General features: G+C 39.2%; 3 protein-coding genes across 6 annotated transcripts in view; 1 reads left to right on the forward strand and 2 right to left on the reverse strand.

The window, feature by feature from the left end:
* Positions 1 to 16,803: 16,803 nt before the first annotated feature.
* naxd.S (NAD(P)HX dehydratase S homeolog) lies at positions 16,804 to 37,853 on the reverse strand. 3 transcript variants are annotated; one of them, XM_018249841.2, is made up of 11 exons: positions 31,677 to 32,513; positions 30,720 to 31,082; positions 27,504 to 27,654; positions 26,186 to 26,231; positions 24,624 to 24,712; positions 24,366 to 24,474; positions 23,964 to 24,014; positions 23,772 to 23,876; positions 20,749 to 20,869; positions 19,446 to 19,566; positions 16,804 to 17,590 (listed from the first exon to the last, which is right to left on the reverse strand). In XM_018249841.2, exons 1-11 carry the CDS (start codon positions 32,305 to 32,307, stop codon positions 17,440 to 17,442), a joined length of 1,938 nt encoding a protein of 645 aa, XP_018105330.1. In that variant the 5' UTR covers positions 32,308 to 32,513; the 3' UTR covers positions 16,804 to 17,439. The 3 variants fall into 3 exon arrangements, with proteins under 3 accessions (XP_018105330.1, XP_018105332.1, XP_018105333.1); XM_018249843.2 differs by lacking the exons at positions 30,720 to 31,082; positions 31,677 to 32,513 and adding an exon at positions 37,398 to 37,853; XM_018249844.2 differs by lacking the exons at positions 30,720 to 31,082; positions 31,677 to 32,513 and adding an exon at positions 37,287 to 37,308.
* Positions 37,854 to 50,099: 12,246 nt separating this feature from the next.
* On the forward strand, positions 50,100 to 61,415 carry rab20.S (RAB20, member RAS oncogene family S homeolog). Its single transcript, NM_001094265.1, is given in 2 exon segments — positions 50,100 to 50,481; positions 60,166 to 61,415. Coding segments are annotated over 2 exon segments (678 nt in total). The 5' UTR covers positions 50,100 to 50,309; the 3' UTR covers positions 60,672 to 61,415.
* A 10,394-nt stretch (positions 61,416 to 71,809) lies between these two features.
* col4a2.S (collagen, type IV, alpha 2 S homeolog) overlaps positions 71,810 to 72,089 on the reverse strand; it is a 103,876-nt gene continuing 103,596 nt past the window's right edge. For both annotated transcript variants that reach the window (XM_018249847.2, XM_018249846.2), the window contains one exon: positions 71,810 to 72,089. This exon is cut by the window's right edge and continues 252 nt beyond it. In XM_018249847.2, the coding sequence (XP_018105336.1) occupies positions 72,087 to 72,089 (3 nt within the window). In that variant the 3' untranslated portion in view covers positions 71,810 to 72,086.

Genomic DNA, 72,089 nt, shown 5'->3' on the forward strand with positions numbered 1-72,089 from the left:
ATGCGTCTTCTTGAGATCAGACACAATGAAAGGCAGAGCATGCGAGGAGACGGATGCGCCGAATATAAGGTAAGTAATAGAAATGTCGGACCTTGTCGCTGCATGCATCCGAACGACACGACTGTAGGATGAAGACGCAACGTGCAGCATTCGCATCCGACAGTCGTGTTGTGTCGGATGCACGGAGCGACAAGGTCCGACATTTCTATTATTTTACTTATATTTTGCGTCTGTCTCCTCACATGCACTTCCTCTCAGCGTGTTGGATCTCAAGAAGACGCATTGTGTAGTTACAGCCTTAGTCTTTTCTTGTTATAAATGGCAACAAGCAAATAATTACTACTTATATATGTGCAGAATTTGTTATAATTGGTATGTATGTTTAACTTTATTTGTAAAGTGCTGACATGTGGGAGACAAATCACATAATAAATATATACAGAGCAGGTTCTCTTTTAGGAGAGAGCAGAAGGATCCTGGTAGCAGAGTTTAAGATTGATTGGAGGGGAGAAAGATGGGAGTCAGGAAGACCAGTTAGGAGGAGATTGCAATAGTCTAAACGGGATAAGATAAGGCCATGGATTAGTGTTTTGGCTGTTGTTTCTGGAAGAAATGGGTGTATATTGGTTAGTATTAAAGGCAAGCAAGCTTTCTAGTTTTCTATGACAGGAAGACACATTCCACAAAATGGTTAAATGTGCTCCAGTAAGGCTCATTTTGGCTGAAATTGAACCAGTGCCTGACCCATACCCACTGTTCATGCTTTCTGGCAAGCTCCAAATGGCTTAATTTGCTGTGTCCTAGTCCTCCCATACAGGCCAGTGTTATTCAAATCTGTTCATATGTCTGAAACTTAAAGTGATGTATGGCTGTGATAGCCTCGTGCTGTGGGGCTGCTATTCAGTAGCAGGGACAGAGCATCAGAATAAAGAATGTTTGGTACAAAATACAGGAAAATAACTTGTTTCAGTCTGCTTAAAAATCTGTAGATGGGATTAAAGTTCATATTTAATTAGGAAAATGATCCCAAACACAGAATCAGAAGTAGGCGTAGGCAACATCCGTACCTGCCTACAATTAGACAAATAAGAAGCACGATTATAGGAGGAGAAATTGTTATTGGCTAGTAATTAATGTCACAGAAACATGTCATGTGTATTATTTGACCACTAGAGGGAGATATATTGCTTAGCAACAGATTTTTAATGCGTGCAGTTGTTTGTATAGATATATAGGGGGAAATTTACTTACCTCTGAAAATCTGCTAGCGTTACCTTCGCCGCACTTCGCCAGGCGTAGATTCATCAAGGCTGCGCAAATTCACGAAGATCCAAAGTTGTGCACAGGTTACCGAACGCTTGCGAAGTTGTGCAAGCGATAGTACAATCAGTTCGAAGTTAGGCTAGCGAAGGCTAATTTGCATACGGCGCCAAATTTAAAAGTGAATGGACGTGTATGCTGCAGCGCACATTACACTACACAATCCCAGGGAAAGTTAATAAACGTATATAGGGGTGTTCTAATGCCCTACACATGTGCCCACAGTTCACCCCTCCAGCGGGGACACGCACCTCGTGGTCCTGCTGCTCTGCCAGCTGCCTGATACTAGGGCGTGCAGTGCGCACTTCCTGCTTTTATAGGTTTTGGCGCTGCCTTATGACATCAATTCAGCGCTAAGTTCAAGCATTTAAAGGGGCCTCTGACCTAAACCCATTGCCTGTTATAAGATCATTTCTGGTGATTTCCTGGTGCTTCTGAGCCTGTATTCTGTCTGATTCTGATATCTGTTGTGACCCCTGCCTGTTTTGTGACGATTCTGACTTCCGAAATCCTGACCCTGCCTGGTACCAACTTCACTTATTCCGTATCCCTTCTGATTGATCTCCTGGTTTGACCCTTGCCTGCCTGACTCCGTTTGTACTCTGCCTGCCCCGACCCGGCCTTCTATCGCGACCTTCTGCCCAAAAGACTTTGCATTACCGCCGTGCCCCTTTGCTCGTTCAGAACCTTTCGCTTGGCACCTCTCTTAATAAGACCTGGCGGCATCCAATTAGCCGACGGCTCCTCCCGAAGTGAAAGCCGGCTGTTAAAGGCGAAAGCAAGAGCCGAGACCAGGGTGCTTAGCATTGGTTCTGAATTCAGGGTGCCGACCGTGACATTATAACGGGCATTTCACCAATACAGAAGGGAAAGAGAGCATCCAGTGTGCAGTCAGACAGTGAGAGTGAAACAGAAATAACCAATACCAGGCAAAGGAGAGGGCCAAAGAAGGAGACAGACAGAGTGACCAATACCAGGCAAAAGAGAGGGTTTAAAGAATGAGACTGACAGCGAGAGTGAAACAGAAGTGACCATACCAGGCAAAAGAGAAGATCAAAGAAGGAGACAGACGGTGAGAGTGAGGAAGAAAGCAAAGCAAAGAAACCTGGAAAGGGTAAAAAAGAGAGAAGCCAGAAGAGAGCAGCACAGAAAGGAAAAAAGGCTCAAATCCCGGCAAAACAAAGGAATAACAAAGAGACAGATAGTGAAGAAGAAAATGCTAGCGACTGGTGGAGGAGGAGCTTATCAGGATGCAGTTGCAGGATGGGCTTTATTTTTTACCCGGTTTAATTTTTCTCTCACTTACAGGCCTGGTTCTAAAAACACTAAGGCAGATGCACTCTCTAGTTTTGAGGCCAACCTGTCTGAACCTAATGAGTGTGTTCCCATCATTCCGTGTGAGTTGATTGTGACAGCTTTGGGATCAGACCTTGCCACACTATTATCTTCAGCTCAATCGTCTGCCCCTGTAGATTCTCCTTCCGGGAGGTTATTTGTAACCGAGGGCTTAAGGCAGTGATCCCCAACCAGTAGCTCGTGAGCAACATGTTGCTCTCCAACCCCTTGGATGTTGCTCCCAGTGTCCTCAAAGCAGGAGATTATTTTTGAATTCCAGGCTTGGAGACAAGTTTTGGTTGCATAAAAAACAGGTGTACTGACAAACAGAGCCTCTTGTAGGCTGCCAGTCCATATAAGGGTTACCAAACAGCCAATCACAGCTCTTATTTGACATCTCCATGGACTTTTTCAAGTTTCTGTTGCTCTCCAACTCTTTTTTACATTTAAATGTGGCTCGTGAGTAAAAAAGGTTGGGGACCCCTGGCTTAAGGGAACAGGTTCTGGGTGAGGTTCATAATTCAAAAATGGCGGGACATCCAGGTATCTCTAAAACTATGTCTTAATTGTCCCGTGATGTGTGGTGGCCTTCATTTAAACAAGATGTCAAAAATTTTGTTAATTCTTGCCCTGTTTGTCAGAGATCAAAATCTTCTAGGAATCTGTCACAGGGATGACAGACCCTGGTCCCATCTGTCTTTGGATTTTATTGTTGACCTCCCTTCATCTCAAGGGAAAACTGTGATTTGGGTGGTGGTGGATAGATTCAGCAAAATGAGTCATTTCATTTCCCTCCCACACCTCCCATCTGCTAAGACGTTGGCTGAATTATTCATTTCTAATATTTTCAAATTACATGGTTTTCCGGTTAATATTGTTTCTGATAGGGGGGTACAGTTCGTTTCTAAATGTTGGCGATCTTTCTGCTCTCTGGTTGGGATTGATTTGTCTTTCTCTACTGCATATCACCCTCAAACCAATGGTCAAACTGAAAGGGTTAATCAGTCCCTTGAACAATTTTTAAGGTGTTATGTGTCTGACAGCCAATCCTCATGGGCTGAACAATTACCCTTGGCAGAATTTGCTTACAATAATGCAACTCATGCTTCTACTGGTCAATCTCCGTTTTTTATTGTTAATGGTTTACATCCCAAGGCATTTTCTTTTTCTGGTTCATTATCCTCTGTACCCTATGTGAAGTCAAACAATTTGCCAAGATCTGGTCTGGGGTGCACGACTCTCTTTCTGCAGCTACGGCCGCTCAAAAGAGGGCAGCTGATAGGTCTCGTAGAGCGTCACCCAAATATCAGGTAGGAGACTCAGTTTGGTTATCCACAAAAAACAGCAAACTTAAGGTTCCCTCACTCAAGTTGGGGCAAAGGTTTATTGGTCCTTATCCCATTACTGAAATAATCAATCCTTCCTCCGTTCGTCTTAAATTACCTGACAATTTTAACATATCTAACTCCTTTCATGTGTCTTTTTTGAAATCAGCTTCACAGGTCCGTCCACAATCCTTTCCTCCCCCAGTGTTGGTAGAGGGTCAGCCTGAATTTGTGATCCAAGAACTCCTTAATTCTCCCTTTGTGCGGGGTAAGTTGCAATACCTAGTACAATGGAAGGGCTACAGCCCTGAGGAGAATTCTTGGGTCCGTTTGTCTCAGGAAACAATTCCACCTTAAGTTTCCTGAGACCTGGGGGTCCGGTGGCCCCTCCTCAAGGGGGTGGGTTAATGTAATGGGTACTCACCCATGGGGTCTGCAGGGACGCCCGCCGACCCTCTGGCGGGGATGCCTGCCTCGTGGTCCTGCTGCTCTGCCGGCTGCCTGATACTAGGGTACGTGTGGCGCGCACTTCCTGCTTTTATAGGCTTTGGCGCTGCCTGATGACGTCAATTCGGCGCGAAGTTCAAGTATTTAAAGGGGCCTCTGACCTAAACCCATTGCCCGTTATAGGATCATTTCTGGTGATTTCCTGGTGCTTCTGAGCCTGTATTCTGTCAGATTCTGATACCTGTTTTGATCCCTGCCTGTTTTGTGATGATTCTGACTTCCGAAATCCTGACCCTGCCTGGTACCAACTTTGCTTATTCCGTATCCTTTCTGATTGATCTCCTGGTTTGACCCTTGCCTGCCTGATCCGTTTGTACTCTGCCTGCCCCGACCCGGCCTGATATGACTTCGCTTTCTGTCTATGCCTTGTACTGCGACCTTCTGCCCAAAAGACTTTGCATTACCTCGTGCCCCTTTTGCTTGTTCAGAACCTTTCGCTTGGCACCTCTCTTAATAAGACCTGGCGGCATCCGATTAGCCAAGGGCTCCTCCCGAGGTGAAAGGTGGCTGTTAAAAGCGGAAGCAAGAGCCGAGACCAGGGTGCTTAGCACTGGTTCTGAATTTAGGGTGCCGACCGTGATATCCTTAAGACATTTTACTACCGTTTGAAGCAGATATATATAATTTGGGGAGTAATTAATCACTTTGAATATTGAACAAATGTCCCCTTATGGACCAATGCACACTATAACACTCTACAGGTTGTTACCCTAAGAGATTGTGAAGTTGAAATATGTGGAGGAATATAACGCCGAAGGGTCTATATGATTAAGCACAAATGCAAATGCCAGTCGATGGACTTTGTAGTTTGGACTAAACCCTAAGGTTGTTGCCCATATTATAGGGTAGAATGTTGAATTGACTTGTCTGGTAAACTTACATCATAGGGAAACATAAGATTCACTGGATATATAGAAAGAGTCGTTTTCAGTTTGTTAGCAAGCTCAATAAGGTTCAATGCACATATGGAAGTATTTTATTAGTAACTTTTATACTTGTTACACTTGTCTCATGTTTTCAAGTAGGTTTATATAACAATAGTAACACATTGTTTTTATATGTTTGTTTGTTTGGTCAGAAAAGTTCAGAAAAGTTCTTAAATAAATGTATGTTAAAAAGTCATGGGTGGAAATTACCTTTAAAATGTTTTTTCCCTCCTGTTTTTGGATTCATGTTTATTGCATGCCCTAAAGTGACCTTTTTCCTCTCTCTCTCTTTTAGGACATCTACATTTGAAAGGGAATGTCAAAATCCCTGAGAAACTGTGACTATTTAGGTAGTTTGTCCTTCTATTTGGTATCATACATCAGACTGGCAGCTACTCTTGCAGATTTAGATAACCAATGTAAGGGCATTGGTTATGACTTTTGTGTATTTTCATATATTACGATTTTTCAGGTGTGCTTACATCTTCACCTGCCTGCCACTTGCTTGCACACATGCTGCACTGCTGTGGTTGCACTTGCTCGCTTATCTCCTCTCCTGCTGCTCACTTATAGCTCTGTTTCCCCCTAGTCAGCTGCCTCTCTTGCCTGCCCCTAGTTCTGACCTAGGAAAATCGACTGGTAGTAGTAGTTACTATGTGAACATAACAGTCTTCAAATGTCTCTTGTATTTAAGCTCTCTCATTGATGGTTCAATTTAAAAACATCCTTTCCCTCTTGGTTAAACTCTCCTAAGGACAAAAGTGGCAGAAATGTATCAGCCATCCTTGAAGTCATTCAAAAAACTGGCAAATTTGATATAACTACTTGAATAAATTTCTATGCAGCTTTCTATGAATATGGTGTGATTCATAAGGGCTCAGCTAGATCTGCATTGCATCAGGCTCCAGCTGACCATCACACAGTGGGTATGTAGTAACAGGGATTCTCTTAGTAAATAACAGACAAAGAAGGTATTTTTTTGCTAGAGGACTGAGGGTAACTGTGAGAATATCTGGAGGTCTAGAGTGTGGCGTGAAATTCTAATATTTATAGGACTCGTGGCCATTTGTTCTTTGCCCAGCCCAGATCTATTTCTATTGTTCCTGGGTGTGTTATATTGTCTGATCTTTTCCTTGACCCTTGCCTGTCCATGATCTTGCAGTTCTGCTGCCTCTACTCACCCCTGCCTGTTACCTTACCATTCTTCAGATCCTGATTTTGAACCATGCTACAATTCGGTGTTGCCTAAGCCTGTGACCTTGACTACGCTTTTACTTCCTGGTTTTGTGCCGCATTGACCTTGGCCTGTTCCACCACTACACTTCCTTCTCTCTGTCCCTTCTGTACACATTTGTTTCCCTTGTCTACCCAGAACTCTCTCCTTGGTCATCTCACGTTAAGACCTGGCGGCATCTGAGTAGCGAAGGGCTCCTCCCGAACGAAAGGCGACTGTTATGAGCAGAAGAGTGAGCCGGGACCTTTGTGTTCGTTCTGGGTTTGGGATACCATACGTTACAGTAGCTGAGTGCAGGATACTGCTAAACTAACAACAATTACTGAGCAATAGTGACTAAGATATATCTGGCTATAATCGAGGGTGTCACTACTTAATCACCATAATGTGAAGCAAAAAACACAAAAGGACTTCATCCCCAGAAAGCCAGATGATGATAAACTTAATCAGTATTATTGAGCATTGTTAATATAGCGGTTTATTAGTCAACCATGCCAATACATACACATAAAACACATACACACCAAAATTGGCGACATTTCTGCAAGCACTGAGGATCATTTATAAATTTCACTCATTCATATTTATTTCCATATGGTTGTTAATTATTGTGCTGTGCAAATCTTTCCTTGCATTGTGAATCACAGCGACATGTGCATTTTGCACAAATATTTGTAAATGATTTGCAAATGAGATGGGTGTTTAAACATGACCACTGTGTGTTTTTTTATTATTTACTCTGTAATTTTCATAATTATGTGTGCACATTAAATGCATCAGTCTCTCATTAAACTCCCTGTCGCCAACCCTCAGGTAACCCTACCTAGAAATTATCCTCTATAGTTCAGCAATATTAAACTGTTTAATCAAAACTGTGCTTTAATAAAACAGTCTTGAATCAGTCACAGTTCAAACATTTTCAACCAGTACCTCAACTCCAGTATTGTCTGACATCTGGTCGAATTAAAATCCTACTTTTGGTTATAGACATTACTCTGACAATTCCTAATGGAAACATTTCCTTGCAGAGTAAAAACAAGCTGCCCCATCTGAGAGCTGATTTATTCCAATTTGTTTAAATGAATTCAAATGTGTTCTTTTCTGCCTAGAATCATTTTTACTCTTGTGTTTTATTGAACAATTACAGTGCAATATATATTTATAATATGCCATTTTTGTCACAAATTCTAACATATGTGTAACCCAGCTGTGATCAGTAATGTGTAAATGTCTTTCCACCTAGCAGCTGCTTTTTATACATGACTGTCTTAGAACATGCTTGTGTTTTAAAGCCAATATATATTCTGCTGAAACAAGAACAAAGTGTTTTTATTTCTGGATATAATATTAAAATATAATTAAAATTATATTAAAATATAATTTTTGAGGAGATGCTTCTGCTCATCCTCAATAAATTACCCAGTAGTGACAGGAGACAAAAATAAGCAGATAAGCTTCAGGAGACACTTTCTGCATCAGTATCCTTAACACCGTGTCCATGTCTTCCTTTATAGAACATCAGGGGTGACTCCTATTATACATTTATGATATACGCAGCATTGCTGTAAAATCTGGTAATGTTATGGAATCTAAAATATGGATATATTGTTAATTGTACACGTGCTTAGAAGAGTATGGGTGCGTGTCCCCTTTTAAAAAGTAGATGAGCATGTGGGTGTATAGACCAAAAAAGGTATAATAAGCACAATACATTTTTGGTGGCACAGGCAGGAGACCATTTAGAAGTGTTAAAATCAGGGCTGTGGAGTCAGTACTTAAAATATAATGTACTGGTGCGCTGCACTGTTAAAGCTGTGTGTTTGCTTCAGAAATACTACTATGGTTTATATAAACAAGCTGCTGTATCCATGAGGGAAGCCATTCAAGCTGGAAAAAAGGAGAAAAGGCACAGGTTACATAGCAGATAACTTTTAAAACACTGGGGTTATCTGTTATGTGCTATTTAACCTGAGCCTTCCACTCAATGGTAAAAATCCATGTCCCACTCCTTCAGTTACATTGAGTAGGAGAAACAACAGTCTGCCTGAAAGCAGTTCCATCCTAAAGTGCTGGCTCTTTCTGAAAGCACATGACCAGTCAAAATGACCTGGGATGGCACCTAAACACCAATATTTCGACTAAAAAATACACTTGTTGGGTAAGGAATGACATTCTACATGGTAGAGTGAATTATTTGCAGTGCAGACAGTGTAATTTAGAAAACCCTTTAAATAAATATTTTTGAGGGAAAGAGAAGTGTTTGTTCATTCTGTGAATCAGTGTCTCCTCAGGGTGTAGAAGGCAATGTTGAAACATAAGAAGTAATATCAGGTGAGAGAACTGGAGGCTAGCCAGTCCTCTATTTTGTGTGTTGCCTATAATGGCTTTTAGAAGACAGTTCAACTACAAATTAGTTGTTAACTATGTTAAACATATATTCTGAGGCAATATTTAATAGACCTTCATTGTTTATTTTATATTGTGCATTTCATTGTATAACCCTTTCCCTTGCTGGAATAGCCAGTAAGCAGCAAGGCTAAATTTTCATCACGTATAGTACCCTTTTATATTGCATACTGTTAATGCCGTCTCTATTTCTCACTAATTGTCGGGCAAAATGAGTGAGAAAGGGCTGGGGTATGCACATTAGCCAGCCAGCGCTGCCTTGACTTATTTTGCATCAGCCTAGGGGTCCTCCAACTTCCCATCCATACTGGTTCCCCCAGGAAACAAACCTTTCTGATTAGATTACCTCCTACAATTCCCCCTGTACCAGCTTAGTTAATTAGGCGCAAAGTACAAGGCTATGGATGGAGACAGGCATCACTCACATGGCAGCAGCCAATCAGCATCACCAATATAAAGACTATGTCTTGCTTAGTTTTGTTAGGAGAGAAAGGCGGGCTGTGATATTTTCTGCAAGTGCCTTGCTTCTTTTTTAAAGGGAACTGATCTGGAAGTATAACCTGTGCAATGGACTACACACAAGCCATACTGCACCTGTTTATAAGGGTGTTATTTATCAAATTCCTAATTTTTCTCAATATTTTCTGCTGCAAACTCCGATCAAATCTGCTCAGGTTTTTAACGCTTATTTATTATTGCATCTTCCTGAAGATTTGCTTTGCGATCCGATTTTCAAGATGTTGTATTGCTTTAAGTGTTGTAATATGTATAAAACTGATTTCTACTGGAATTTCATTAGAGAAATGTATAGAGGAAAGCAAATGTGATTGTTGGTTGGCCTGGGTGTTGGCATAAGAATTTAGCATGAGACATGTAGTATGTTGCACCATCATCACTGGCACCAGATGTAGTTTGCAAACAAAAAAAAACTTGCCAGTTGAACAAACCTGTAGCCAGAGTATTAGAAATGTTATGGCACAATAAAGCAGCAGTGCCAACAACAAGCAGAACAGCAACAAGGTATAAATACCTATTAGTGTACCTGGTTTTGACGCAGCATGTTTTATTTTCATTTTAAAGTCTTTTTCCCCTGACCAGTTTAGAATGTTTTGTCTGCGCTCAAAATATAAATCAGGTATGACATTTATAATTTCACTTAATGATTTATCTTCAATCATTCATATGTTTTCTGCTATTATTTTTATAAATTGTAGGAAAGTATTGTATTTTTCCATTAGGTCTATGAAGGTTACATCTTTCATTTCACTTGTTTATTTTTTTTTAATGTATTTCATTTTAGCACTTATTTAAAAAAAAAAAAAAAAAAAAGTAATTGTCTTTATAGCAGTGGAATACAGCAATGAGTCTATGGTTGATGCAGTAAATACCCTACACCTAATCTCTTCGTTTGTCAATGATGCAAAAGCCTACCTGAAAGGTCAGCTGATTTGCCAGCCAGTGCAAGAAGCTTTACTCTGGCAAAGGTAACATCACTTTATTATCATTTGTTTAAATAGCACCAGCATGCAGCTCTTTGATTATTGAATTATTTACACCATATTTTAGATCTGTTTTACATGTGGTGATCCCCATGTTTGTTAAAGGGGTTCTGTCATGGGACATGTTTATTTATTTATTTTTTCAAATCACATCAGTTAGCAGAATTCTGCACTGAAATCAGTTTTTCAAAAGAGCAAACTGATTGTTTTATATTTAATTTTGAAATCTGACATAAGGTTAGACATATTGTCAGTTTCCCAGGTGCCCCCAGTAATGTGACTTGTGTTCTGATAAACTTTGGTCACTCTTTAGTGCTGCACTGCAAGTTGGAGTGATATAATTCATCTCTCTTCCCCCCTACCCCCAGCAGCCCATCAGCAGAACAATGGCAAGGTAACCAGATAGCAGCTCCTTGGTACATATAAGAATAGCACTCAATAGTAAAAATCCATGTCCCACTGTGACTCCTTCAGTTACATTAAGTTGGAGAAACAATAGCCCGCTTGAAGCAGATCCATAGTGCAACACCGGCTCTATCGGAAAGCACATAACCAGGCAAAATGACCTGATATGCACCTACACACCAATATTACAACTAAAAAAAATACACTTGCTGGTTCGTTCAGGAATTAAATTTTACATAGTAGAGTGAATTATTTGCAGTGTAAACAATATATTTAGATATAAAAACAACACCATAAAAATCATGACGGTATCCCTTTAAGGTAATGGAATATTAAGGAGGTTCGTTGCTTGCAAGTACAAGAAATTTCACAAGGGATGCAAATTAATTTTTATCTCTTTAGTAGGTTGATCTTCATGTAAACTAGCTTGTATTATCTCCATATCATTGCGTTATAATTTTAAAAACTATAGCATGTATAAAAAGTGATTAAGGGGGTTATTTATCAATGGTCGAAATTTAGAATAATGTGAATTTTTTTAAACTCTAAAAAATTCGATTTGGTTCACAATTCCTATGGTACATTTTTATGAAAAAAATTGAATGTCTAAATTTTGAATGAATAGTCCTGACTCAAAAATGCAAATCAAATTCAAACTCCCATTTTTTTTTCACCCATTGGAGTCTATTTTCGCTGTTAAACTTGACAAAAAAATAAGCTCATCACTACTATTAAAATCTTCAAATAGTTTAAAGGACCTTTGCCATTGACTTCTGCATGAACTCGGCAGGTTTTCAGTGGCCAATATTCAAATTCAAATTTTTGAAGGGTCTGACTGTAATAATTCTAACATTCAAATTCAAGCTGTTGAATTTAGAAATTGCGAGTTTTTACCAAAAATCCCAAATCCCGAATTCAAATTTGAACCTTATTAAATCTGCCCCTAAATGTACTTTATGAAAATGTAGAGAATCCTGTTGCTAATATTCCATTTTGCTCTTTGTTCAAGGTTGAATGAAACAAAAGTAAGTGTTAAGACTGCATTTTTAAATGACTTTGACACCCCACAAGCAATTGATGCAGTTATGGACCTCATACACCATGGCAGCAGACAGCTTACGGCTGTTTCCTAGGTAACCCAACAGGATATAATCAATAGATGGCAGCTGTCCACTCTGCAGCAGTCTAAGAAATGCCCCATTGATGACATTTGGCTCATTACTGCTAAAGAATAAAAAAACCAGTCCTTAATGATTGTGATTGTTCTTTGTGCTCTACATACAGGTACATATTGGACTTATGTTTGCTATAGTTATGTATTGAAACTGTCAGATTTAATTTAAGTTTAAATGAAATGGAAATAAAATTGCATTTGCTCAAAAATATTAAGAAACCCTTTTAAGCACTGATCTGTGTTGAAATAAATTAGATGTTTAGGTGCACATCTACTGTATACTATGTACTCTACCAAGGGAAGACAGATCACAGACCAAAAGCCAATATATAGCCAGAGAAACATTTTAAACTTGAAGAAAATGTGTTTTTGCTACACACGCAGCCTACATTGGTTCATCACAGGTACCCAGGTGTGGAATTGTTGGTACAATTGGAGAACATTTTCTGGCATTAAAATCAAAGTTGAAGATATTATGGGGATCATATAATAATCTCTCTATTGCTTTATTTACCAGTATTTTTCCAGCTGACACAAGGTCACCCATTACGATTAGAAGAAGAGGTTCCGCCTAAATATTCAGAAGGGTTTTTTTTACAGTGAGAGCTGTGAAGATGTGGAATTCTCTCCCTGAATCAGTTGTACAGGCTGATACATTAGATAGCTTTAAAGGAACAGTAATACCAAAAAATGAAAGTGTTTTAATGTAATGAAAATATCATGTACTGTTGCCCTGCACTGGTAAAACTGATTTGTTTGCTTCAGAAACACTACTATAGTTCATATAAACAAGCTGCTGTGTAGCAATTGCGGAAATTGAAAAATGGCTATATGGCACAGGTTAACTAATGGATAACAGATAACACCATTAGACAGACAGAGCTTATCTGCTATGTAACCGGAGCCTTTTCTCCTTTGAATGGCTGCCCCCATTGCTACACAGCAGCTTATTTATATAAACAATAGTAGTGTTTCTGAAGCAAACACAGCAGATTTACCAGGGCAACACTGCATTATATTTTCATTACATTAAAACACTTATTTTTTGATGTTACTGTTCCTTTAAGAAGGGGTTGGATGGAAATGAGGGAAAACAGGGTTTAGATAGCTCATATTCCAAGTTGATCCAGGGACTAGTCCGATTGCCATTTTGGAGTCAGTAAGGAATTTTTTCCCCCTGAGGCAAATTGGAGAGGCTTCAGATGGTTTTTTTTTTTTCCTTCCTCTGGATCAACTGGCAGTTAGGCAGATAAAAAAAAACAAAAAAACAAAAGGTTGAACTTGATCGACGTGTGTCTTTTTTCAACCTTACTTACTATGTTACTATGTATGAAGGAACCAAGAAGGGATTGACTGCCAGTCTGAGAATTCATCTAGGTTTCCGGTCTGTTGTAGGAGTCAAACTCTCACAGGAGCCCTGTAGTTTATCGTGCCATGGTTTCTTACATTGAAGAAGTAAGGTACGCAATTACACCCTGGCCACAAATGAATTAGCAGCTGCAACAGGACAAGATAAGCAGCAATACAAGGAGAGGAGGCAGCAGTTGTTACTAGAAAGAGAACCCCTTGTGCTGGCTTGTGACTTATTGCACCAACATCTGGCTGTGTATGGCATAAATGTTAAGGTAAGCTAAAAAAAATTACCTTTGGTTATGAAAGGTTGCGGTGACAAATTTCCATGTATATTTGCCCTAACGCTTCATGGTGAGAATAGCGGTTCTTCAGTTATGAAACAAAATAACGTGCAATGAGTTTTGTCCCTTTGCAGGTATTATTTCCTCTAACAGACAAGTCAATAGCCTTCTGAGCTTGGCCCTAGACTTCCTCAAAACCCAAAGAGAAATATTTGAGAAGCAGCTAAATCTACAATGCAAAAACACATTAGTATACTACTGTCTATATGACAAAACCCAACATGTGTGTCAGGCTAAATAATTACACAATATAGTGCTCAGTACTACTGCCCCCCAAGTGTGTTGTCTGAGCCCTCAGTGTTCTGAAGGACTTTCTTCCTGTGGATGTTACAAGAGTACTGTGTACTATGAACATCTGCTAAATGTCACTATGTATGAAGGGGTTGGGATTTTACTTCTAAAAAGGAATGCACACTACTTGTAGTATGTATCAATTCATACTGGTGGCAAAACAATACTATTTATTTAATAAGTGTTTTTAGTAGATTTATGAAAAAAAACCAGGTCTCAAGCATTCTGGATAATAGATAAAATGGCTTAGCATATGCAGGTATGGGTTCTATCAGTTTAGTGAGTACTGGTGGGCATATTACATACTGTAACAACCAAATGAATTAGTTTGGGGTTTAGAACTACTGTGTTTTAGAAGATTTCAAAAATGTCTAACACAAATACTAACTGGCAGTTACAGGTGAGCACTACTTGGGATAGCTGCAGTTGTGTTCAGAATAATAGCAGTGTGTTTAAAAAACAAATGCATTGGGAAAACTACACACATTCTATTCCATTTTTCTTAATGTTTTGATTTGTATCAAATTTGTGTTTGAAGAAAATGGAATTTTAGGCTGTTGCAAAAATAGCAGTGTCTGCATACTTCTTTACAAACAAGTCACTGTATAAACTGAAAAATGTTTCAAGATTTTGCTTTCCTTTGAATCACTGAACTAAGATTTAGTTTATTCTGAGAACTGCTGCACATCTGTGTTACATGGAGTCGACCACCTGTTACATTCCACAATGATGTTGTCTTGTTGAAACATCCATTTCAAGGACATTTCTTCTTCAGAACAAGGCAACACGACCTCTCAAACTATTTTGATGTATTGAAACTGATCCATGATCCCTGGTATGTGATAAATAGGCCCAACACCATAGTATGAGAATCATCCCCATATCATGATACTTGTGCCACCATGTTTCACTCTCTTCACACTGTACTTTGACTTGAATTCAGTGTTTGGGGGTCGACTGGAAAACTGTCTGTGGCCCCTAGACCCAAAAAAGAACAATCTTGTTTTCATCAGTCCACAAAATGTTGCTCCATTTCTCTTTAGGCCAGTCAATGTGTTCTTTGGCAAATAGTAACCTCTTCAGCACATTTTTTTTTTTTTTTTAACAATAGGACTTTGCGGGGGCTTCTTGCCAATAGCTTGGCTTCACATAGTCGTTTTCTAATTGTAACAGTACTCACAGGTAACTTTACACCTTCTTTGATCCTTCTGGAGCTGATCATTGGCAAAGTCTGACAATTTGGCTATTCTTCTATCCATTGGAATGGTAGTTTTCAGTTTTCTGCCACGTCTCAGGTTTTTGTTGCCATTTTAAAGCATTTGAGATCATTTTAGCTGAGCAGCCTATCATTTTCTGCACTTCTTTATAGGTTTTCCCCTCTCCAGTGAACTTTTTAATCTGGAAGGACCCATTTTACTCAGATTTTCAGAGAGAAATACACTATAAACAGCATGCACAACATTTGCTGCCTTCCTTCCTTAAAGGGATACTGTCATGGGAAAAAAAAATTTTTTCAAAATGAATCAGTTAATAGTGCTGTTCCAGCAGAACTCTGCACTGAAATCCATTTGTCAAAAGAGCATACAGTTTTTTTATATTCAATTTTGAAATCTGACATGGGGCTAGACATTTTGTCAATTTCCCAGCTGCCCCTGGTCATGTGACTTGTGCCTGCACTTTAGGAGAGAAATGCTTTCTGGCAGGCTGCTGTTTTTCCTTCTCAATGTAACAATGTGTCTCAGTGGGACATGGGTTTTTACTATTGAGTGCTGTTCTTAGATCTACCAGGCAGCTGTTATCTTGTGTTAGGGAGCTGTTATCTGGTTACCTTCCCATTATTCTTTTTGGCTGCTTGGGGGGGGGGGAAGGGAGGGGGTGATATCACTCCAACTTGCAGTACAGCAGTAAAGAGTGATTGAAGTTTATCAGAGCACAAGTCACATGACCAGGGGCAGCTGGGAAATTGACAATATGTCTAGCCCCATCTCAGATTTCAAAATTGAATATAAAAAAACCTGTTTGCTCTTTTGAGAAATGGATTTCAGTGCAGAATTCTGCTGGAGCAGCACTATTAACTGATTCATTTTGAAAAAATTCTTTTTTCCCATGACAGTATCCCTTTAAGGAAGGAAGGCAGCAAATGTTGTGAATGACCTCACTAATTGAACTCCACACTGCTATTATTTGGAACAAGCTATTATTTTGAACAAGCCTCATTAATGATTCTATAACACAGAATCAGCAGCATGCATGTCATCACTGTTGGTCTATAGCTCAATACATCTACTAGTAAGTTATTTGCCATGTAGAGAGATCATTTCTATCAAAAACAGTGATTGATCAGGTTAGTGATGTCGGACTGAACACAAATGTAAAAAAAATGTTGCCTGTGTCTACTATGGGAAGCCTTGATCATTCCATTAATGACGTATTGGATCTCCCAGAGAACAGAGTAGAGGTCATAACACCATGTGTGATATCAAAGGTTGCAGATGAGCCACATCCCCTTCTACAGTTACACCAAATGTGTTCCATGGCCCTTATAGTAATGGTTGTTGAAATGATTTGGAGGAACAATGGTCAGTGCCCCTTACTTTGTGCCAAGGTTGCAGATAAAGGAATACATCCTAGGAAAATCTTAAGTGTTCATAACAATTCTAATGCTAATTGAGACTACAGAAGCTGAGTTTACAAGAGAGCAAATAAGACTTTATTAAAACTGTAAGTTCAAGCCCCTCTATCACTGCATTATGCTTTCCTTTGCTAGTTAATGGAATCTCTTGAATTTCAGTATTAGTGCTCTGTTTTATTGCATTAGTTGCAAGGTAATAATGATATACAATCAGCAGCATTTAAACACTGAACAGTTTACAGTGCAAGTTAAACGGCTGAAAAGAAGAACAGAGGAAAAAGTCATGAACATGAGTACAGATTGTTATCTGTATGACCTGAGTGTCCAAAATCAGAACATTCCTAACTGGCCACCTTGGTAGAGGCCTTAAAAACAAGTGCTTTACTAGATGCGTTACTAGATGATCCCTGTCTTACCCTACACAAAATATCTGTATCAAATCCACTTCCACGCTTCATTTTCATTTTTATTGCACTTGCAGTCATCTTTCCACTTTGCAAAGATATTTCTAGATTTTTTTTTTTAAAAAAAAGTATATCTACAATATTATGATTTCTTCTCTAATAAGAAAAAAAAAACCTCAAAGCATGTTGCACATGCTGCTACAACACCCGTGAAGGTGCTTCATGTGCATTCTAGTGTGAGTTGTCACAGCACAGTCACTCATTCCCAAGAAGCTGCTTCAGTAGTATCAGGTTTCAAAGAGTTTGTTAAAAGCAGTCCAAACTTCTGAAATCATGTCACTTGTGGTCATTGAACGGCCATATTTCTGAAAAGCTTGGTGGTTGCATTGTCGTGTGAGTGAGCATGCTCCAAAGGCTGCCACCAGAAAAGGATTTTGACTAAAAGAAGGAGCAAACAAAGAAAGTTAAGAAATGTGTTGTGCATTTGTAAGGTAAGCAATTTATTCTTAAAAGAAGGCAAAACAGAACCAATGTACAAGTGTTTAAGAGAGCAAATCTTCTAATAGACACTGCAGCAACCACGACTAGCTGTGCTGGCAAGTTCCAATGACTCCAGTCACAAGCTTCTTTCTGTATCCCCCAGCCCCAGTACTTCTCTGCTTTGCTGGCTTCTCAGTCCTATGTGTTTATGCACATTTGTTCTAATTTTCATAGGGAGAACTGGATACACATCAGTCTAGCTGGAAAGCACAGACAGTGCTGACATAAACGTATCCATACCACAGCTAATAGGAGTTTTGACCATGAGACATAACTAGGAATGATGTGCCACAGGTCCACAATACTTCATCCTTGGCCTAACAGCTTAGAGCACATGTGACTGCTTTATATTCAGTGGATGATGTGACCTCCAATCCAGTTACTCTGCTTAACCGGCTAGATTTTGATCCAAATTAAAGGGAGAACTCCACAAAAACATAACAAGCTTTTTGAAAAGTAAATATAATTTCAAGCATCTTTGCAATATACATCAGTTAAAAAATATGCAGACTTTTCAGGATTTTTAATGGTTTGGAACAGTTCCCTAAACAAGCCCCCTGCTCTCCTGCTGATCTCGCAGACTACTTTGCTAAGCTGGCTGACTACTGTTACTTTGTATCAACAGCCAGCTGTTCTCAGCCTGCATCCTCCAAACCCCACAATTCCCTGCACACATGATTTAATAAGGAAAGGAACATCACAGTGCAATGCATTGTGGTTTATGTAGTTCCTGCATGCTGTCTGTAAGCTGTGGAGAAGTTGTCTGCCACTCCTCTATGCCATTGGTTTAGAGGCAGGGCAGACAATTACTTTCACTTTCCATTCAGCACTAGATGTCATGACTCTCCGGATATTCCCCCGTTCTCTTTATCATTTATTTGTGAAGCAAGGGCATGGGAATGGCCATTGGGTCCTCCATTCTGGTGCACAAACAAGATTCTGAGATGATACAAGGCTTGTCTTAATAACAGTGTCCACAAAATGGCTCATTTCTGCTTGATTTAATGATTAATTCCAAGACTGAAGGAAACAAGATTCAAATAATATATATATAGTGCAATTAATATGTTCATTTTGCTTGACTAATGTGATAAAATAGGATTTTGAATAATTTTTTTGGGTGACAGGTCCCCTTTAAACAGCTGGATTTCAGTATAGAAAATAGCATTTATTTATACGAAACAGGTAACTGTGATGGGTATATTAGGGGTTTCTGTTTTATGTGGGCCTCTTCATCAAATGTAAGCTGGAGTTCCCCTTTAAGAGAGCTTTTAGAGTTCATTCTGCCTCTATGGTATTTCTCTCTGAAATTCATGATGATAGGGATATGTTATACAACAACAACAGATACCGGTTCTAGTAGAAAGCTGATTTATCTACTACTGTCTGTAGAATACAAGGTAGTCCCATTTTAGGGCAGGGTTGTACACACTCTGCTTTTTTGTTTAGCTGCCCATTTAATTATTTGTGCCACCACCCTGCCTATGAGATCTCTTACATTAGTGTCTGTTAGATCACCTGAATTAAGCCGGCCACAGGTGTATTGCTGTGACCACTGTGTGCCATGCATTGGCAGAATTATCTTTTATATAGTCTCCTGCAAGGTGTACTGAATACAGGGTACAAATGCACAGCATAATGCTCAGTTTGTAAGCAGCCAGTTTACAAACACTCTGGAACTCTTTCCAGTTTTGTGCTCCTAATCCGTAGTTTACAAACTGGTCATGTGATTTCTGCATTATGAATTACTTACCCGTTAATCTTCTCTTGTCCTGCCAGAAGTGCCCAGTGTACCAATACTCCTAATGAGCCAGCCAATAGGTCTCCCTGTCCTCCACAGCGCCGGCTGCTGCCCTCATGACTGCACACTAATACTAAAATGGAAGGAAAACAAGGGATTTGAAGGCAAAGAGTTATTTAAAGGAAGAGCCATACATGTTTTGGAGGAAGAATGAGAAAAAAGCCAAACACTACAGTTGGACATACAATGCTTTAAAGGGATACTGTCATGGGAAAAAATTTTTTTTTCAAAATGAATCAGTTAATAGTGCTGCTCCAGCAGAATTCTGCATTGAAATCCATTTCTCAAAAGAGCAAACAGATTTTTTTATATTCAATTTTGAAATCTGACATGGGGCTAGACATTTTGTCAGTTTCCCAGCTGCCCCTGGTCATGTGACTTGTGCCTGCACTTTAGGAGAGAAATGCTTTATGGCAGGCTGCTGTTTTTCCTTCTCAATGTAACTGAATGTGTCTCAGTGGGACCTGGATTTTACTATTGAGTGCTGTTCTTATATCTACCAGGCAGCTGTTATCTTGTGTTAGGGAGCTGCTATCTGGTTACTTTCCCATTATTCTTTTGTTTGGCTGCTGGGGGGGAAAGGGAGGGGGGTGATGTCACTCCAACTTGCAGTACAGCAGTAAAGAGTGATTGAAGTTTATCAGAGCACAAGTCACATGACTTGGGGCAGCTGGGATATTGACAAAATGTCTAGCCCCATGTCAGATTTCAAAATAGAATATAAAAAAATCTGTTTGCTCTTTTGAGAAATGGATTTCAGTGCAGAATTCTGCTGGAGCAGCACTATTAACTGATTCATTTTGAAAAAAATGTTTTTTCCCATGACAGTATCCCTTTAAGTGGAAACCATCATGAAAATGTTTTCACTATGGGGTCACTCACAAGGCAGATAGAATAGCAATGTTTACCAATGGAATTGGTAGTAAAAATTTCCAGTTAGCAATAGTTCCTCTTTTGGGAGAACAAACCATCATACACTGTAGTGGATGATTAATAAATCAATTTCATAAATAGTCTATTGTTTTTATTTACAGTTTTATATATTTGACAGTTTGAGTTGTGCCTCTGAAATCCCATGGCACATACCAAAGAGCGGCAATCAAAGCTAAAACATGACATGTACCTGTTCTGTTTGCCTATTTGATTCTACCTCCATGCACAAGAAGGTGCACTACTGCTGTACAGCCCTTCAATGCTCTGTAATTCCATTTCCAGCTATCTGGAAATTCTAATGTACAGAAATATTAGCACAAACCTTTGTCTCCGTCTGAAATAAGATCACGTTCTCCTTTCTGAATGATCGTTATATTCCCCATTGCTTGGCTGAGTCTTAAAACACTTCCATGATGGTCACTGGTTTCCACAGGTTCTGAAAGCTAAGGAATTCGCCACAAAGAATTAAAAATCCATATCTCGGGTATCAACAATTGCTATACAAAATTAAGGATTCATTTGATTACAATCAGCTTTATGGTAATTTGTGCCTTCCAGTGGGGATAGCACTGCCAACCTTGTAGCACGGGGGCCCCATGATTACTGATGGTACCCTGGGTGTCCAATCAAATGGGTTCAGGCCCACAGAGTATAAAATCCTTTAAACCAGACAGCCCTGGTTAGAGAGCTCTGCAAAAATCACTACACTACAGTAACACTTTGTTTTAACAGAGCATGACACAGGAATCCATTCTAGTCAATTCACATTTCTGAATCCTGGATTCAATTTCTTTATTAGTCTTTTTGACCATGAAAATAGTGCTCATTTATTCACATAAGTGCTACATTACACAAGTGCAGGTACCCACATAAACATCAGCAGTTTGTTTAAATAAAGTCTACCAGTTTTCAAATTGAAAAACAAAGATCTGATTGCACTGGTACCATTTAGCTCATATTTTATCATTTAGCCTCCACTGTCTAAAGGAGAACTAAACCCTAAAAAATGATTGTGGCTAAAAATGCCATATTTTATATACTGAACTTCTTGCACCAGCCTAAAGTCTCAGCTTCTCAATAGCAGCAATGACCCAGGACTTCAAACTTGTCACAGGGATCACCATCTTGGAAAGTGTCTGCAACACTCACATGCTCCGTGGGCTCTGAGCAGCTGTAGAGGGTCATCGCAGATTATCAAGCGAAAATGAGGTTGGTCTATAATATAAACTGATGCTACAGGATTGATTATTACATTCTGATGCTAATTGCACTGGTTTGTGTGCTGCATGTAGTGATGTAGTAATTATCTGTATTGATTACTAATCAGCCTTATATTGTAACATTTATATTCTATTTGTACTGTATATTGTGAGTGGGTCCCTAAGCTCAGTAAGTGACAGCAGCACAGAGCATGTGCAGTGAATCTGCATCTTTGGAGACACAGATCTTCCCTGCAAAAGGGCTGTGGTTGCCTTGGGCTGGTACAGAAACCCAAAATATAATGTACAACAATTCTACTTTACTTTACTTCTTTAGTTAAGCTTTAGTTCAGGGCCGGACTGGAAGTAAAAAGCAGCCCGGGCAAAATAATCAAAGCAGCCCACATGTAAAGACACTATGTTTTGTACTCATTCACACATACAGTATATTGGGGTAAAACTGCAAAAATGGTTATAGGTGATGTGCATAAAGGGCTGCCTTTCTCGCTTAACTGTAATTAATGTAAAATATTACAGTTATTAATTAATTATTATTATTACATTATAATACAGTAAAATATTACTTAATGGCACTACATAAATCTAGTGTGTCTATATTAACCACTTTGTTGATTTGCCATTTATTATAAGCCTTGAACATTTTATTTAAAAATTACAAGGATTCAATAGTTCACCATTATAGTATGGGGTATATTGCTTCTTATAATATGCAAGTGATATGTGATATGCAAGTGATACAATCTGGACTGTTGGGGGGGTGGTTTGGGGAGTTCTAGTTCAACAAGTGCTTTGTTTTTTAGTTTAACTGTTTATTGCTAAGAATGTTTCATGCTGCGCAGGTACCAGACACAATCTGGACTGTTGGGGGGGGGGACTTGGTGAGTTCTAGTACAACGAGTGCTTTGTTTTTTGGTTTAATGATTATTAAACTGAAAAAGAAAGCACTCGCTGAACTAGAACTCACCAAGTTCCCCCCCCTCCCCAACAGTCCAGATTGTGGCTGGTACCTGCGCAGCACGAAACATTCTTAGCAATAAACAGTTAAACTAAAAAACAAAGCACTTGTTGAACTAGAACTCCCTCCCCCCTCAACAGTCCAGATTGTAACAGATTGTGGCTAGTACCTGCGCAGCACAAAATATTTTAAGCAATAAACAGTCAGTGATCCCTCTCCCAGGCTCCCTTCCCGTGTCTATAGCTTTAACCTCCCCTACTGAGCAGTACCTCTTACTAGGAGCTGACATGCCGACGGATCACAATGCAGAGAGGCAGGTCTAGACGAGACGAGTCACATGACGAGCTGTGACGTCTCCTATTCAAGTACACAGCCCAGCCAGCCCAGCGAAGCTGCGGGGAGGGGAGGGAGGGGGCGTGCTGTCACAGAGCACAGCAGCAGAGTCTCTCTCTCCTGCCCTATTGGTGTGCCGTTTCTTTTTTTTCTTGCCTACATTCAAGGCGACGGGAGGGGGAAACACACAACTCTGTTCAAGAGAGGCCCACTTAAACAAGAAATAGAGCGGCCCCACGGGCAATTGCCCGAGTTTACAGATTGCCAGTCCGGGCCTGCTTTAGTTCACCGTTAAAGGTAGCAAACATCTAGCTGAATGGTCAACATGACAAGTACTTCTATGCCTAAAAGATGCCATAAGCAGGACAGCATGTATCAGTTTTGAGATTTCAAGGCACAGTTTAGTCTCCTTAAATAAATGGTATGAAATATTCAAAACTGGACAATATAAAGATATGTTAAATAAATTGTAGGGATGCACCGAATCCAGGATTCGGATTCAGCCGAATCCTTCTGCCAGGCCGAACCGAATTTGAATCCTAACTTGCATATGCAAATTAGGGGAGGGAAATCGCACAACTTTTTGTCACAAAACAAGGAAGTAAAAAATGTTTTCCCCTTCTCAAACCTAATTTGCATATGCAAATTAGGATTTGGATTCGGTTAAGTATTCCAGTGAATCCTTCGCAAAGGATTCGGGGGTTCGGCTGTAGTGCAATCTTTCTGTGCTTAGCTGCAAGTGCAATCTCAACAAGCACCTCACCGCTAGCAATTCACTTGTGGTTTTCAAAGTGCAATAAAGCACCAGTATAGAATGAGAAAATGAACAATACTCACCATAGCTTCATACAGCCTACTGAACTCTATAAAATTTGGGGTGAGAACTGCTCGCTGGTAACCTTGTATAATTGCCGGTTGCTGTGCAATGAGCCACAGTCCATCCTAAAACAGCAGAAGACATGGCCTTATATTGCTACAGAGACATCTGAACCAGTCATATCACTCCCACACTCTGAAATGAATACTTACTGCATCAATCACAATAGGAAGCCCTTTGGATTTAGCTTTCTCAATAATCCCCTACAAATTGCACATAGAATGAGACAAGTTAATGTATCAGATTTCTTCCCTAAACACTGTAATTTTCAAACTTCATATAAATATTTTTTAAAAAGTATCAGATTGCTGAATGCACAAAGGGAAAACATAAAAAAAAAGGTTTAATATTTACTGTCTTGATCTAATTACCGAACTACCTTAGTTTCCGGTCTACACAACAGTTTCAGTATCAGAAAGAAAGAACATTTTAAGCATAGAACAGACTAAAACCATTAAGATTTACTTGTGTCTTTAAAGTAGGGTTTCCCTTTACAATCAAGATACAAATTCTGCATTAACCTCAGTATTAGTTTTCTTTGATTAAAAACTTACCTTAGTGTTATCCAGTATAGCATCTTCTCGACCCATTCCTGGTCCTATGACTAATGTATGTAGCCGTGGAAGCCATTTGTCTACCTCAGATACTGCATTGGGATGGTCACTGCAAACAAATGATTGTAAATGCTGATATTATTGCAGTTTCTCTGTTGTACAAATGTATAGTAATAGCTACCCATCAATGCTGAACAGACATTTATGCATTACAACAGCTAGTTAAAAGACGAGTTAACAAAACTAATATCAACTTACAGAACTGGGTGAACGATCAGCTCCGGACTGTATGATTTTATCACAGTTGCTGCATCTTTGGTACAAAACACCTGGGATAAATCTGCACCCTTGGATACATGAAAATAATCATTGGATACAAGGGCAAAAGAGAGAAACCAAATAAACAACTATCAAATATCCATCACATACTACTTCTTTCCTATTAGCTGGCAGCTAGCTAATGACATATGGAGAAGTTCCTGCTCTCATTTTGCCTCCTATTGCCCCATTTAAGACTGCGGTAACAGAAAAGTAAACGGACCAATAACTGCATACTGCAAATTTCCGGCTGAAAATGCACACTTCAGAATGATTGGAGGCCAATGAGCAAGTTATCTGTGGGCGAAGAACTGGTAGCAGAGTAACCATTCCATGTGATATTATACCTAGACCTGATTTGTTGCTACTTGCAACTCCATTTGTGCAAGTCAGCACTGTGTTTGTATGTATTTCATCTTGCAGCTACCGCTGGCTGCTTATTACTACCACAATGCCCTGCTCCCAGACCTCATTCTGCTTCACATCTGATTCACTAATTAATAAATGTTATTGTAGTCATAACTCTTTGTCTCCAGGATGATGACGTAGCACTTGTCTTAACTATATCCAACAACCCTCCCTAATTTAGCATTCTTCTGGGAAAATGTAATGAAAGTCTTAACGGGGAAGGGGAAAAAAAAAGGAGGGTGTTCAACCATGAAATTCAAGTGTAAGAGCAGCCTGTTGTGTAAAATTCTTTTCAATATAGACTGTTATTTTTCTTAGAATCATTTACTTTTCTATGCTCATGGCTGCTGTATGCTAAGTGTGATAGAAAAGTGAAGGGGGACCTGCAACTCTAGTTCTTGTGAAGAAAGTCACATGACCGTCACTTACCAGGGAATCTGAATGCACAATATAAAGAAAGCGGGAAGCGTCTGCCAATAGAATACACCAGTGCAGTGATCTGGCACCTCATACCCAGCCCCTGCTCAGTTCTAGCTTGTGGCAATATAGGGTAAGTAAGGAGGCTACTGGGTCGGCAGACCCCTCTGTTAGTGGGTATTTGGATTGGAGTTTGGTCTGGTTAATTTGAAGAGTAAAAACCTTTAGCCCTTATATTTATTAATAATTATATTATAGGGATATGATTATAATGGCACATTTCTTATAGAAGTAACTTGTGGGAAGGTGAACATCCCCTTTAAAATATCAACAAAAACGTGCATTTTACAGTGTAATATAATATTCTACACTAGGAAGTGATTATACAGCACATTAGCACATTTTTAGGACTAGCATGAAGGTGCCATTTTTTGGGGTGCAAACTTGACAGGATACATTTTATATTGTGCACTGGCATCCTAATTCATATACAATTTCAATAAATATTGGTAAAACAAGTCAACCTCTAGACATTTTGGGGGCCTGAAAAATAATTTACTGTGGGGCCCAGTAATATCTAGTTACGCCACTAAGTTATAATCCCTGGGGTGATCACATCGCTTTCCTCAACATGGTAGAGAGACTTTACATGCTAACTCTACACTGAAAAGACTTACCACTTTAAGGGCTGTAATGGCTGCAAAGTATGGAGCTCCAGTATACCTGTAAAGCAAACAAGAAATAATTATAAAGCCATAGTATCAGCAGTGCAGTAATTCCATACATATGTACCTATAAAATTCTAACATCTCACAATCAAAATGAAATAAATGAAACAGTTTAACTACATGGGAATTGTGGTCAATTTAAAATGCAAGGCCTGCCTGTTCTCATCAATGGGATTCACTTGTGCCAATGGCAAAAATTCAAGACTACTGACCCTAAACAGAGTCACTTTAATTATGTAATAAAATGTGACATAAATGAAAGTTTACGTCACAGCTTTCATTTATTTTGCTAACAAGTGTCACGTGCATAACAACTGTGCCAGGAGAAACGCTCATTATGTGCATGGCCACAACACTTTTGTCTGACAGGCGCCTTTTAAAGGAGAACTAAAAATTACTAAGGCTAAAAATATAACTTTATATACTGAGCTTATTGCACAAGCCTAAAGTTTCAGCTTCTCAATAGCAGCAATGATGCAGGACTTCAAACTTGTCACAGGGGGTCACCATCTTGGAAAGAGTTTGTGACATCACATGCTCAGTGGGCTCTGAGCAGTTGTTGAGAAGCTAAGCTTAAGGGTTGATGCAAATTATCAAGCAAAACATGAGGTTGGCCTGTAATATAAGCTGATGCTAGAAGGATGATTATTAAATGATGATGCTAATTGTACTGGCTTCTGAGTGGACATGTAGTAATTATCTGTATTAATTACTAATCAGCCAGTGACATTTCTATTCTATTTGTACTGTATATTGTGAGTGGGTCCCTAAGCTCAGTAAGTGACAGCAGCACACAGCATGTGCAGAGAATCAGCAGAAAGATGGGGAGCTACTGGGGCATCTTTGGAGACACAGATCATCCCTGCTAAAGGGCTGTGGTTGCCTTGGGCTGGTACAGAAACCCAAAACATAATTTACAACATTTCTAGCTACTTCTTTAATTAAGCTTTACTCCTTTAAGTACAAGGCACGGTTTTATTACTACAGCAAAAAAGGAATTAATTAAAAAAGGTTAGAGTTGTTTGCTTAAAATATGACTCTGAGAAATGGCACTGGTGTAATTTAGAGCTTTCTGCATAATGATAGCTATACTTGGAATGCTCTCTTAATATTGGAATTCCAATTGATCCTACTCCGGACAAAGCAGAAGTCTGTATTATACAGCAGATTGTGTAGCTCTGTACAGAGTTTATAAGAGCATGAGCCATGCAAAAATATAACAAAGATCCTTGAAACAAAGGCAACAATAACAAAAAACACAACTTACTCTTTGCAGCCTCCAATTATGCCGATCTTCCCATCTTGTCCTTTGTGTTTTTTGGATGTCAGTGGAGGGATGACATTTCGTACCAGCTGGAATATATTCTCCATGTCCTTTGCAGGGCGTGTGGGACGCAGAGAGAAGGGCCTCTCTAGAACTTAAGAAGAAATTCACATATATCTGCTTCATCAATCCTCTGTAGCCTTTTACCCATAAATCAGTTCTAAGTTACAGAACTAACATGAATGTGTGTGTATATTTTAAGTTGGAAACTTGGGGCGATTTAGGAAAACTCAGCGCCGTGTGTGCTTTAGCGCTGGCGACTTTTCATTATATCCTATGGGAAGACACGCTGAGGCAGTTCGGGAAGATTGGCCCCCCCGAAAACGAGGCGATGTCGCCAGGCGACAAAATCTCCCTGAATCTCCTCGTGTGAACTAACCCTTAAATCCAAACTGTTGCCCTCTTTATTGGGCACACAGGGATCACCTGACACAAGTTAGGAACAATAAGAGCTACTGCTCTTGTATTCCAACAGCAAGTGGGAAAATTGTTACAAAATAATAAAACAGAACTGCACTGAAGGTGTGCCCTCTTATCCCCAAGGGGATTAACAGCTATTTTTATTTCATAACACCAAGCCTCCGGATGTAATGGCTCTATGTAATTTGGGACCTGTGTACTGGATTATTTTATGTTATCACATATAGACACAAAAAGCAACAAATATTCTCAAAAACCTTCCCCCAGTAGGTAACCAACTACTTTCTTTTTTAACAAAACATCATCCCCGTCTAAAACAGCCCTACAATCTATGTGAACGACAGATTTTGACCTTCCACAGAAGATGAAAAATCAACACAACATGAGCCTTGAGGGCTTTCAAAGGCTTTAAGCCTAATGTTGCCTTCCGTATACCTCAAGGTAACAGACATGCCCATGTGACCAATGGAATTGAACCATTTCATTGTATCAGAGCATTACTCAGCAGCAGGGCCACCTATAGCTATCTGACCAATGACATGAATACACTGCATAATACTGGTGAATCACTCAGCAGCACAAATGTTAACCAATGTAGAGGTCTTTTCTTCTTCATTCTTTGTACAATTTTAAACAAGTAACACAAATATCCTGGGTAAAGCCAGGACCTTCATGTAGTATTTCCATTTGGTGGAGTATTGTAAGAAGTTTAACCTGATAATAATTTAATTAGAAATCAATTTATGTTAAATATACTTCTGTAAGGAGCCCCTTAGACATTGAGTTGGGTGGCACAGGGATTAAAGGACAAGTCAACCCCAAAACAAAATTCTTCCTAATAAAAGAAAACATAATTCTAAGAAACTTTCCAATATAAATGTAATTGTAAATGTAAAAGTTATTTGTAAAAACAATTGCTATTGAAAGCAGCATTTGCTTAACTCCTGGTTATTACTTTTTAAACACTAAAGTCCGAGTTCCCCAACAAAGACAAGTCAGTTAATCAGCTGCCTTGTCTTATATTGTATCAACAGCCCAAGTCATTATGGCAGAGGATTGAAAGGTACTTCCACAGGGGGACATAGCAATTCACCACTTCTTTGCTGTGAAATTATTGCAAACCCCCTGAAATGTTGTTCTGCACTTTATGTGGTAAATCTTTATGTGGTAAAGCTTAATAAAGGCATAATTGCACAGCAAAAAAGTGGTAAAGTGCTATGTCCATCTGTGGAAGTATCTTTACAATATATGATGATGTGGGCATGTGTCTAGGAATAGCACCACTATGTAAATCAGCACAGTGTAAGTAGTGCTCCCTACCCATCTATATTTGCAGAGAATATAAAGGGACAGACACGATTTTCAATAGCAATTACATAAAAAAATTACTTCAAAACCATAGAAAATTGTAATGAATGTCTAATGCAAACTTGCTTAGAATTATATTTTCTTTTATTAAGCAATAATAATTTTTGGGTTGACATTCCCTTTAACCACCTTCTCCCCTTTCACAAATGCTTGCAAGAACAATGGAAGTTGGAAAGCAAAAATGCTTTAATTTTTTCAGTCTTTACCCTGGTTAGTAAAAGGGAACTATAGTGAAAATGAAAATTTAATATAAAAGCTTTAACATACTGAAATAAGAAACTTTCTAAATACAATTAAAAATTCTGTACAGTTTCTGAAATCATTAAGTTTATCTTCACTATTCCTCTCTCAGCATCTGTGTCTCTACATTCTGTTTTCATTCAGGAGTTGGGTGTCAGATATTCATGGACCGTTAGATCCAATACATCTTATAGGGGGGCTCCTTTTGCCTACCTAGAAGATGTATTAGAGCTCACTATTAAAATCACCAGACAGCGTGTCTCTCTACATGCAAAATTTGTGCAAAAGGCAGTTATTTTGTTAGATTGTGTTTGTACTGGAATAAATTATTTGAGTGAGCTCTAATTTATCTGATAGGTAAGGAAGATCTAACTGTCAATTGCTGACACCCAACTGCTGCATGAAGAGAGAACAGTGAGAAACAGATGCTGAGAGAGGGATAGGGACGATAAACTTGACTATTTCAGAGACGATGTAGAATTCTTAATTGATTGCATTTAAAAAGTTTCGTATTTCAGTAGGCTGACGCTTATGTAAAATTTTCATTTTCGTGATAGTTCCCCTTAAGGATATACTAAATCCAGGACAAGTGCTTTTTTTTGCCAGATTTGTGTTCAACCAACCCAAATGTGAAGCCTTAAAATCACTGTGCATTCAGGTGTAGAGATCATCCATATTTAATCAAGCACCCCATTAAAGTAAGTTTGAGGGAGGAAACACAGTTGGAAGAAATTATGTTCAGCACAAGCCATATTCATTGTATCTGTGTTCAATAACCACTAAATATAGTCTACAATACAGATGCAGTAGTAAAATGTTAACAAAGGAATGAGTCTCCAAATTAGGGTAGTGGTGGTGGTGGTGGTGGTAACTTGACATTAAAGAGCACCTACCAAGACGTGTGGATGAGGAAGACAACAATATTGTTTTCCTCAAGTCAACATTCAGAATAATGCATGAGAGGGGGTCCTCATGGGCACTATACTTTATTGTACACCAATGTAAGGGACTCATTTAGTTGGCATCATATTTAGTAACAAACACTTTTCATTGCTGTCCTCACCCAGCACTAACAGGAATGCAACATGTAGCCAATTCCTTTAAAGGATAACCAAAAAGTCAGTGTTATACCTATAGGGGGAGAGAAAGTAGAAGGATTTAAATGCAGTGAATCGGGATAGTTTCTGAAGTTTGCTTTGTGTGAGGGGCTTGAATGGCTTGGCGCAGTCATCTGGGAGGTGGAAGATAAGCCATTGAGCATTTGTCCCAACATCTGCAGCATTTGCATCTCACGTGTGTGCTCTGCATCCCTGCGCTTATCCTCTATTTGCAGCCGCTGCTCTTCATACTTGTAAAACTTCTCCTCGGCATCCACACTCTGCTTTAAGAAGCGCTCCATCATCTTGTCCAGTGTGACGGTACAGTGGTGCTTATTAGACTTGGTAAGATGGGGTACTTGAAGTTGGTTTGTCTTTGTATGCAGGTTTTTATAACCTAAAGTTAAAAGCAAATAAAATACTGTTTGCAGTAAAGCAAATGATTTAGCTTTTGTTTTGAAATATCCAAAAATTACACCGAAAATACGTGAAATAAAGACTAACATTAGGAATACAAACCCTCACTTCTAGTTTTATACAGGCAGAAGGGCAAGATGTCAACAATTCCATGTCCTGTAAAAAAAAAATGCCTTGTCTTTGTGATAAGACTTTGGCCTATGGGATACAAAACTATTTTGTCTAGCCATGTTTCCAACCAGACTCGCAGGGCTGCATAAAACTCCATGTTGCGCTCTGAGGAAATATATAAACTAGACCAGACAGTAAAGGGAAAGCCAATGGAATGAATCCAATATAGTACAGCCAAATAATATCATGTATAGGCGGTTAGTTGGAGAACTGCAGTAAAGTTGCAGTTGGGGGGCACATTGAGAACTACATTTCAAAAGGTATTAGTAGAAGAGACACAATGAAATGAGAAGGTATGCTTGACATGTCCAACATGGCTCAAGAAACTCCCATAACCTAAGCTAAATGCCATCATTCCCACAAAAGCAGTCAGGTATGTGACAGTGTCAATCAGAGGCCTTACCATTGTTGGGGGGCAGAGGGATGGCGAAGCAGGAGCCATCTTCCACTTTGATTGGGTGTTGTGTATAACAGGAAGAGCCCTCTCCACAATCCTCAGTGAAGTTGTCCTGGGGCGACTCAGGCCCCCCCGAGCCAGCCTGTTCCTCTTCCTCCTCAATCTCCTCATAGTCCTCCTCTCTCAGCAGCTCCCTGGAACAGTCCTCGGCGCAGCTTGGATCCGGCTGGAGCAGATGGAGCCCGTGCAGATCAGACAGGGCCCCACAGGAAGCTGCTGCAACTACTGGATCCCCGCTGGAGGCCGGGGCGTGGCGGACGCGGAGGATACGATCCATCTCGTCATAGTAGCGACAGATCTTGCGCGCTTGCCCATTCTTCCTGAGACCCTCCCGGGCCTGGTAGTACTGGCGCTTCAGGCCCTTGATCCGAATCCGGCATTGCTCCGGGGTGCGCTCAAAGCCCATCTCCCCTAAGCGCCCCGCCACGTCCCGGTACACATGGCTGTTACGGAAATTGCCGTCAAGCGCGGACTGTACGTCGGCCTCTCCCCATATGTCTAACAAGGCGCGGGTCTCGACGTCGGACCACAGGAAGCCCCGGGTGCTGGTGATCAGTCTGCGCATACACACGGACATGCCGTAAAGCTTGCTCGCAGCGGGGCCTGCACTTATCTGTCACTCAATGGCATCCCGCCCGAGTGCTACTGCTGCCCAACCCCTGCTCCCAGCACCCGCACACAGCAGCAGTCTCAGCGGATAAATGGGCGCATCCCCCGGACTCATGCATGGCTGCACTAACACTAACCAAGGGCATCCGGGGCACTGCGCTACGTCACGGGCCGCACGCTCCCAGCTCTGCTCCAGCCAATAAAGCTTCCCTGTCACACAAACTCTCTTCTACACACACACCTGCTCCACAATAACTCCCACAATTCCACCACACACCTTGTAATTCAGCACAGACAAAGCTGTATAACGTATACATTTATTTGTAGCAGTGTTGCAAGTACAGACAACATGAAGAACAATATAAATACACAATTACATTCAATAGAGAAAAGGATGGAGGCCCCTGTCCCTTAGAGCTTACAATCTAAAGCTGACCATAGACGTGCAGATTTTATTGTGTGTACGCTTGTTTGTTTCAGTCTAAGGATCTACCAATAACCATTCCGATTAAAAGTAGGAAAAATAACAAATAAGATGATGTTCTGCCATTAATTGACAGGCAGCAATTGTACAATAGTCATACCTGACAAATAGTAGTGACCCATGGATAGAAAATACATGCAGAGATCTTATTAGAAGATGATACAAATCTTTTAACCTGTGGCCATACACGGGCAGATTTAAGCGGCCGATATTGGTCCTGTAGACTGATTCAGCAGCTTATCTGTATGTTTGGGGGCTTCTGATGGGTCTCCCTGATTGATCTCTGGCATAAAAATCAGCCCGTTATTTATGTGTGATTTTCCTGTGATCAAGGACATCATTGGCTAGTTGATGCGGTCCTTGTCCCACTGGTGCCCATTTCCTTCATTATAATATGATTGTTTGGCCCTAGGGCAGGCAAACAGCAGTACAAGAGAAAGGGACACATGGTGAGAGCCCAATGCTGCCAAGTAGTCTGGCCTGGTTAGTTTTCTTTTAATGAACTGGCACACCAGCCTGGGACAAAAGTTAGAGACATTGCTTACTGGGGTGCCTGACAAATTGGCATCCCGTAATATTTTTTTTACATCACATGCTAGTGGCACATCTTTTTTGGTATGCCCCAAATCTACTACTTTAGGATTCGTCTGAACCCCTAATCCTTTGTGAAAGATTCGTCCAAACTTTCATTTCGTGAATAGGGTAGGAACTACCACTTTGGGATTTATTATTCTGTACTGTTACAATTTGCTACATTTAGTTGATACATTTTGAGCAGTATCTGTGGAATATTAGCAACTATTGTATCAATTCTAACAGCTGCTTTTAATGAAACTCAGGGATTCTGCTCAGCAGGGACAAAGATAAGAAATGTATCAACTAAATGTATCAATATAGAACAGTTAGAGTTGGCAACCCCTGTCCCAGAGCTGCTTTATAAGGTGAAAAATGAAATTTTACACTTCAATATTAGAAAAACAGTCACAAATAGAAAGTCATTGGAAAAAGGCTTTATTTTTGGTGAGCTTAAACCAACTAAACTGAAAGTGTTTGAAGGTGAACAACCCCTTTAATAAATAAAAACATACAGTTTCCACAGCCTTTAGGGTGATGACATATAGGGTGCTTTATCACCCATGGCATATTCCCCCCAAAGCACCTGAAAATAAAATGTTATGGTATCAGTGGGAATTGCTGCATGTAAAACACAGCACCCACTTGCCTTCACTTAGGCAACTTACACACCACCCAATGTATGGTCTTTTTAAAGGGTCAATAAACCCACCAATAAATAAAAGTAACTTACTTTTCTTCTAAGTACTTTTTAAATTTACTTCTCTTACATGTTTTCAATTCCCAATTTCATATTCAGACAATTAAGGAATGCTGCCTTTTGTGTTTATACTTTCTGCATTTAAAAGTATCCCCCCGCAAATAAAAAGGTTGACAAGACACAAATGAAGATAAAAGGGATTTTAAAATAATAATGTACAAAACTGAAGCAGCTTTTTCCCTTCCAGTTATAAGTACAGCTCAATAAACCAGTGGTATAGAGCACCATATGCATAATAGAATCTCACCGAGATCTCAGCCTGTATTATATATTCAGTTAACACCAGAGCTACAAACACAGCAGCATCTGCATTTAGCATTGTCCTACTCCTGTGGGTAGCGATCCATCGAGCATCTCACCGAGATCTCACCCTGTATTATATATTCAGTTAACACCAGAGCTACAAACACAGCAGCATCTGCATTTAGCATTGTCCTACTCCTGTGGGTAGCGATCCATAGCTAAGATAATGAACAATTAACACTTGCATGAAAACTCCAAACCCAGGTTAAGGGCTTGTACACACTACTGTTTCTTAGTGCACTCCCATGTGGTCAGTTTTGAAGCATTCAGCCACTGGGGTGCCCAAGAAGAAACACAGCCTATTGATTTAAATGGCCAAGTATTGACACAGGAGCACGTAGGCGCTGAGCCTGTGTTCTGCACTTGCATGCACCCGTTTTAAGTACATGCCCCTTCAGAATAATTTCTTGTGTTTGTTCCTACGCTCCCCTGTGGTTGAAGCTTTAAAAATGAACACATGGGAGAACACTAAGAAATTCTAGTGTGTACGAGCCCCAACAAGTGCAGCTATATGTTAATTATGAGCTATTTGTTAAAGTTTAGTTAAAGAAGAATGCAGTACTGCAGATGGAGTAAAGGTAATGACATATGGTACATTCTGTCACCCTCAGAAAATATGTGCAAACCATCCCAAGGTTACCCCATGAGGAAATTTAAGCCTACTCTACAATGTGTATGTTTTCTGGGCAATTCACATTAATACCAGTGGAAAGGAAAACAGGGGCATGTTGTCACATGAGATAAAGCAGATTTACCATGGGTGGCACTGGCAACATTTCCCATGTGTCATTTCTGTTACAGTCCCAGCAAAAAACTTTCTTCATTTGGTACTGCATTCTTCATTGCCAAAATGAAGATGGTTGTACATGGATTGACAAAAGCTGCCCCTCCAGAGTTGGCAGTTTATTGGACATCTATGGGGCCCACAGGTGGGCCTGCCCAAGGTAAAGTTGGGATGGTTTCTTGTTTGCATGCGCCTGCAGTTCACATTCATTGCATTTCAATGAGAAACAAGTCAGACTTTATTTCATCACATAAAAACGCAGGATGCAGTGTTGACTGCTGCCAAAATCCTGCCCAAAGACTGATTGGCCTGTGAATTGCAAATGCATACAGACGGAGTGAGTCTCTTTTACCTGCAAATCATATTATACCTTTTGTTTCAATTTGAAATGCCAGAGACTTATAGCCCCTTTGAAAGACTTCCATTAGGCGGGTGGAGAAGCAGCAGCTATTAGACATTTTGATATAATATATCTTTTGATAGATGATGCTGTTCTGCTGAAAACAACTAATCATGAATGTACACATTGATATTTATGGACATATTCACATCCCACAAAGGGTTTAAATAAGCAGTGTTCTTATAGTTAGTGCCTGTAAAAAAGTCAATTCAATTCTGGTTTTACATAAAGTTTCCATCTAGAAGGCGACTTAAGGCACAACAAAGAGGAAAAGTCCTCTAAACTGTTTCATAGCATTCGCAGAGCAACACAATAATAATGCAACGAGCTGCCCTACTATCAGGGTTGGCGGGTTTCCGGCCAAATTGGGCTACTAATTTAAAGCCCAGGTGGGTTTTGAAAGTACAAACTAGCCATGGTATGGATTTGGGTTACTTTTTGGGCCTTTGGCTGGTTTGTAAACCAGCCAAAGTTTTTTCTTGTCCTAACGTGCCAATCCTGCGTCTCCTGATGCATGTTGGGTAATGTAGTTTTTGTTTTACAATTTGACAACTGCCATGTTAATGGAAGACTACAATACCCAGAATGCACTGGGAATTGACTTGTGTAGAAGTCAGGAGTTACCAGATTTTGGGCACTGTTCCCCAGTCTCTAGTCGTGCATACGCATTTTTTGGTAACTTTCCTCAATTTCAGACAATTTTGGGGCAAAAATCTGCTGGCCACCAAAATGTCTAGCGGTTGAACTGTTTTACCAATATTTATAGATATTGTATATGAATTAGAGCCTTATGGGGCCCCTATTACTCCTGGGCCCCCTCTGTAGTTACTCCCCTGGTGATGGGTGAATCTGTCCCATTTTGCTTTGTGGAAAAATTTGCTAAACAGTGAAAATTTGAAAAAGGTGTATTTTCACATATATTCATTTATTTTTTCAATGCACATATTGTGCTATTTTGGGCTACTGTTGAAGTGCCTCTTGGCTAGTTTCGGGCTGATTTTATAGCTGACTTTGGCTGGTTTTGAGAATTAGACCTGGCAACCCTGCCTACTATAGTCATTACGACTGAACAGGGTAGATAGGACCATACAAAGCTCTTACCAGTTTAGCTTTGTTCTTTTTTTCATTAAAAAGCCACTGAACTCCATTACAGCCCTAGTAGCAGTGTTGGACTGTCCCACTGGGATACCAGGAAAACTCCCTGTGGGCCCAGGTGTCAATGGGCCCTAATACTGCTAAACTTTTGGCCTATTTCATGGCCAGTCCCTATTTCTATGACAACAAAGATGCTAAATAGATGGAATAATTGATTATAGTATCAAGAGAGCAGACTAGGAGAATAGATGTTGATGGAGGAGATGAAGAATATTAGTACTGAGAGTGGGCCCCTGGTCTAAGATTTTTGGGTGGGCCCCTGGTGTCCCAGTCTGACACTGCCTAGCAGTGTATAACACAATGAACAAGACCAACTTGTATACTGCAGAATTAAAGTACACGCGTCTCACACGAGCACAAGCCATTATAATAGTGCGCAACGCCAACTTTATATTACAGACGTGCTACGGTACAAGACACTGCTCATAAAGTCATGTTTCTACAGACAGAGTGTGGCCACTGCTTCTGCTGTTGATTAGGGAAAGTACCTGCTTCCTAAGGGAAGAACAAAAGAACTGCAGCGAGAACCCCAGCAGAAGCCAATGCTGCCCAGGCGGCCATGGAACTACACATCGCCATGCTAAGGTTATCCCGCTTACCTACAGCCAAACACCGAGCACCGATCATGTGGGCCATTTCCGGGTGGAGGCACGCTGATCGCCTGACTGATAGTACGGAAACCATTTTAGGACATCTTCGGCCAAAGTCTGTCTGGGCTATGCGATCTTTTAAGCACACGTAATGCAGCTTTCATGTGTGACTGTGTGACATGATCATGGCCCGGACATACCTGACTGTGAAGCTCCGGGCTCAGTTGTGACAGGACAGCAGGGAAAGGGATATAGGAATAAGGGAAAGATGGCATGCCACAGACATCAATAGCAAAGGAATGGGAATGAAGCAGCTAATGGGGCTCATTTACATCTCTTTTCTACTTGAAATCACTGGGACAGTAACCAATAGCAACCAGACATTCCCATGTGTTATTGGAGCTTATGTGGGTTATTGCACCTTTGCTCCTGTGTAACTACAGGTATCCCCTGGAAATATAAAATGTTATTTGCCTGAAAAATACTACTGAAACCGTTAAAAGACAGGTTTGTACATTGATATATATGTGTGTGTGTGGCATATAAATATTGCCTGGGCATTCCAACTCTGATTTTTTATTTACAGAAATGTCCCAGTGACTTGTATAGGTGGAGGAATGCCATGTTTACTGTCCAGAGACACAATCACAGGCTGTTTGCAATTCCAGACCAAAGACAAAATTATAAGAGAAGATCAGAATTTTTTTTGTACTTATCTATTGGGTGTTTCTCTTCATATCTGAATATTAAACTAGTGGGCATTTCCAGCCCTAAGGATGCATATATATGATTAGCGATGTATGCATACACAAAGAATGAATGTTTAACCACCTATTGTTAAACTGAAACTCCCAGTGACAAACAAACTGGAGGGCCATAGGTTGGAACTTCCTCTGCTTAATAAGGTTAAATGCCAAGAAAGTTATTCTGAGCTCTGCTCTTCTGTTCAAACATAATTAAGAAAATCACATGAAGATTGTGACTTTGTAATCCTATTATTCCCTGTGCAGCAATGCCCATGTAACTGTATGGGAAGAAAATGTGTTTGAGAAGTTTTTAAATTGCCTCCTAAAATCACCTCTTGAAACAATCTTTTCCAGTTGTTGGACTATGTACAGTATCTAGCCGCTATAAGAATGGCATTTATGCTATTAAAAGAGAACCAGCTGATTTACATCTGCCAGAATTGGGACTTCAATTGCAAGCATTTGATAGCTACATAATATACACAATTGTGTACATTTATTAAAGTCTGATTTTTTTCTAGTCGGACATTTAAAGGGAAAAACATTTTTTTTTTTTCGGAGAAAAAAACCCCTCTTTTTTCATGATTTATTAAATTCTGATGGTGTTTGAATAAAAAAGTACTCCAACTCAGACCTGCCCAGATCATGTTAAAGTCAATGGCATATGTCCCATTGACACTTTGAAGATATCCTGATCTATGCTGGGACAAAAATCCAAAGATTTCATGGTTTTCAGGCAATAATCCGGGCATCAATTCCAAAAAAAAATCACACGATTCTGATTTTTTTCATTTTTTATTAAGTCTTTTCTCGCACAAGAAATGTTCATGAAAATTTATTGATAAATAGGGGGGAAGTCCATGCAGATTTAGTGGTTTTCAGAAAATAGTGAGAAAATTTCAGATTTTAAAAAATAACCCCCAATTGTAAAATTCATAATTTACACTATACATTTACATTAAATCTCTAGATTAGTTAATTATACAGTAAATACGAGAACAAAATAAACTAGTATATTTAACCTTGAAAGTAATTTTTAGGTATCTTATACCCTTGCTTCCATCCCAAGCAGGATTCAATCAATGTAGAGTGTGGGTAAAGAATACCAACAGGCGCAAACTCTGCTGCAAAGGTGCCTTTAATCACCAACACACGACATGTTTCGAGCACAGCGCTCTTTACACTTGAAAAAGAGAGCTGTGCACGAATCATGTCGTGTGTTGGTGATTAAAGGCACCTTTGCAGCAGAGTTTGCGCCTAATGGTATTCTTTACCCACACTCTACATTGAATTATACAGTAAAATTGGTGAATGCTGCAAAACAGTAGCACATAAATATAATGTTGGCATTAGAAAGCTAATGTTAATAAAATAACCTTAACAGGAAAACCCATGGTGTCAACATTAAAAGGACATTAAGGACCTCTGGTTTGCTGGATAACTTTTCTCATAATTTACAGCACAATGAATGAACATTAACAACTTGCTTATAAACATAATTGTGATACCTCTGTTTTGCAACATACATCTTCATACATTGGAGTTAAATGTTAAGATAGTCAACTGGTAATGGTATTTACTATGTTGCTGTGTAAGCAAAAAAGTACCATCTATAGTTTATATATTACTAATAGCTTACTAACACAGGCACAACTAACTCTAATAATTAATATGACTAACCACCACACACTTTCTGAGATTGCCAGTAGATCCTCTCAGGGGGTAGTGCAGCCTGTCTTGGTAATTTTCCCCAAAAGTAGGGATTCTACGGGGTATCTTGCTCTTTGACACTTTCCCTGCTCCTGAGCTCACCCACTTGTGTCCCTGTCTGGCGCTTGATCTCCGCAAGGTTGCTAACCCCAGCTATTCTCATTGGTGGAGCCAAAAATCTGCTCACTAAAATAATCTGTCACTATCTTTCGCACTTAGAGTGACATATAACATAAACACATTCCACTAAATACACTTTCCCTAACTTGGGGCCTGATACTGTCCAGGACCAAATCCTGTACCCACCTCCCTGCAAGGTGGGACCCAGGAAGAGAGCCCTGAGCACGTGTGTGTTCTCTCTTTTAAACCTTTAAACACTGCCACCTACTGGGCAAACCTTAAACTATATACTATAACTATATACTATAAACTATATAAGGGACCCAGGAAAAGGGACATAGCTACCTGGGTGAATCAAAGGACCACTTAGGTGTCCAAAGCATGGGGAAACTGCCTGAGTATAACCATACCTAAACCTCAGGGTCTTTATATATGATAATCTGATTCCTCAATAACTAACTGCCATATACTAACATCCAAAGTTTCATTATTCCAGCCAGAATGTTTCATAAAATAATTGTTTAGCTTTTTGTTGTTTGTCAAATGCTAAATGTATGCACTTATTTTGTTGTCAAATAAGTGGGTTGGAAGCTCTCCTGTAAAGATCCTGTCATTGTCTTTTAAATGTACTTTTACTAAAAGGTGTAGTTTGTCCAACTGGCTCTGACTTTTGGGTGCAGATGATGTGCCTCATAATGATGTTAGCTGGATATATTGGTCTTCAGATGTGATCAGTTAAGGTCTTCCTGCTCTTGCCAATGGAAATTACTTGGCTGGTATAAATCTAACAAGCATTGTACTGCTCCCTTTTGAACGTTCATTTTAGGTGCAGTTTGGCACTCGTATAGTTTTTCAGCATACAGGAGGAGAATTTGGTCACAGGCGGGTTGACTTAGCTCCCTTGTCATTGGTAGAACCAGTTGTATTCCATTGTGCTACAGTAATGCATAGTGGTTCATATTCAGTCTGCATTTTTCCAGTATTAGATATTCTACTGTTCAAATTGAACTTCCCAAAAGTTTATAATAAGTAACTCAAATTGTGCAGTGCACCAGATAGTCATAGAAATGTCTTTTTAATGCACAAATGTCATGCCAAAACACTTGATTTTTGCTTTGTGAAAAATATAGTTTTTGGTTTTTAAAGGATGCATATTATTCTTGCTTTTTGTTTCTCATGTCTTATATTGGCAAACAGAGATGTATCTCCTGTGAGACCGTAATGGGTTACAATTATAATTAAGAAAATATTTCAATATACTTACAGAGCCACTTTTTTGGATTTCAGCTTTTGCTTTGTAAGATCATTCTCATTAAACCTTTTACATGTACCATTCTTCTACACTCTATTGCCAGTAACATAGTAACATAGTAACATAGTAAGTAAGGTTGAAAAAAGACACATGTCCATCGAGTTCAACCTTTTTTTTTTTTTTTTTTTTTTTGTTTATTAACTACCTATCTGCCAGTTGATCCAGAGGAAGGCAAAAAAACCCATCTGAAGCCTCTCCAATTTGCCTTAGAGGGGGAAAAATTCCTTCCTGACTCCAAAATGGCAATCGGATTAGTCCCTGGATCAACTTGGACTATGAGCTATTTCCCATAACCCTGTATTCCCTTACTTGCTAAAAAGCCATCCAACCCCTTCTTAAAGCTATCTAATGTATCAGCCTGTACAACTGATTCAGGGAGAGAATTCCACATCTTCACAGCTCTCACTGTAAAAAACCCCTTCTGAATATTTAGGCGGAACCTCTTTTCTTCTAATCGGAATGGGTGACCTCGTGTCAGCTGGAAAGACCTACTGGTAAATAAAGCATTAGAGAGATTGTTATATGATCCCCTTATATATTTATACATAGTTATCATATCACCCCTTAAGCGCCTCTTCTCCAGCGTGAACATCCCCAATTTGGCCAGTCTTTCCTCATAGCTAAGATTTTCAATACCTTTTACCAGCTTAGTTGCTCTTCTCTGTACCCTCTCTAATACAATAATGTCCCGTTTGAGTGATGGAGACCAAAACTGTACGGCATATTCTAGATGGGGCCTTACAAGTGCTCTATACAGTGGAAGAATGACCCCCTCCTCCCGTGACTCTATGCCCCTTTTAATACAGCTCAAGACCTTATTTGCCCTTGATGCTGCTGACTGGCATTGCTTGCTACAGCCAAGTTTATCATCTACAAGGACTCCAAGGTCCTTTTCCATAATGGATTTGCCTAGTGCAGTCCCATTAAGGGTATAAGTGGCTTGGATATTTTTACATCCCAGGTGCATGACTTTACATTTATCAACATTGAATCTCATTTGCCACTTAGCTGCCCAGATTGCCAGTTTGTCAAGATCCTGTTGCAAGGATGCCACATCCTGGATGGAATTAATTGGGCTGGATAATTTTGTGTCATCTGCAAACACTGATACATTACTTACAACACCCTCCCCTAAGTCATTAATGAACAAGTTAAATAAAAGTGGACCCAATACTGAGCCCTGGGGGACCCCACTAAGAACCTTACTCCAAGTAGAGAATGTCCCATTAACAACCACCCTCTGTACCCGATCCTGTAGCCAGTTTCCTATCCATGTGCAAACAACTTCATTAAGCCCAACAGACCTTAGTTTAGAAAGCAGTCGTTTGTGGGGCACAGTATCAAACGCTTTGGCAAAATCCAAATAGATCACATCTACTGCCCCCCCACTATCCAGAATCTTACTTACCACATCATAAAATGCAATCAAATTCGTCTGACATGACCTATCCTTCATAAAGCCATGCTGATTGTTGCTCATAATGCCATTCAATAGGACAAAATTTTGTATGTGATCCCTTAACAAGCCTTCAAATAATTTGCCCACCACAGATGTCAAGCTTACTGGCCTATAATTGCCAGGCTGAGATCGTAATCCCTTTTTAAATATTGGAATAACATCAGCTTTTCTCCAATCCATAGGCACCATACCAGATGACAGTGAATCTGAGAAAATCAGAAATAAGGGCTGGTCTAAAACTGAACTAAGCTCTCTTAGAACCCGGGGGTGTATGCCATCAGGCCCTGGAGCCTTGTTTACATTAATTTGTATTAAAGCTTTTTGAATCATATCCTGAGTCAGCCACTGACTAGATTGAGCTGAACCATTCGTGCAGTTATTAAGTGAGCCTGTGAACCCAGACTCCTCTATTGTATACACTGAAGAAAAGAACTGATTTAACACATTTGCCTTATCTGTATCTGTTACAACCATACTGGTACCATTATTTAATGGAGCAACACTCTCAACCTGCATCTTTTTACTATTAATATATTTAAAAAACTTTTTAGGGTTAGTTTTCACCTCCACCGCAATTAACTCTTCATTTCTTTTCTTAGCCTTCCGGATTGCTGATTTACAACATTTATTACAGTGTTTATATTCATTAAATGCAGCTTCTGTCCCTACAGATTTTTAGTTTTTAAATGCCTTTCTCTTCTTTCCCATTAACATCTTTACCTCTGTATTAAGCCACACAGGATGATTCTTAGAGCTTCTACGTTTAGTCCTTAAGGGAATAAATTGAGAACAGTAATGATTTAATATCATTTTAAAGGACAACCATTTCTGTTCTGTGTTTTTAGCTGAAAACCTAATGCCCCAATCAATGCTCTGTAGGGCAGCCCTCAAGGCACTAAAATTAGCTTTGGCAAAATTCATGGTTTTTGTTGCCCCAGTATATTTTTGTTTTTTGCACCAGACATTAAAAGATATAACATTATGGTCACTATTACCCAGGGGTTCAATGACTTGCACATTTGCTATAAGTTCTGGGTCATTTGAGATCACTAAATCAAGAATAGCATTTTTTCTGGTAGGCTCCTCAACAACCTGTGCTAAAAAATTGTCGTGCAATAAGTTTATAAACTTGCTCCCATTAACTGATCTAGCAGTACCGTCGCTCCAGTCAATATCTGGGTAATTAAAATCCCCCATTATCATTACTTTACCTAAACTAGCAGCCTTTTCTATTTGCATTAGGAGCTTTGTCTCTTCCTCCTCACTTACATTAGGGGGTCTATAGCATACTCCTACAATTAATTTGCTGGATTCTTTACAATTGGTGAAGAACTCCACCCATACGACTTCTGGCCCCTCATTTTCTAACATAACCTCCTCCTTTATATGAGCTTTTAAATCCTGCCTAACATACAGACATACCCTCCTCCTTTTCTATTGCCTCTGTCCCTCCGAAACAAAGTATAGCCACTGATATTTACTGCCCAGTCATGCGACTCATTCAGCCATGTTTCGGCCACACCAATCACATCATATTTTCCTTCCATCACCAGCAGCTCCAGCTCTCCCATTTTACCAGTCAGACTTCTTGCATTTGTAAACATACATTTAATACTGGCACCATATTGAACATATGACATGTGGTCCTCCCTATCCTTAACAGTATCCCTAGCCAAATCTCCTCCCCCATTTTCCCTTTCTTTGCCCACTATCTCATCTAACCTGTCTACCACTGAATCTTTTACTGAACCCTCCCCCCCCACACCTAGTTTAAAATCTCCTCCAACCCTCTAGCCATCTTCTCTCCCAAAACAGCTGCCCCATCATCATTGAGGTGCAGCCCATCCCTAGCAAAGAGCCTGTAGCCGACTGAAAAATCAGCCCAGTTCTCCAAAAACCCAAAACCCTCCTCCCTATACCAATCTTTTAGCCACGCATTAATCTCCCTACGCTCCCGCTGTCTCCTTAGTGTTGCTCGTGGCTCAGGTAATATCTCTGAGAAAATTACCTTGGAAGTCCTCGCCCTCAGCTTTGAACCTAGTTTTTTAAAATCATTTTTGAGGACTTCACCACCTCCTCTAACTTTGTCATTGGTACCTATGTGTACCAAGACCGCTGGGTCTTCCCCAGCCCCTCCCAATAATCTGTCAACTCGTTCCACCACATGCCGAACCCTAGCACCAGGCAAGCAGCAGACTGTTCGGCATGTAGGGGCCTTGCGACAGATTACCCTATCCACCTTTCTAATAATTGAATCCCCTATAACTAGAACCTGCCTTTCCTTCCTTGCACTCCCCCACCACCCGTATTAGAGCCACTGCCTCCCGGGGTGCTCCGAGAGTCAGCCTGCTCCATACACGCCAGTTCGGAGTTTTCCTCCCCAGCATCTTCAGCCAAAACGGCGAATTTGCTGTTTTGGACAAACTGTGGACCAGCCCCCCTACTCTTCTGTCCCCTACTCCCCCTCTTGACTGTCACAAACCTTCCTCCCTCATTAGCCTCCACTGCCCCTTCTCCTCCCCCCACTCCACTAGCCCCTGCCAGTGGTTGCTCTGCGAGCCTCCTTTCCTCCCCCTCGTTTGCCGATGCTCTCAGTGCTGCAAGTTCACCCCTTAGAGTCTGCAGCTCAGATTCCAAGATGAAAACCCACCGACATCTCTCACATGTAAATACTGCATGGAACTGCTGCTCCAACACCACATACATGTGACAAGACACACACTGAGTAATACCAGCAAACCCACTCATATTTACACTGGGTACTTACAGTCTCCCAAATGTAATTCCTCACCAACACCTTTTCAGTTTTAAACGCCTTAAGGTTTTTAACGCTGCTTAACACTTAATTCACATGCAACACTTCGATCACATGCAACACTCGCTAAGCAGCTCCCACACTCGCTTTGCCTTCACAAGTGTAAGGCCCTTGCCCTTATGTTACTATCCTTGTTAATTTTTATACAAGTGACCAGACCTGATATTCTGCACATTCTCCTACACCTTTAGCTTTTTTGATTGCAGCCAGATAGTATGTTCTGTCTTGCTGATTGTACAGGGGAATGTAATAAAATGACAACTGGCTCCCCTTAGTGTGATGCCATCTCACATGTAACACAAAACAAGACAAACTTGACACAAACTAGACAACACAAGAGGCTTAAACTGCATGTGCCTATGAAGTCCTACCCTTTGCTCATTTAAAAATGAAACCTCCTGGACAGGGTAAAAAAAACCCATCTGAAGCAGCAGCCAATTTGCCTCAGACAGAGAAAAAAACCTTGGCCTGGCAAAACTATATACACAGCTAACCATGAGTGACAATGAGGTTACTACCCAGCTGGTTATCAAAGGAAAGGAGAAACTTTTAAAACAAGAAAAACAACAAGTGTGGTTGATTTGCACTTTATTTTTTAAGTGGCTCATTCCAATTTGAAATGTATTTAAATAAAGCTTATTCAAAATATCCAGGGGTGCTCCTGCCATGAGGGAACTTAAGGGGGTGGTATAACTTTAATGGAGAAAACAACCTGTGGGGGGGAAAAAAACCCTTAACCCCCCCCAGGTAGACCTCCCTCCCTTCTCCCCCCAGGCTAACTACCCCCCCGGGGAAATGCCCCATACTCCATACTTACCCCGCTGTGCAGATTCTTCCAGCGAAGTTCCACACGTCCATCTTCTGCGTCTTCTTTAAGCTGACTGGGAGATCTGCAATTTCTGTGTAATTCCGCGCTTGCACAGTTGCGCAAACTGGCAAACTGCTCCAACTCCGCATGCGCAGAAATACCGATCTCGCAGTCAGCTTACAGAGGACACAGAAGATGGACGCATGGAACTTCGCTGGAAGAATCTGCGCTGAGGGGTAAGTATGGAGTATGGAGCATTTCCCTTGGGGGGGTAGTTAGCCTGGGGGGAGGAGGGAGGGTGGTCTACCTGGGGTGGGGGGTAGGGGTTTTTTCCCCACAGGTTGATTTCTCCTTTAACTTTTAGTATGTTGTAGAGAGGGATATTCTGAGCATTTAAAATCAAATCTGTCTCCACACCTATATATACTGTACTTTGCGGGTTCCCTTCTCAGTGTAGCAGTTTTACCAGCTTGGGGCAACAGCACATGGTATTTTCATTACTTTAAAATGTTTTATCTTTTGGTGTTACTGTTCCTTTAAGAAGCTTGCCTCCGGTAGCATGGCCCTGCTAGTACAGATTATGCACAAGAAGGGCCAAAATGTAACTTTAAGAACCAGACTTTTAACTCTTAAAATTACCAGCAGTGGGTTTTTTGCTGGTCCTGGTAACTTTAACAGCCAAATAAACAAATAGCCCATAGTATGGAATTTAAGGAGGCAAATAGCATACCTCCCAACATCTTGGAAATAAAAAGAGGGACAAAAAAGTTGTTGCGCGTAGAGCGGAGACATTTTTGATCACACCCATTTTGATGCCACACCCCCTAATTACCATTTTCATTTTACAAAATTTGCCAGGTTATGAAAGTTTGAACATATGTCTGTGTTTTTTTTCCAGTTATTACAGTTTTGCTAATGCAGGTGAATTGCCCTTTAAGCTGTGAGCCTAACTTTTCCCAAGGGACCTGTTATCTTATATTGTCACAATTACTTATTTGCTTATCTTGAAATTGTTGCAAAGTATCTTATCTGTGGCTGTTCTGTTGCCCTTTAAGCTGTGAGTCTAACTTCTCCCAAGGGACCTGTTATCTTATATTGTTAAAATTACTTATTTGCTTATCTTGAAATTGTTGCAAAGTATCTTATCTGTGGCTGTTCTGGGCTCTCTGCCAAAGGCCAATTAAGTTAGAAACGTCTTTTTCTGGCAGTTCAGTGCAGAGAAAAATGGGACTTTCCAGTACAAACGAGGGACTGCGGGTTGAGCTGTCAAAAGAGGGACTGTCCCTCTGAAAACGGGACAGTTGGCAGGTATGAAATAGGACATGGAGATACAAGCTACCAAGTGTCATCTGCCAGTTTTGCTGTATTATGAAAACTCTGCAAACCCACAAAGCTCATAATGAAAGGCGCCATGAGGAACCTAAGCACAGTAAGTGGTGGTTAAACAAAAGAAACAGTGTGGGGTATGCATTAAGGGCTTGTGTTAAAAAGTTCCAAACTCAGCTGTTGCTGTGTGAACTGGAAAGGCCAAAATGTAGTTTAACCATTTATTGTGTACCAGGGTGTCTGATTTGGCTGCTAATGCCCTGTGTTAAAGGCCACCCAAGGCTATTAATGCAGTGTCACCATACATAGTGGGGGCAAAGTTTTAGCAGCCTTCCTGATGAATTTAGCTGTGATTCTGCATGACAATAGAATCTGCCACTGTTGTTTATTCAATTTCCCATAGAGCAGGATGTACACCCACCTGTGCTGAACTTTAATGCCAGCATCTCAAAATGGAGCTGTAGAAACAGCATGTAGGATACCCACATGGGCAACATTGTTAGAGGTTTGGAGATGCTGGGTAACCCCTATTCCCTACAAACAGGTATATACAGAAGGAGGTATATATATATATATATATATATATATATATATATATATATATATATATATATATATATATATATATAGTAGAGCAAAAAAAAACGCACTCACAGGACTTTCTGAAGGTGCAAAAACAAATTTGATGTTTATTTCTATATTTATATATATATATATATATAATGAAATGTTAGGGGCATATTTATCAAGCGTTGAATTTCAAATTTATAAACTTCGAAATTCGAATTCAAAAAGACCAACCGAAATTAAGTCAAATGGTTTTTTTTTGGTCGAATTGGTCAGTTTTCGATCGAATAGGTCCGCATTTGATCGAATTCGATTAGAAGTTTTCCCAAAAAAAACTTTGATTTTTCAAAGTCCACCAATTGACTCCAAGTAGGTTCTAGGAGGTCCCTTGTAGGCTAAAACAGCAATTCGGCAGGTTTTAGATGGCGAATGGTCGAAGTCAAATTTTTAAAGAGGCAGTACATGATAAATTTCTATATTTGAATTTTCGAACTTTTTTCCAATTCAAATTGAATTTGGACTATTCCCTAGTAAAAGTAAACAAAAAATAGCTTGAAATTCGAATTTTTTTTCATTCGAAAATTCCCCTGGACCTTTGATAAATCTGCCCCTTAGAGTTTTAGAAGAGGCAAAATATTGATGATGCCAGAGTCCTAAAATGGACGCCATAAACAATAGTTTGAGATGGGGAACAGTCCCACGTTTAGTTCAATAGATCTCCAGCTCTTATTTCAATACCACTACATTTCAAGCCTATTGAGGATTGTATACGAGCAACTGTAGAGCTAGAGGTTGCAATTTCGCATTCAGTTCTCATTCTTAATAAATCCACTCACTGCAACAACCCCTCCCCATACCCATTCTCATCTTTTAATATTTTTAATATTGATACCCCTTCCTATAATGTAATCACATGCATTCAGATTTTCATGTTCCATTATTTCTCTTTCTTCATTCTTAGGTGAATAATTATGCACAGTTACAATCCATCACAGTCACCTATCTTTCCACTGACATGCACAATGCTTTCTATTGCCAAGACATGCTCAGTCCTGACTTCTAACACTTTCTTTTCAGATCATTTCTGACATTTTGGGAAACCTGACAGCTATGCAGCAGCTTCTAACCCTACCCAGCAATGAAAACTCTAAAATACATGTCAGTGCAACTGGTGGCTTTTAATACCTTTTGAAACTGACTATTCATGTGGCACAGTTTTCATACCTTGATTTGCAGGTTACATTGCTTCCTGCAGTTTTAGATCTTCCTACTCATTCACACTCTTCCTATTTCTGGCTAGGATAAGGGTTTGAAGCAGGTATTACGCATATCAGCTGTTGCTGAACTATAATTCCTTGCATGCCCTGTAAGCAAATGCATGCCAGTAGATGCAACAGCTGCAACTCCAATGGTGCAGATCCCTGATCCAAATACTCTTGGAGTGAGCAGATGCATATTAACCCACCCTGTGCTCTTCTGGGAATGAGTCAGAATTGCAATTTAAGGCATTTCAATGTATGATATTGCTGTCAGCTGTGCTACCTCCTAGCAACAATCATTTTCTTGAATTAAAATACAGTTGATGGAAACAAACTGCTAGAAAGATAAACCCAACCTGCCAATATAGAAGTACAGAAGTACTGTATGACATCTAACCCTTCACCCGTGCTGACAGACAGAACAATGATTGTATTTGCTGAATGGGTTTGTGAGTCACACACTAGCTGGGGCAAGAGAAGGAGGTGTATGTGAAAGGAGGAGCTGGAGAGAAAGGAGGGCTAGAGAGGAAAGGCTTCCTGTTGCAGTATATTCCCTGTTGTGCTAAGTTTACTAAGTCCTGTAAAGTCTGCGGTGACGAGCAGAGCAGAAGTAGCAGGCTTCAGTGCCGAGAGGCTAAGAAAAGGGATTTATTCCAGCCTTTAGCAATAATGTTCTACCAAAAGTTGTCCCATGAATTCAGGCTGAAGCTTCATGGAGGAGAAATAGGACTTTAGGAATTGTGAATCAGTCTTGCCTGTGCTGATTTTGGATATTCTGTGCTTAGTCTCCACCCGCAGCATGAAGAAGCCAGATCTGAAGGTTGTGCTGCTGGGGGACATGAATGTGGGAAAGACCTCCCTATTGCACAGGTATATGGAGAGGAGGTTTCAGGACACTGTAAGCACAATCGGTGGAGCTTTCTATCTTAAACAGTGGGGGCCCTACAACATCTCCATATGGGATACTGCAGGTAACCTAAATGCTACAAGACACTTCCATATTATTGTGATATGTGCTGCAGTTTCTCCATTGCATTTGTTACAGTCCAGAGTGCTGTGTTGTTTTTTTCTTTTGACTGTTTATGTTGTGTAATCTGTTAATGTGGGTCTAACAGAATGCACCATGCTAACACACTCATATATGTGTGTATGTTTTAAACATGTAGGTGAACGCCCATTAATTTTAAACCTTCTTGAGTTGCAGTCCATTTGTCATGTGTCGAACGTCTGCTCCAGTATTCTTCCTTTACCCAACTTACTGCTAAAATATATTATGGCACCAGATAAAAATATTGAAGTCCACATTAGCTTGCTTGTACATACTTTTACTACATACCTTTAAGTGCTGCTTTAAAAGAATATCTTTAAAGTGTACCTTTAAATATACATTGACATTAGAAATAATTCATAATATTAAAAGGCAAAATAAAAATCAAGGTATTATTAATGGCCATTTAATTTACACCAGAGTTTTTTTTTACTATCATGATTCCAGCTGTAAAAAGATAAGGCACCTTCCCTGGCAGTCGCTCAGGTAGATGTGAGGAATGACTGGGATAATTATGCATGTCCAGGGGGTGTACAAATGTTTCTGTTTCTAAATCTGTTGGGAGGTATATTAATTAATGATTTTTTAAGTCGTGTTTTGTTTACTGTGGCTTATTTTCAGTTCTTGTTCATATGTATAGTATGTTATAATATGGTGATGCATTTTTAGATGTTTTAAAAATTTTACATTGATACATTTAGTTGATACATTTGTTATCTTTGTCTCTGCTGAGCAGATTCTCTGAGTTTCATTAAAGGCAGCTGTTAGAATTGATACAATAGTTGCTAATATTCCAAAGATACTGCTGAGAAATGTATCAACTATGGGCTTCTACACACGGGCGGTTTTTCCTGCACTCACCTGCTTTGCGCTTTCTTCCGTTCAACCACAGTGGAGCGCAGTAGACGCACTCAATTATTGTGAAGGGGGTTGAACTCCCACAGACGCATGTATGTGCGTAAAGCAGGTGAAGTACAGCATGCTGCGTCCCACCTGCATTTGGCGGAGTACAGCCCCCTTCACAATAATTGAGTGCGTCTTCTCCTGCGCTCCCCTGTGTAAGAGCCCTAAATGTAGCAAATTGTAACAGTTCAGAATAGTCCTGGATCACTGAGCTGCCAGACTGAAACACTAGAGACAGGAACTGTAAACTTCAATTTTGGGAGAACGGTAAAAAATTAAAGATGGTAAGCAATTGAAAAAAGTCTGTTTATTGTGAACAATCTGAAAACTACTGAACTGAAAAAAGTGTTTGGAAGGTGAAAAACCCCTCAGTCACATAAGAAATTTAAAATAATAATACACATTTAAGGGTCAGTCATATCAGAAATTTAAAATATTTATACACATTAAAAAAATCTGTCCAGAATCTGCAAATAAAATCATTCTTACCAGCAAACCTATCTTTGAAGAGAGTTGTGGATAACATTTGCTTATCAGCTCACAGGCTGATGGTACACAGGGCGTTTTCCAGCATATCTCAAGTATTGGAGAAATGGACCAAATCACCCATGCCTCCGCTCATTGTCATTATTAGACTGAAAATATAAATATAATCACTCCACAGGTGTTTCATCCTACAAACAGCCCTATTTACCATCAGCCTGCACCTGACAATAATTCCAGGGTTCTTTTAGGGCTCGCATTTTTTCTGTGTTCGGCACCTACACGCGCCTGTGTGAGTACAGCCCCATTGAAAACAACCTAATGTGTTTATTCCTGCACTCCCCTGCGGCTGAATGCAGAAAAACGGAACGCAGGGGGGCGCAGCTACAACCGCTCGTCAGTAAGAGCCCTTAGCGGGTTGCATCTGTTGTCTCAATTGACTGAATTGAAGTGAATCAATCACTAATGGCTCCATTTACTCAGTGCACCATATGAGAGTATTCTGACACAAATGCTTGCCAACTTGTGTATAATTTACCAAAATGGACACAAAGTAGCTTCCGTGTTGGTGCATTGCCTGCAAGTTGCATTACAATTCAGCATGGTGAATAAAAAATATGGTCATTTCCGTCTGAATTTTTTTAGATTGCGTTGCATTCATATTGTATTATAAAAAAAATCTACGTTTTGAAAATCAGCCCATATGACTAGCTAAATTATTATTATAAATATTATATTTTTTATGTATTTTATTAAATATTGAAAATAATGATTCTGCTGTTAGCCATTTGTTAGTAAAGCTGCCCAGGAATGTTATGTACATGTTAAAACCTTGCGTATGTGCATCATGCCAGTCTTTTGTAGTCAGGTATTGCGTTAATAAATATTTACTTTGCTATAAGCTAAGCTTTTAATGAGTGGATTTCATTCTTTTCATTCCTTCCCAGATTAACTGTTTGTGATCTGGGAAAGAATATTTAAAAGTAGTGATGGGCGAATCTGACCCATTTCGCTTCGCCAAAAATTCATCAAATTCATTGAAGTCTATGGGCAATTTTGTTTTGAAACGCAACAATTTTTTTCACCCATTGGAGTCTATGGGAGTATTTTTCTAATAGAAATCTGGTGAAAAATGTTGCTTATCACTAGTTAAAGGATATCCTATTAAAGCCACCCCCAAGAAACAACATAAACAGTGAGGCAAACAAGGCAATTTTGAGTTTTTTATGAGCAGTTCGTAGATCTGTGGGTGGGGTACAAAACATATGAAATTGCCCTCAGTTCACTTACCTGCAAGTGCCCAATACAGTTAAGTTACAGATATTTATTGCTAGAAATACAACATTGAGGGACTGCAAGAGAGTTTAGAAATTGTTTTCCAATTATTTTTAGCAATGTAGTTATTATAATTGTTTTATTATTGATTTTTTTCTCTCCTATCATTTTTTTTTAACATTAAATAAACCCAATAGGCTGGGTTTGTCTCCACTAAAGACTAATTATATCTTAGTTTGGATCAAGTACAAGGTACTATTTTATTATTACAGAGAAAATGGAAATAATTTTTAAAAATGTGGATTATTTCATTATAATAGAATGTATAGGAGACATCCATTCTGTTATTCTGAGGTTTCTGGATAAGTGAATATATATTTCCTGTTGAAATTAATTAACATTCTATAGTTCTTTTTGATCACCCTTGTACTGTTGCCTGCCTTGATTAAAAACTGAATGGGGACAGATAGTTTTAGATAGTTTACCCATTTTCAGGCTCAAGTCTGAAAAACGTAAAAAAAAAATTGTATTTACTTCCATTACTTTGCTCATGGCACCACAGCAACCAGTTGTTCTATTTGGAGAACATTGCAGGAAAGCAGTGAGCAGGTTTGTCTCTGTATTTGTATAATTAGCCTCCTCAGTAAGAAGAAACAAATCAGCATGCTGCTTTCCTGCAGTGCAGAACTCACCACTGATCATTCCCAAGTTGTATAGCCAGGGGCTGCTTACAGATTTGTGCACACAGTAATGGGAGTGGATAGAAGGGATATATGTTGCATATAACGTTTTTTTCAAGGAAGTATTTCATTACAGCAGCAAATAGTAGGTGTTTTATTTGCAAGCAATTCACATAGAATGTGTTACATTCACACATTTTGCCTAAAATAGTATATATACTCATCAGAGTCAATAAGAACTAGTGGGCTTTTGATAGATAGCTATTGGTTCTTCAACAAGCTGCTTGTCTGATCATTTTCCCCCTATATCAGCACTTTAAGGGTACTCAGTAGTGCAACTGGAAATTGAAACATGTGAAATATATAGTTGTACATATTCTAAAATGAAATCAAGATAAACATTTTTAAAATCATTGATACTGTTGTCACTGCTTGTGCTTAAAACACTACTTACTTTGTTTGTTAATCCTGCCCTAAAGCTTCCTACTTTGACAAATATTCAACATCCTACTAAAGCTCGAGCCCTGGTGTCTTTGTTGATGAATAACTAATGGGAGCTGTACAGTACTTGTTACAGATACTGACTGGAGAGTCATTTGGTGTCAGAAGATATGGTATGCACTTAGGCTCCCACAACACTGACTCACTGTCAGTTTATGAAAAGCTTATGTGCATTTGTTTGTACATCAGTCAAGGAACCTGTTGTAAAATAATGTTTTTTTTTAATTTGGCCATTTCATCCCTTCCCATGTTCTGCCCAGCTGATTCAAAGCAACATCTGTTTGTTTTAGTTCCCTTTTAAATGGTCTTAGAAGGGAAACTTTTAGCTTAACAAATAGTTTTGTATCAGATGATTCACACATGGTGCCTGTTGTCACTTTAAAAAAGAACACTTATGAGAATTGCGTTGCATGTAGCTCTGTAAAAATGTATGATATGCTAAATCCGGTGATTCATCTTGTTGCCACATATAAAGGGAATCCCACTAAGTCGTTTAGGATACAATTTTCATAAAATGCAGCAAATTTTCTGGAACGATCATTGCAAGCATGCCACACATTACTGATAAGAGGAGTAACAAGTGAAATGAGCAACACATAAAGGGGTTATTTACTAAACTACGAATGCAAAAATAACAAAAGAATTGTGATTTCTTTTTATAAAATCGGACTTTTAAAAAATCACAAATTTTTCAGAATTTATTAAACCCTGAGGATGGAAAAGTCCGAATAAGAAAATCCGGCATCTCAGACCTGTCAAGGTTGTATATAACTTAATGGGAGAAGTCCCAATGATTTTTTGAGTTGCGCTGGGTTTCGTGCAAAAATCTGAGTTTTCGGGTTAAAAATCCAAAAAAATCGTGAAAATCTGATTTGTTCCCGCAAAGCGAATTTTCTGTAAAATGTAATAATAAATAAGCGCAAGAAAGCTGAGCGGATTTAATTGAAGTTTGTAGCAGAACATTTTGAGATAAATTTGGACTTTGATATATAACCCCCAAAATGTTAGACCCTTTGGAGGAGTCATAGGAAGTTAAAACCTCTTTCCAACATAAAGAAAGTTAAGGAAATATTGGTATTATTCTACACCCCAGTGGAAAGCTACTGCTGGAAATAGTCATGCATTATATCCAATTCCAATTGTATGTAGCTTAGGTGTCTCCTGGCATGCTATTAGATTGGGTAAGTGCATCACCCAACTCCTTGCTTAGTGATTCTTATATTGTCAAATATGTAAATACCATAAGAACAAGTACTGAATTCCAATCCTTTGTGCAAGGAAGGAGCATTTGTAGAGAGAGATCTAATGATAAGTTCCAGCAGGGAGTTCCTAATTGTTTGAATTTAATAGAGAGACAATATTTCTGAACTGGAATTCATGGATCCTGGCCCACTCCCAACCTAACCCGACTAAGCACCTCTATTTATAGAACCACACCCGCCCCATCTCCAACATTATGAAGCGGTGGGGCAGGCTCGTACCTATAAATGGAGATTGTCAGAGCTGGAAACTGGGCAGAAAAAGGCTATGGGGGGGCAGGGTGTAAGGGAGAGCTCAGTCTGAAGCCACCAGGAAATCCTGTGCTAATTTGTTCCATAATCCTAGGTGTACACACCTTTGGAGTGGGCAAGGTTAAAAGAGAGCTGTAGCCAACAATAGAATGTTCATATGATTGAATCAAATCACATACATAGCTTTAGAACCTTCCAAGTTAAAATGTATGTAACAACTGAAACAACGTGTGTGAGATAAATATTGAAATGCACCAGTGGGGAAAATGAAGCAACTGCAACAATGTTTTCCAAAGTCTAATAATAACTAGTGTTGCTATGCTAGTAACATATAGCAATCAATAAGCAGTTACTACAGTTTTTACACTGGTCTGTGTGCATGTTCTGCCCCGTTATCTCTGCTTCTTCATTGTGTAATGGATGGCAAGCAGCCTTAAGCAGCGAGGCTTTATTATCCATGTCATTTTCCAAATCAGCATGACATGTGGAAAAGATTGTTTTCCAATCAATCACCTCCTCAATAAAGAAGTAACAATAAGTGTGCTCTAAAAGCAGTAAGTCATTATTTGTATGGCTTTTATGTTGTCCTTTAATTACACACCAGTAAGGTAAATATTTAATGAAAAGTCAACGCTAATGGTGTAAAAAAATGTTGTTCTCTGGATCAGTCATTGAGGCTAAAGTTCAAAAGTTTCTCTGACATAAGCATCACATGAACAGTTGTCATAAATGTGACCAAGGGAAGTGTGATATTTCTCACTCACAGTGTGATGCAATAGGACTTGCTGCATACAGTACACTGCCACTCTCTCCTAGTGTGACCTTTCCAAATAATATCAGCAGAAGAAAACCATAGACCTCTGTTGGACTGTAGCTGCTAATAATCATATTCTGTACGTCTCACTGACTTTTAATCACTGTTTTATCTGCAGAACTACTCTAAAGGTGGGCATAGATGCACCGATTATTGTACAAAAGATATTTGTAAGATAATCAGTGCCTGTGTGGTGGGAGACAAGGAGACTGATATTGGTAAAAAGCTTTGGATATCAATTATCTTGTTGATTGTACAGGACTGAAAATTTATATTTGCTGAACAATTAAAGGAAGATAAATTTGGGTAACAGACTGGCCTTATTGTGAAAGGGGCATGGGGGGTGGGGCATGGGTTTACAGGAATACAGGGCCCCGCTACTTTATACAGCTAGTAACCTATGAAGTATTAGTAAGGACTTTAGCCCTGTAGTATGTACCCAGCATGTACAAGGAGAGAGCTGAAAACTCACCCAGCTTATACAGGAGTCACCTGGATTTAAATACCTTGACATTTCCCCTGTTACGTTGACAACTCTGCACTGATTGTGGACTGTTAATTAACCATTAGCCACCGTGACATCATCATGTGCTGTGGATACTAGGAACCCTTTCTCTGCCTTAGCATCAAGCTCAGTGTGAATTACACCCAAAAATATAAATGTTCCTAATAAAAGAAAACATACTTCTTTCTGTTATACGTTTATTAAAAATATTCAGTGCCTTTAAAGTTATTTGCAGTGATGCTGCTGCCATGAGGCAAGTTGAGAAACTTGCCTCAGGCGGCAGCAGCTCCCTATTTACTAGGGGTCGACAAAAAGCCGCTCCTGGTAACTTTAAGAGCCAAATTTCCAGTCATTAAACCAGAAATTTGTCTCTTCTGCAGAGAGTGCAATTGCCCCCCCTCCTGAACCCGCACCTGCACAAAAAAAACGCTGGGGAGCGAGGGGGCAGCATCTCAGGAGCCGCCTCAGGCATCAAGAGGCTAAAGCTGGCCATAGATGTTGAGATTTTTAAAAGATCAGATCCTGATCGTGCGACCACGATCTTTTCAGAACAATCGTACGAATTTGCCATCAACTAAAAAGACCAATTTGCCAGGAAAACAAAGGGGAGCTGCCTGCTTGACCCTGCAAACACAGATAGATTGCACTGGGTCCGACAAAGTTTTTTTGACCTGGCTGATCAATTTCCTGACAGATGTCGGCCGAAAAATCGTAAGATGTATGATTGTTCGAATCCCACTAACCGCACGATAATTTCGAAGGATTGGTCGGGCTTCCCTAAAATCGGTCGTTCGGCAAGAAGAATCGTCGCGTCTATGGGGAGCTTTAGACTTGCCCCTGGTTATTTGTTACTATAATTGCTATTGAAAGCAGCATTTGCTTATCTGCTGGTTATTATTTTCTAAATAATGTTGCAAAAGTCTGAGTTCCCTATCAAAGACAGATCTGTTTATTAGCTGCTCTGTCTTAAATTGTTTCCACAGTCTGAACCATCTTGGACTAGCATAGAAATAAGACAAATGCTGCTTTCAATAGCAATACATATACAAATAACTTAAAAAAAACATAGAAACATTGGAATGAATGTGTATTAGATTTTTGCCTAGAATCATGTTTTCTTTTGTTAGGTTCAATTTTCTTTTTTGGGTTTACATTCCCTTTAGAATGGCTAGATCTATTTTTGGCACCTGCTCGTCTCGCATGATTTATATTTCAATACACCTTTGCCTTTACACACCCTAACACGTACTGGCTAACACAATTTCTACTTTCCATAAATAGATTGCTGTATACCTCAAAGATCATAGTCATTAAGGGGGGAAAGAACAGATTAAAATAATATAGTGCAGTATTTAAAATAGATTTATTGCACATACATTGTTAAATTGTTTTTTCGTGCTTATTTACACCCACAGTGTTCATAAATGTATTCAAATTATGTGCACCAACTTAGAAAACATTGCACAGGGATTAGCAATTTTCTTAGAAAGTGAATGGCTGTTTCTTCCTAAACAGTGCTGTGTTAATATAAACCTATGGTGTTTGAGGTATACAGCATAGTTGTAATAACATTATGACTGTACCCTACATGCCTCTGATTGGCCCCATCTACCCCACTTTCTGCCTAGTTTTTGGGGTCTGCTTGTCAGGTCATTCCCTGTGAATTCAAGACATACAGGATTTACATAAATTAATTGTTATGCATCAATATCAATAAATCACCTTACAAAAATCTTACAATTTAGAACTTTAAGTAAATGTATACACAGAGAAACCTCAATTTTATGTCACCTGATTTTAAGTTTTGCCTCATTTAAATTTTTTGTGGTTCCACCTATATATCATGCACAACATATTTTCCAGATTTTACAATTTTTTTTACTGGTCCCTTGAAAAAAACATAAAATGCGGGTTCTACTGCATGGTGAATTTTAACTAAAATGCGGTTTTATGTAATGAATTCCTTGTATAGTTTACTAGTACATGCATTAGAAAATAGTGGTAGTCACTGGTTTTCCCCGTTTCTATCTATTCTCATGTTGTGGCTCAATAGAACCACTTCCTGCTCCCCCAGTCTTGGGCAATACAATACAATACGGTACATTAACAAATCATTTTGGGTCTCTGGTGAGAAACTATTTAAATGTGGTAAAAACTGATTAGTAATCCAAGCTTCACTTCCCCACACAATATGTGCATTTCATGAAAATGTTTATGGCAACACTTTTACAGTTTCAACTTTAATTTTAATGAACATATACAATTCAGCGGATCTTCCTGCTTTTATTTCTGCTTTTCAGTATTGAATCTGCTTTTCAGTATTTTGCAGTTATCTTTAAACCAAGCGCTATGAAAAAAGCTATAAAAATAGCAGATTATTAGCTCTGGCAGCTTCAGTTAAGTGTACAATACAAGCAGTTCTTCAGGCCGCTGCACTTTAGACTGTTGTTGCATGATTTGTTGTGAATGGAAAAAAACTCACTTTTAAAATCATTCCTAGGAGCACCCAGTTGGAATAGCCGATTTAATATGGATTTATTTATTTGTATTTTTTTTATTAATAGTAAAAGTTGACCCAGTCTTCCATGTTTCTTTCCCATGCAGCATTTTTCTCAGGATTCCAGTTTCATTATGACACTTCAGGTCTCTACAAAATTTAGCTGCCCCCACTTGATACTAGTGTGGTGTCATTGTGGATGCAAAAAACGGAAACTGTTTTTTACTCCTGGTCATTGTAAAGTGTAGGATTTTATTGCATTGTTGGTTGCCAAGGCTATAATAATGTGTATGTGCGGGGGTGTATAAATATACACAATTGTTCTTTTGCTGCATTTTATAGAGATGCCAGCACCATTTTTTTTCAATAAGATTATAATGTCTTGTTTGTCTGAAAGTACTTGGCTTAATTTTAATCATAGATTTTCTCTCATTTCAGGACGGGAACAATTTCATGGCCTGGGTTCTATGTATTGCAGAACAGCCTCTGCAGTTATCTTGACCTATGATGTTAGCAACATGCAGAGCCTTCTGGAACTAGAAGACAGGTTTCTGGGACTGACTGACACAGCTAGTGACGACTGCATCTTTGCTGTGGTGGGGAACAAAATCGATCTCACTGATGACTATGACTCTGAAAATGAGCTTGAAGGTGAAAGACCCCGTACCTCCAGCAAGATCCATAGACAAGTGAATTTAGAGGATGCGATTGCTTTTTACAAGAGAATTATGAAATATAAAATGCTTGATGAGAATGTTGCCCCAGCAGCAGAGAAGATGTGTTTTGAGACAAGTGCAAAGACTGGATACAATGTCGATGTTCTTTTTGAAGGTGTTTTTAATATGGTCCTACCTCTGATTGTGAAGAAAAAAGCCAGTGGACGTGAGGAGACTGTAAACCTTGCACAAAGTAAATCTGAGAATTCAAAAAATAGGTGCTGTTAATCATCATCTGCAGATATAGTTTTTAAATGTAGTCCAACATTTCAGAAGTAGCTGATTGGGGGATCCTATCTAAATACAGAAGGCTCCATGGGTAACACAAAACATGCAGCGCACTCATATGGGAATATCAGGAGTCCTAAAGTCTATTAAGGGGCCCCTGTTGCCAAAACATATTATCCCAAAGCAAAGGTGTGGGCTAATAGAGCCCTCACTCCAGTTGGGGGTAACAGGGTTTTTTTTCTTTTAAATTGCCCCCGCCAGTGCTAGGACACTCGCATCAGGAAGCAGCTTCCAATTTGAGTAACCATGTCAGTCACAGCGTATGCACATGCTGGTCAGAGGTCATGCCACTTGTGATATCATACTCATAATTGAGCAAATTTCGGCACTCATACGCATGCATGTACCCCAACATGGCTACTCGAACCGGGAGTTTCCTCCTGGTGCAGGAGGGGGGCAATTTAAAAAAACTGTTATCCCCAACTGGAGTGTGGGCTCTATTGTTTTTTGGCAACAGGTGCCCTTTAAGTCAACCCCAAGATTTTACCTGCCTTCTGTGGTAAGGCTCCTGTATCTGCTACATATTATTGAGGCAAAATCCAACCAATTGGTGGCAATTCCACCATGGCAGCTATATTTTGATAAATGCAACAATTGCTATGCCTTTCTGCAAGATTACCTGTATAAAAGGAGGACGAACATCACTGAGCCTATAAAATTTAATAAAAGAAAATTATTACTGCACAATTTCAGTTTTGGAATTTGATTTCTCACTTTGGACAAAAAACTTGCTGTAAGTCATGCATATACTTGGAAGGAAGATCGGATGAACTTTGCTCCTTGAGCAAATAAAGCCAAAAAGACAATGTCTTGTTCATGCTAATAAAGCCGTTAATTAGAAATTGGGTATTTTAGTAGGAAAACTCAAACTTGTTTATATGGTACAACATTTTGTCACATTCCTGGCTAAATTCATAAATGTTTTAAAATTTCAGGACCCGCAATCCCATATAATGTTGCATAGTGACCCAAAAGGAAACTGGTATAACCAGCCCTGTATAGATATATATAGTAGTAGTTATATTTCTGATACTAATTTCCACTTTATTACAGTTAACTGTTTTTCCAGATGTATGCACTCAGTACTAGGCTGCAGATTTGAAGGAAATATATTTGTGCACTGAGAAAAAGTCCTTACTGTATGTCTGTCCAGCTGCTGAACTAATGGCAGGACAACCAGTGGCACACTTAACATTTCTAGTCAGGCTTCTTGTATAAATGTGTTGACTAAAATATAAATACTTTATAAATTATTTGTTGAGCTTCTGTTTTTAAGGTTTCATTGATGCTGCTTAAGTATATACAGTATATATATCTTAATAATGTGGAAATAAATTCTAGATTTCTAAAAAGAAAAATGCTATTTTCTCAAATTGAATGATTTTGTGTTTTGGATAGAGATACATACTTATAACACAATGTAAAACAATGGATACAATACAACTGATTTAGTACATTTTTTTATTCTGATCCTGTGCAGGCCTCCCTAAAATGTTTTGCTATTTTATAGGGTTTAAAGAAGAAGGAAAGGCATTTTTACCTGGGGGTGCCAAAAGTTAGGCACCCCCAAATGATTGCATTTACTTACCTGACACTCGAGGGCCAGTGCTCCTATCAGCAGAAATCTGCACTGGCCTGGGGTTATTCCTGCGAGCACCATGGAGCGGTCCTCTTCTTTCTTCAAATTTCCCGGGGCAGATACATGCACAGTAGAACGAAATAGGCAGGTTTTTCGTTAAAGTTCAGCTTTTTGCTCTAATGCAGAAGAAGCTGGAAGAGGATCACTTCCTTGGTTCTTGCTGGACTAACCCCGTCCCGGTGCAGTTTTCTGCTGCCTGGGGTGTCAGGTAAGTAAATACAATCACTTGGGGGTGCCTACGTTTTGGCACCCCCAAGTCTAACATGCCTTTCCTTCTCCTTTAACACATTAAAATGTTCACCCAGTTTGGATGTGAATAGCCCAAGTTAAAGCTGGCAGTCTGCACATTAAGTCCACATTCATTGCATAACTTTAATAGTAATATTTTTTTGAACAATAACTTTAACAATGATTCCCCAAATAGTTGATTAAATATGAAATTGTCCTTATAGTAGTCATCCGTGTGTTCAGTGCTTCTCAACAAGCCGCAGTCCCCGTGCCAGATTCCAAGTAAATCAAAAATAGCCGGAGAGCGCACCTATATGTTTTAAAAGGTTTTCATTTTTATTTCGCAGACACTCCTGCACAACATGTTTCGGCTACAACAGCCTTCATGCACCTGATGAAGGCTGTTGTAGCCGAAACATGTTCCCCAAATAGTTATTGACCTATTGGTATTGTGGTAGCTATTATGGCACAGTGCCTACAAATTAAGTTGTATGACTGTACATAAAATATATTTTTATACAGTAACACAATACCTTGTTATCTTAACTCTGTCTAGTTCTCTGATATAGTCCCTGTTTCAGTCCTGGTATAATGTCATGGTATTTGCTATGTATACTTATCTCCAGAACAGTGGTTTATCAAGTGCAGGTATCAAGCAAGTGCTCTTCCACTCAGGAAAAGTATTCATATCCTTAACCAATGTTTTAGTTTATATGCATAAATACAGTAGAAACCTCAGAGTTTATGTATTTCCAGAATTGTTGTCATTTGTGCTAATTGCGGTTTTGCGTATTTAACCAGAATTTGCACCATTTAATGCAGCCTCCCAGTAAACATAAAATCAGCATTCTACTGTATTTGCTTCCTACAATTAATATGTTGTAGCAACCTTATGCTGAAATATAAGTCTTTTGGGTAAGTATGTACCAGTTTTGCACACCTTTGGGAGCACATTTGTCCCCTTTTATAGGACAATTTGCTCCTGGTTGTTCCCAAGAGAGTTGGAGGATGCTTATGCATCTCTGTTTTCATGTAGTGCCACAGAATCTGGTACTGTAGGAAAACAAAACAAGTATAAATCAAAAATTGCAGAGAAGGATTGTTCAAGTTGTGGTGAAAGAATGTCAACTGACAGATTAAAGCCTTCACAAGGTAAAAAAAAAACTGGTTGAAGACACAGAAAGACCACACTGCTGAAAGAAATCTTGGCTGAAGTTTGCCAAAACACATCTGAATAATCTGAAACAATTTCTTGAGTATGTCATTTGGACAAGTTTTTTGCATAATCAGAATATCAATTTTTTTAGAGGGGGGGAAATGCCTCCAGAGAAAAGAATACCACCCCAAACATAGAGGAGGTTTGCTTGTGCTTTGGGTTTGCTTTACTGAGCATCTTGAGTCACTCACTGTATAACCTCATGAAATCAGGAGATTAGGAATTAATGCATTTTGGAGCGCAATATTGAAGCCAGTGTCTTGGTCTCCATTACAGTTCATAGGTCTTCACCTGGAGCACAATTTGAAAAGCACCCAGGAATAATGAAAGGCAAAACAGTGTACTGTACTTCAGTGGCCAATAATGAGACCTGATCTAAATCGTATTAATTGCTTGTGGAAAGATAAAAAAAACAGTTGAGAAAAGGGAGAACTGGAGCAGTATGCAAAAAAAGAGTGGTCCAATCTAGAACAGTAGAGAGATGTAGAAGGCTTATTCATGGTTTTAGGAATGACTTGATTTTAAGTATTCTTATACATAAAGAAACAATGCAAAGTTACCCTATTCCTACTGCATCACCTGTGCATGTACTGTTATAGGTAAGGACCCGCTTATACTTTTTTAGTTGTATCACCACAATGTCAATTGTTCCTAAGTATACAAGTTCTTTTTACATACATACAAAGAATTTCTAGAACAGGAACCAAGAAGTCTGTGGCTGCCACAGTGGAACAAGCATCACTATAACATTTTGGTTCTAGAGGCATTGCAGCTGTAGAGGGGTTAGTTATTAGCATTCATGTCTAGCACTTTCTGTCCTTATCAAAGTTTAATCTGCTTAAATAGCTTTAGTTGTACTCAACAGCCTGCAGTGCTGACTGTGTGGGTAAGTAATCTGCATACCACTGAACATTCCAAAGTCATACAACAAAATGTGGCCAGGAAAGATTGTTGCTAAATAGATATTTTCCTGGAAGAAATGTTGCAACTTTGTGAAGACATGAATGTGAAAGCACTGGGATGTCATCATAATATCCTATTGTTCTATGACCCCCTACGTTCTGCTTTACCCATATATCCTGTTTCCTCTATCTCCCTCTTGCAAGAAATGCTACCACCATCTGAATACATTTCTCCATCCACTTACCTTTTTGTTCTATGTTTTCAAATATTTTATTGAAGTTTTACCATAAAACACTTACCTTTCTGCCTTTCTGATTGTTTAAATGAGTAGGCAGCCGAGGCATGTGGCTAGGGTGCAATGGAGGGAGGTTGAATGGGCATTATGACAATTTTTTGCTGCTTTTTCTAACTCTGACCTAGCAATGCATCGATTAATGAGCAGTGGCGTGTTGTGATGGCAATTGTCTTGGGCACCAGAAGCTTTTGGCCCGGCTCTGGGATTCACCTGAGTAATGGTATTACATTGTACTGTCATTATTGCCCCATTAGGCCACATAGGCCTGCAGAGGTCACAGAGTTGAAGAGGATGATATTTCAGTGTGCCTCTTTAAATACAATCCCCATACAAAATAAGGTCAGTTAGCTGTCCTTGGGGTTATGTAATACAGGAAAAGGCACTAAGTTTGCCCACAGGCAGTAACCAATAGCAAGTAGACTTTCCTAGTGACCTGTTTAAATGTAGGCATCTTATTGGTTGCCATGGGTTGCTGCTTCTGGTCAAACTTAGTGCCTTATATTATATATAGGGACGAGTGTGGTAGAATGCACAAATGTGCCACCACATGGGATCCAATTTAAAATGCAGTGTGTAAGAGCCAGAAGCTTTTTAAGGAATCAATTTTTCATGTTTGTGTATTTTATTGGCTGACAATATTTTCATTTTAAATGAATCTTTGAGTTTTTTATCAGTGGACAGATATTGGAGCATGAGGTGTAGAGCACAGGTCCAGCACTCAGGGTGCAGCATTGGGTGTAAGACTCTGTAAGGAATGGTGTTGGTTTGGGTGCCCATTTTAGCATGACTGCTACTGCTTTTGCTCGTTATGAATCAGTTGTTTAGTCTTTTATATGCTAATTTGTATGGTTTTAAGTGATATCTTATTGGATATGGTGTAAGGCTAATTATTTGCAGTCTGAGAAGATATGAGAGAAGAGTGTTGCATCATGGTTTACTAGGAACGGGTGTCCTTCAGAGAGTGGAAGCCTGTTTTTTTCAGGGTAGATGGCAAAACATTATTGTAAATAGAAGTTTAAATTATGGAAGAAAGGGTTAAAAGGAGAACTAAACCATTAAAAAATTGAATATGGCTTTAAATGCCATATACTATATACTGAACTTGTGTAGAAGCCTAAAGAGTGAGCATCTCTATAACATAATAGTACAGGCTTTTTTGACTTTGTAAGAAGTGTCAGGGTTACTCACATGCTCTGTGTTCTGAGCTGCTGTTAAGAAGCTAAGCTTAGACACAATAATTAGACAATTATTACATTTTGATGCTAATTGCACTGTAATGAGAATCTGAATTACTGAATGCAAACAGACTTTTAAATCGTATTTATACAGTATATTGTGAGTCAGTCTCTAAGCTCAGTAAGTGACAGCAGCACAGAGCATGTGCAGCGAATCAGCAGAAAAGAAGATAGGGAGTTTCTGGGGTATATTTGGGGGATATTTACTGCTAAAAGGCTATGGTTGCCATGGTTACCCCATGCAGTATTGCTACCCTACTTCTTTAAGGCCACTTTGCAAACAGTAAGGTTTTGAGAGTGAGACTAAAATAAAATCGATCACATTGAACGTTAAATAGATTTCGTGACACATAACCAAGATGGAATAACAAGTTTGCTGCCCATATAGTTGGGTCAAAGTGGACTCCAGGGTTACCCAAGCAATATTTGAGCTTCGAAGCTTCATTATTGATACAAGTATGACGTGAAAGTTAAAGAGTAGTGATATTAAATAGAATCGTGCACACAGTGCTTAATGTTAAGTCAGACTGCAAGCTCACATTTTAAATCATGACCGTGATCAGCAAAAGCATCTTCCATAAACCTGTCTGCTTTTTTTTTTTTTATAACATTAACATTATTTGCACGATATTACTTCAATAACGAATCAGCATTAATAATAAAAAACTATGTTTTATTCATAGTACTGACAGTAAAAAAAAGTAAAGCAACATTGAAATAATGACTAAAATAACAGTTTAGTGGAAATACAGTAATGTACATTGTCCATCAGTTCTGTAAGAATCCTGGGTCTGGACAAAGCACTCAGAATTTGGAAGTGCAGTGGCTTTGTAGGCGCAGGTCAGGGTTTTCATTGATGGTAATATAGACCCGGCTTTAGAAGCCACCAAAATCTCAGTTTCAAGACTACAAATCATTGCTTTCTTATATTAAACAACACGTTTATTTAGTGCCTGGAATTCTATGCAGGATCTAGTTAGGCCATTTTTATTTACAAAGTATTTATTGAACAGCAAGATAAAGGCACAGTACAGAATGAACTTATGGGCAAATACTCATTATAAATGCATGTCAGGTCTTTTTTTTCTGTAAATGCTTTGTTATTCATATGAAAAAAACTCTGGACTCTCTCCAAGCAAACTAAATCAAAGATGAGCAACCCTAGCCTTGTTTGAATACAAAATGCCCTAACATCTTCTATCATCTAGCTGGTCATTGCTGGAATGATAATTCCCTGAATGCATTAACCTATAGGGGGTACATTTATTTAAAAAATGTGTGGCCATGTTCTATAAGCTTGCTGGAGAAAAACCTAAACAGAGATGCCTCATGGACCAGCATACATAGTCCCAGCCTTAAAGGGGTTGTTCACCTTTGAATTAACTTTTTTTGTATGATATAGCGAGTCATATTCTGAGACAAGCTGCATTTGTTTTTTATTTTTTTGTTTGTGGTTTGGGAGTTATTAAGCTTTTTATTCTGAAGCTCTCCATTTTGCAATTTCAGCAACTGGTTACTAGGGTCCATATAACTCCTGTAAAAATGCATTGATTTGAGTAAAGCTGGCCATAGATGCAAAGATCCGATCGTACGAATCAATGTACTTTCCCATCCACTAACCATTCAGATCAAAGTCTTACCATTCTGATCAAATAAAGTAGAAAAGAACAAATCAGCCGATGTTCTGCCTCTGACAGCAATCGTACGATAGTTATGTCTGACAAAGCAGGTGACAGTCTCCCACTTTAAATCGTACGATCGGCAATACATGCAGAGATATTATCGGCAGCCGACAGAAATTTTCTAACCTGTCCGATCGACCAAACATCCGCCGGACGAAAAATGTCGGGACTCTCCACACACGGTCCGAAAATCGTACGAATCCTCGATTCGTACGATCGGAACATTGTGTCTATGGCCAGCTTAAGAGACTAGGCTATCAATAGGAGAAGGCCTGTATAGAAAAAAATACCAATAAGAATATATTTGTAGCCTTACAAAGCTTTAGTTTTTTAGATGGGGCCAGTGACCCCCATTTAAAAGCTAGCAAGAGTCACAAGAAGGCAAATAATTAAAAAATAAAATAAAATAGAAGGCCAACTGAAAAGTTGCTTAGAATTAGCCATTCTATAACATACTACAAGTTAATGACTCTAGTGAAACAGCCCTTTAAGGGAACCCTTCATGCTTTGCCATTGGCAGCCAATGCCCTCCTACTTTTGAGACTTTCTTGAACTGGTGTGATTAGTTTCCTCTTGCTAATAACTACGTATTTGTTGTCTGTTTCTTAATGTGCTAATGCCCCATGGTAATGACTTTTATGCTAATGCTGATACTTCGGTAGTGCAGCAAGTTCCAAATACAAAAATCCAGCTGCCAGTATCCATGGCTATTCTAATGTGCCCTCTTGTGGACATGACAAGTATTTTACTTTTTTTGCTTGACAGTAGATAGTTGATACTTAATTTTTTTTTTTAGATTTCCAAGTAATCTAGAGCTTATAAATTAGTAAAGAGCAGAAAAATGTCAGTGCATCACATTTATGAAAGCATAGGTAAGCTCAGCTGAATGCATGATACATGATACGTAACGTCACTTATTATTGAAGACATCTGGATCTTTCTGTAATCCCATTTGCTTATGAAAGGTGCAGCTTGGACATGATATTTTATGAATATATGAATAGAAAACAGACATAGCGGATATTTTTAGAACAAGAAACCGTGTATGATTTACCAAAATGATACATGCGCCAACAAATCAATGATTCATTTCAGAGACAGGCTTCTAGGCTTGTCTAGCTGCAGCTTACCATGTTGATTCATTCCTCTGGGAGTAGGAGTGAAATAAGAAGGCAGTAAAGGAAGTGGCAGGGCAAATTCTAACTCTGGTGGAGGGGTGATTTTTATTGTAATAATGTAAATTAAATTAGCTTAGGAACCAATGGGAAAACTGCATTGTTTCACAGTATTTATCAGTCTTTATCTTTCTAAATGTCTTTTGTGACTAAATAATTCTCCTGTTGTTCTTGAAAATTATATTACCACTAGAATATCTGGAACCCTGTTTTTCATCAACTATTTAAGCCACATTTAACAACATTCAACTATTTACAATGCAATTCATTATTAGCAAAGTTCGCATCAGCAGTGGCATTACCGTATTTGCGCAGTCTCTATATATTGAGCTCATCATTATAAAGGTGTGTTGAAATTCCCCATAACACTGTAACATGGTGCACTGTGTTAAACCACTTGTTTGACTTTCAAGCCGCAGAACTTAAACATAATAAGGGTCTGTGCTAAATGAAGCAGACTTAAACCAACAACCATGGGAGTGGATATGCTTCATTAATGGGGGGCACCACAAGAAATAGTGAATCTGTTAAACATACCAGAAATCACTAAAAAGCATTAAATGGTGCTGTTGCAGAGTTCTTTGAGATGATTATGATCAAGGCTGCCTCAGGCAGGAGAAAGCAGGTAGTTATAAGTGCCTGCAAAAAGACTCCTCTTAAATTCAGCTCCGCTAGGGCAGAGGACACTATTGCGCTCATTGCACTAGCAATACCCCAGGATTGCCCCTGATTATGATGTTTTATTAAAAAGTTATAATAAATGAATTTCCTTTTCTCTATATATTAAAGCTACCCTGCTACTGACTGTAGTAGGCCTGATGGGATAAAATAATACCAATCCATCATTTTTAGAATTAGTCATGCGCTAGAAACAACATGCCTTTATAAAGAATGTGAATGTGATTAGCTCAGTAACAGATTAGTAACAGATGCTTTCCACTGCATGCTGTTAATTCACTCATCAGGAATTCAATGGAGCTTTCTAAATATGCAATTTATTTCACACACCTCTATAAATGGTTTTTATAGTGTTTATCTTGCCAGCATAGTACAATATCAATGAATCCAGCCTGCTGGTTTCTTTATTCTGTGAAACCTTTTCCTATTGTCTATTAAATCCATAAACAGTTTGATAATGACATGGATAGGGAGCTGCTGTACATTCTGCAATGTAAATCATGTGCCTTCAAGTGGATTTGCCATGGAATATGGATTGTATCACATTGTTTTAGAGTTGCATATTAGTATTCTGCTGTGTGTTTGACTCATTTTCTTTCATGCACACAAGCTTTAACTTTCTCCTTGCACCAACAAGACAAGACAAGACTAAAATTACCTGCCCATTTAATGCAAATGTGGGATCATAGTGTGATTATCTGTGGCACATTACACTGTGAGTGAGACCAGAGCATTTTTAAAACTTTGCAATATAACTGATACAACCCAGTTGATACAATATGAATTTAAGAGCATTGCACCTAGTCAAGTTGTGAGAGACAGTTACTAGCGGTGTGTGGATGGTGCAAGCTCACCTAGGGCAAATCTACTATGTACTTGTAGTTTGATTCATTGGGGTATATTTATCAAAGAATGAAGTCTGAGATCACCATAGTCCACTCGAGTGAAATACCGCCTCTCTCCATTCATTTCTATGGGATTTTTAATGGGTGAAACGGAAAGTTAAATACCCCTTTAAAAATGCTGTAGAAATGAATGGAGAGAGGTGGTATTTCACGCTAGTGGATTGTGGCAATCTGTAACTTCACTCTTTGGTAAATATACCCCATTGAATCTTTTGTCAGTCAAGGAGATATCCAATGAAAGGAAAGGGACTCTTAAAGACAAACTGATTTTATGTTTTACACTATGTTATTATATATACATGTATTTCAGGCAATAGTTTGAAGGGCTACTACTATATTAAAAAAATGGCACCACTTTTGTAAATTCCCCCAGTGTGTTTTCTACATTTTAAAGGGCAGCAATCTTATTTTTGTGATAATAAAAGCTGGAAGATATTGTGCAGCTAACCCTTCACTTTAAACCAGTGATCCCCAACCATTGGCTCACAAGCACCATGTTGCTCATCAACCCCGTGGATGTTGCTCCCAGTGGCCTCAAAGTAGGTGTTTATACAGTATTTGAACTCCAGGCTTGGAGGAGAGTTTAGTTGCATAAAAATCAAATGTATTGCCAAGCAGAGCCTTCAGTTTACAAATGTGCCACCAAAAGCCAATCAGAACCCATATTTGGTACCCCCAGGAACTTTTTGCATGATTGTTTTGCTTTATTTGAATATGGCTCATGTAAAAAAGGTTGGGGAGACCTGCTTTAAAAATCACTTTAAATAGCTCCTAATATCAACTTCTTTTTAAAGATTGCTGCCCTTGAGTCCAAGCACCCACCCACCTCTGTGTTCATTACTACTTATATATTGTGCAAGTGTGAGAGATACAGTATGGAGCTATAACCAAAATACACTTCCCAGATTCATCAGTTCCATAATGCATAAATTAACCAAACGGGTGTCGTGCTCTAGCTAAATATAAGTGGTTTCCAAGGATAGGGGATATTAGCTGTTCTTTTTTCATCGGAATTGTTTTGCTTGATATTTTTATAATACAATGGAAATAGGATGATCCAATTTAATCAATAAATATAATCTGAATAGTTTTCATTCCAGCACAAACTGACAACAGTGTTGCTTTGGATGCAAATAATATTTAGTTATCATTTAATGTACACAATCCCATTTGTTAGAGAATAGCTGTGTGATGAATGAATCCCCCCTATCCAAGTAGCAGGCCTTGCATGTCCTTGCCATATAATGCTGTAATGCATAGAGAGGGGAGGAAAGCAGGTATATGAATAGCAAAGGTTTAACAAAGTTAACATGATAGCATCATCATCTGGTGTGAGGTAATAAGTTAACATTGAGCACCAATTAAATTTTTTGTCATAAAAATCAGCAAGGATTTGTTTTTA

Source organism: Xenopus laevis, chromosome 2S (genome assembly GCF_017654675.1).
Source record: "Xenopus laevis strain J_2021 chromosome 2S, Xenopus_laevis_v10.1, whole genome shotgun sequence".
NCBI lineage: Eukaryota > Metazoa > Chordata > Amphibia > Anura > Pipidae > Xenopus > Xenopus laevis.

Coding starts and splice junctions, on each gene's coding strand:
- naxd.S (XM_018249841.2), bottom strand. CDS start 32,307: ATGTCCGTGTGTATGCGCAGACTGATCACCAGCACCCGGGGCTTCCTG. Junction 23,877..23,963: donor TTCCTATTGTGATTGATGCA/GTAAGTATTCAT, acceptor CTGCTGTTTTAG/GATGGACTGTGGCTCATTGC. Junction 20,870..23,771: donor GTAGGCTGTATGAAGCTATG/GTGAGTATTGTT, acceptor CGAATTCCTTAG/CTTTCAGAACCTGTGGAAAC.